The sequence below is a fragment of the Diceros bicornis genome, chromosome 25 (assembly GCF_020826845.1).
Source record: "Diceros bicornis minor isolate mBicDic1 chromosome 25, mDicBic1.mat.cur, whole genome shotgun sequence".
Taxonomy (NCBI): domain Eukaryota; kingdom Metazoa; phylum Chordata; class Mammalia; order Perissodactyla; family Rhinocerotidae; genus Diceros; species Diceros bicornis.
Genome location: NC_080764.1, coordinates 12845093 through 12915334, shown reverse-complemented (window position 1 = coordinate 12915334; position 70242 = coordinate 12845093). Strand labels below are relative to the sequence as shown.

Below are 70242 nucleotides of genomic sequence, written 5' to 3'. Positions count from 1 at the left end.
CCCCGTACATCCAAACCCTTGGTCTCCTCCACCCCGACGCTTCTCCCGCAGCTTCCTCCACCGTGGTCACGGGGGACTCCGTCCTTCTCGTGCTCAGTCCAACAGCCCTGGAGCCATCGTTGGCTCCTTTCTCTTACACCCCACATCTAACCCGTTAGGAAACCCTATATTCGGAATCAGTCATTTCTCTCGGCCTTCACCCTGGTTTGAAGCACCATCCTCTCTTGTTGGGATTATCTCATTGTCTTCCTAATTGGTCTCCCTGTTCCTATCCTGCCTCCACCTCCATCCATTCCCAACGCAGTAGCTGGAACGATGCTTTCAAGACGTAAGTCAGACCACGTCACCTCTCTGCCTGAGCCTGGGTGGTGACTCCCCATTTCAGTCCTGGGAAAAGTCAAAAGTTTAAAGTGGCCTCCAGGGCCCTCCCTGACTTGGCAGCTCTCTGCTGCCCAGTCTGCTCAGCCACACTGGTCACCTTGCCATCCTGCAGCACACCAGGCACACTCCTGCCGCAGGGCCTTTGCACTGGCTGCTCCCTCTTGCCCCGGATATACACACAGCTCACTCCTTCACCTCCTTTCAGCCTCTGCTCCTTCCTCCCTGACCACACTAAGATGGTATCACCCACATCCCAAATTCCTGGTCCCCCACCCCCTGTCCTACTTCTCCTTTGTTTCATAGCAAGTATCACCTTCTGACATTTTATACAATTTACTTAAGGAGGATTAGGATTGCTGTTTATGGTCTGACTCCTGACACCACTATGTTGGTGCCTCAGGGGTGAAGCTCTTCGCCTGTTTCGCTCACCCGCATGTCACAAGCTTCTAGAACATTGCTTGGCACACAGTGGACACTCTATGAATGAGTCTCTAATAGCTTTCTTCAGATCCTCAACTTTCTCCCTGAAATTGGGGACAAGAGGGCATCAGTTCGTTCCACAGCACAGGTGTTGTTAAAATCCCCAAGGAACATAGTGATCCTGCAAGGCAGGTTGCTGACCTGGCCCCTGCCCCCACTTACAGGCTCATCTTATTCTAATCTTGTTCTCACCTTTTAGGGTCCACCAATGTCAAAGTCCTTGTAGGCCCCTGCTCTGTCATACCTCAGGGCCTTTGGACGCACTGTGCCTCTTTCTGCCCGGTGGACTCCTGGGTGTCATTCAAAGCCCTGGTTAGATGTTGCCTCTTCCCTGAGGTCCTCCCTGATACTCTTACCATCCTCCACCCTGAGAGATTCCTTCTTTCCTCTGGGTGACTTCTGTACCTGGTGTGCATTTCTTAGTGCACAGGACCCATTGTCTCACTGGGACCCGTCTCCACGTCCATCGCACCATCAGACTGTGAGCTCCTTGAGGGCGGAGGCCGGGCTCTGGCTCTGCGTCCTGAGCTGCCCCGGGGCCTGGCACGTGGCGGTTGCCCAGTCAGTGTTTGTTTGTTGTAGACGACAAAGCAAATCTGACACAAGCCAGGAGAAAACAAAGACTGTTCCAAAGACCCTTTCAAGGTCGCCGGCTGGTGGGGAATGAACAAAGTCTTATTATTTGATCATTTATTTATACTCTGTTTTCAAATAGGGTTTGAGGCAGCCTGGGATGAAAGGCTCAGAGGCAGCGGAAACCAAGCCCGGCGTCTCGACCCCCTCCCTCTCCTTCTGCTACTGGCTCTTCCTCGCCGGTGTATGAACATGCCCCAGTCGCTGTTCTCTTAACAAAAGCCCCCAAACCCTCCCACGGCTCTGTGTCTCTCCGCAGCTAGCGCCTTCAGCCAGGCCTTCAGCGATCGTCTCCGCTCAGACTCACTTTCCGTCCCTCCACTCACCTGCTCTCAGCCAGGACAGCAGCGACCTCTGTGTCACTGACCACAGTGGACGCTTTCAGACCTAAATCGTTTGAGTTCTGGGTAGCACCCAATGTTTTGACCCCTCTTCCCTTCTCGAGCACAGGGCCAGTCAGGCGGCTCGGAGTCCCTGATCCAGCCTGTCCACTTACTGTCCCCGCCACCAGGGGACAGTCACCCTGCCTCGCTGAGCGTCCTTTTCTCTGTCTATCCAGAGAGGAACATGCCGCCCACCTTTAGACCCTGCTGTGGGGCTCCAGGAAAGCGTGGACTCTCTGTGTGCTAATCAGGAAGTCCTCTGTGGGCAGGGACAGGCTTCCTACTCTCACATCCTCACATTTCTCAGGCCCAGGAGAGACCTGCCAGTCAGCTGAACCCAGGAGTCGGGCACGTGGTTGGAAGGAGATGGAAGCAGGGACCAGCCATGGGTGGCTTGCTGCTGGGGACTGTGCAGGGACGTCCTGGCCAGAGGGCAGCTGTGTGACCTGCTCCTTCTCCATAAACTCGTGGCCAGCACATGGGGATTCACCCAGAGAACAGACTCAGCCTTCCGGCTGGTGCTCAGAGCCTGTGTCAAATCCATCACCCACGGTCAATGGCCTGACAGTGGGCATATGTCAGCAGCTCATGGAGCCAGACAGGCGGGACCCTCGGTCCTCTTCAAAGGAAAGGAGAGCTGACTCTGAATGAGCATCTACTGTGTGCCAGACATTCTCCTAAATGCTCACATCCACCATCATTTAATTCTCAGCCCTAGAAGGAGGGGCGGGTCACCCTCTCTCTCTGACAGATGAAGAAACCAAGAATTAGAAAGCTTAACATTTGAAACTTTCAATAGAAGCACAATGACAAGGAGGTTGCCCAAAGATTGTTCCAAAGGCCCAATGGCTTATTTTTGAACTCTCCCTTGAACCACATCTTTAACTCTCCTAGGACCATAAGAAGAAGGGAAAGAGGCACGGACTGGGAACAGAAACACCCGGGCTCGCAATCCAGAGTCCAGCAATTACTGGATGAGTAACTGTACAAGCCATTTCAACCTCTTGTAGACTCAGTTTTCTCATCCGTCAAATGCGTGCAGTCATGCTGATCTCCCGGGGTAAGTGAGAGCGCTTCACAAACTGTGAAGGTCGGAGCATCTTCCTTATTTAAGCTGCTGTCATCTCCTGCGTAGATGTTTCTTAGGGGTCTTCTCCTGTTTACTCTTGCTCCTTCCCATATAGCCTCTTCCCTGCACAGCAGCCAGAGGGATTTTTTTGAAACAGAAATCAGTTCATATCATGTCTTTTCTTAAAATCTTTAAATGGGTTCACATATACTCCCAGTACCCTGTGTGACCTGGCTCTGCCTGTCTCCCCAGGACCCACTTCTTGCCCCTGCCGCTGACTTTAGCTCTCTCTCTTTAGCCCTCTGGACACTTTTCAGTTCCTTCCTGCCCCAGGGCCTTTGCACATGCTCACCCTTCTATTTGGAACATGCTTTTCTCACGCTCTTTGCCTGGACAACACCTGCTCCTCCTTCAGATTGCAACAGAAACTCTACTCTCTCAGGGATGCTCCTTTCAGCCTCCTCTATCTAAATTATGTTCCCTGGTTTTTCTCTCTTGCAACACTCTTTAGGCTTCCTTCACTATGAACAATCTACCATTGCATTTTTACTTGTGTGTGTGGTCTTGTTTTATTTTGTTTTCATGTCTGTCTCCTTCCTAGAATGTGAGCTCCATGAGGACAGGCACCTTGTCTGCTCTGCCCACCATCACGTCCCTGTCCCCAGCACAGTGCCTGGCACAGAACGGACACTCAACACTTTCAGTTGAATGAATGAATGAAGATGCTTCCTGCTGTTTCCCCAGGAAGCCCGAAACTGCCGTTCCAGTCCTGTGCTAGGGAGAGCTGAGGAGGAGGAATCTGGCCCAGATGCAGTTGTTAACCAGTGCTTCTAGAGCTCTTTTCACATCTCTGATCTCATTTACCCTCACGACATTTAGGCCTCGATTTCTTCATTTGTAAGATGGGAGTAACTGAGGCCGCGGGTTGGAAGGTTTGATATGATAAGGTACAGAAGCACCGGGCACGGTGAGGGTATTTTTTTAAATGCTGTCCCTTCCCTATTTTACCAATGTCCTCAATCCCTCTGTGGGTGACATTTCTCTCGTTTTGCAGACGAGGACGCTGAGGACCAGAGAAATTAGGCAGTTAGCCCAAGAGCACAGTGGTAGAGACGGGCACAAGATGCAGTGCTCTGCACTTTCTATGAGATCAGGCTGCGTCCTCCAGCCACCAGCCATCAGGGAGCGGTCCCAGGATCCTCTCTGAAGAAGCACCCTAGAGAGGGCCCTCCTGCGCTCACTGGCCCCAAGGAGAAGCAAGAGAAGCCCGCTCTGGTTCCAGAAGAGCAGCCCACCCATCCTTTCCCACCTCCCAAGTCCCCTCCTCGCAGCTTCCCAAGATGGCACCACGGCCACCCCTGCAGAGCCGGCCCCAGATGACCAGGTTCTCTTCCCACTGGGACCCCTGGGATGCTGCTCAGCAACTGACCTATATTAGTGGCGAGTGCTATTCGCCGTCTTGGTCCCCTCCCACCCAGCATGCAACCCCACCCTGCTCAGACACCTCGATCCATCCAAGGACGTTGTAAAAATAAAATGCTCCCAACCCGGCCCTCTGGGAACCTCAGCTTTACAGCGTGTCCTGCTCCGAGGCGGGCAGTGTTCACAACCCAGTTTGAGGAAGAGAGGCGCTGAAGAGGAGGAGGTGCAGGGAGGAGCTGGGAGGGGAGACAGTGAGGCAGACACGAGTTTGAAGGGGTGGGGGTGGATGAGATGAGAAGGATGGGGGTGAAAGGGGCGAGGACGAGACCAAAACAGGGACGAGAAGAAGCGTTAGCAACAGATTCAGGGGAGATCACACAGTTAGAGAGACCACCATTCTACAAAGAACAAATGGAAGCCTTAGAAAGAACTGTAAGTGGACGGGGACAGAGAAGGAAAGACGGTCCTGGGAGAAATTGGTAAAAGGGGAAGGCTGTGATGAAGGAGACAGAAGGAATGACAAGCAGATGAAACAGACCATCGGGAAATCGGGGTGGGCTGCTGGCTGAAAATAGAAACAGAGAACGTGAAACAGAACAAGATTGTACCAAACCCAAAGGCTGGAGGGTGGAAAGGAAGGGTTGGTTGGCAGGACACAAAGCAAGTTTAGGCGGGTTCGAGGGCTGCCGGGGCCCTTGGGCAGCGACTGGACCAGCCTCTGAAGGCTGGACGGTGCTGGGGTCCCACACCGGGCGTGTCCAGCCCGCAGAGCCTGGCTCCTCCCCAGGGTCTTTCCCAGACTTCACGCCTGCTCCGTCCTGCTCAGCGACATCAGTCCTGGGAGTCCTGCTCCCGGTTTCCCTCCGAGGCCCTGGTCAGACCCGTGGACTAGGTTTCTCTCTCCTTCCACCTTCACGCGGAGGATCTTGTGCAGCCAAGGGTTCTGCTGGGGAATTTGTAGTCTCTCCTGGGTCCATCCTGGATTTTGCCTCCAAATGTGCATTACAAAAGCTCAGTGCAATCAAAATTACATCTTTTCCTCTCCCCTTCTTTCATTTATTCACTAGTCAACAAGTATTCTTCTAGATGCCAGTCCTCTTCAGTGAGCAAACACACACAACCCCTGCCCTGTGGCCCTTCTAGTTCCTTCTTCCCTCGTCTTCCTTCCTCCCATCTTTGCCTGCTCTTCTGCTCTTATTTTCTTATTCACCCCCCGGTGCATCAGCTATTTTTGTTGCATTGCAAACCGTCCCAAATTTAATGGCAGGGTGTCAAATAACAACCATCATTTATTATTGTTTTTATTCTCATGGTTCTGGAGGTAACTGGGCTCAGCTCTGTAGTTCCCACCCGGAGTCTCCTGGGGTTGGGGCTGGAGTCCTGTGATGGCCTTCTCTGTCGTATGTCTGGTGGCTGGGACCTCATCTGCAGCCGGCAGCCAGAACGCTTATCCATGGCCTTGTCGTGTGGCTTTGGCTTCCTCACAGCGTGGTCACTGGGTACTAAGATGCTGTTTTGTCTTTTATGACCCATCTTCAGAAGTCACCTCTGTTGTTCTCTATTGAGTTGTTGTCTATCTCTGTTGTTCTCTATGTAGTGTTATAGTCTAAGGCAGTCACAAAAGTCCATCCAGCTTTATGGGGAAGGGATGTAGACCCCACCTCTTGACACGGACTTAGGAGGTGACTTGTAAGAAGACTATGTGAATGCATCTTTGGAACATACAATCTGCCATAGTTTGCCCTCTGGCCAGAATGATTCACAAGGACTCACAGCCCCCCTTCCCCCATTATGCTGTATCTCCCCTGGCCCCCTGCAGATTCCTATGTGGAAGTCCTAACCCCCGGGACCTCAGAATGTGACTGTGTTTGGAGATAGGGTCTTTAGAGAAGTGACTAAGTTAAAATGAGGCCATTAGGGTGGGTCCTAATCGAATACGACTTGACTAGTATCCTTTTAATAGCAGAAATTTGGACACAGGTATACACAGCAGGAAGATGATGCGAAGACACACAGCAAAAAGACGGCCCCCTACAGGCCAAGGAGAGAGGCCTGGAATGGGTCCTTCCAGGTCCTCAGAGGAAACAAACAAACCCCGCCTACACCTTGATCTTGGACTTCCAGCTTCCAGAAATGTGAGGAAGTAACTTTCTGTTGTTCAAGCCCCTCATCCTGTGACATTGTTATGGCAACCCTAGCAAACTAACATACACCTCCACATATCAAATATGTTCATTTCCCTCCCCTGAGACCTCTCTTCATGGCATCAGCTCAAAGTCCAGGGTCTTGTCATCTCCATCACGTGCAGGTAGGGATGTGTTAGGTGGCTTTCCTTGGGTACAGCTCCTTGAGCACCACTCCTCTCAACAGGGAGATCCATGAGCTAAAGAAACAAGTTCCCTGCCCTCTCCCACATGCCCAGCAAACAGTAGTGGAGAGGCATAGGATAAGCACCATGGACACTCCCACTATGGGGTGGGGGGATGCAGGAGGCACACAGCAGTCACTGGTCCATAGCAATTCTGAAATCCATCTGGGCATGTGCTGTCAGTTCCTTAATTAGTACTCAGTCCTACCGCCAGAGAACTTCCTCCCATGTTCCACTGGTGACAGCTAGTCACATGATCCCACCAAGCTGCAGGGATGCTGGGAAACATAGTCTTCCTGGTGCTCAGAGGGAAGGAGAAACCAGGTGGGCAGGGGCTGGTGATGGCCTTGTCTCTCCACACCTCTTCTCCTTGGCTTGAGTCTCTTCGCCTCCATGCTCCCTGCACCAATGCCCCCACGGGACGGGAAGCTCCTGGAGCACCAAGACCAGGCCCATCCTGCTTACTACTGCCTGGCCCCTGCTCAGCACAGAATAGGTATTCTAGAAGTAGTTACTGAAGAAAGGAATGAATTGGTCTCTCCCCTGTGCTCCCGGAGCTCTTCGTAAATACCTCTGGTCCAGCATTGACATCACTGTGTTTTACTCACTCTGTGCTGGTTCCCCGCTCACCCTCACATTCCTCTCTCTACTCCCCCAGTTTCTTTCCAGGTGCTTCCTGCGGGGTGACACTGTGCTAGGCCCTGGGCATCTCTTTGTGAACAAAACAGACCCAGCCTGTGCCCTCAGGGAGCTTGCAGGCCAGGGGAGAGACTAGCAATGAGCAGAGCATCACAAACAATTGTGCAAATAAATTTAAAATGACAACGGTGATTCAATGCTCTGAAAGAAAGGGGCCGAGTAGGTGTTCTGAGCACAGCTGAGAGAGAGATGATCTAATCCAGTGATTCAAGGAATGCTTCCCTGAGGAGGTGACGTTTGGGCTGCGACCTGAAGCAAACGCAGACATGAACCAGGTGGAGGGAGGATGGGCAGAGGAGAGTATGCCAGGCAGGGGGAACAGCCTGGGTAAAGGCCCTGAGGTCAGAGAGAGCATAACGTCAGTCCTGACACCAACAATAATGACGTTATCATTATTACGGGTCAGACTGAGTACTTATGATGTGCCAGACACTGTATTAAGCACTTTACAGGTCTTACGTCAGGTAATTTGCACAAGAGAGATACTCACCGTTAACAAGCTGTTAACATCCTGCCCATGTTCCTTCAGCCCAGCCCAGAGGTCCCCTGAGGACAGTCCTCGTACTTGCTGACAGCTCCCTGTGTCGCTCTGTGAGCCTGCAAGGGGCAGGCTGGACATGCGGGCGTCCGCCCTCCCCAGTGACTGTGGGAATTGGAGGATCAAGATCCCAGCTTCCTCGCCCTTGGTGGGCGATTCTGAGGCACTCCTGACACAGGCTCTCAGAGGACTCCCGATAATATGGAGGCCCTGTTGCCCACAGAGGTACCCCCATCAGTGCACGCTTCCTTGGCTTTCCTCCCTCCCTGCCTCACTTCCACTCCCCCACTGTGCGTCTGGGATCACCTCTGAAATAACGACTCGCTCCTGAACACGTCTCAGGGTCTGTTTTTGCAGTAACCAAAATGAAGACACTATCGAGTATCCCATTCACTAGAGGAGGGAACTGAGGCACAAAGGCATTAAGTAAACACAGATCTGTAAGGTCTTTGAAACTAAAGCACCAACAATGTGTGCCCACGTATGTCCGTGTGTGTCCATGTGTGTGCCCATGTACGCGCCCGTTATGCATGTGTGCCCATGTGTGTACCCGTGTGTGCCTGTGTGTGCGTGTGAGATGGGACAAGATGCGGCTGGCGAGGTGTGTGTGCAGACCAGGACAAGGATTTGGGTCATTAACTAAGGGGCACAGGAGGCCTTTGAAGGGCTTTATGCAGACAGGGTGACCTGTTCTGATTGATGTTGGGACAGCGTCACTGTGGTGACCCAGGCAAACCTGGATTAGAGGGGCTTGAGCAGATGCAAGGGGGTGGTTGGGGGCTTTGGCAGTCATTTGAGGGGCCCTGGGGACCAGCCAGGGCAGGGGCACTGAGCTCACTCATTGGTCTCTGGAGCTGTGGGGGTGCCATGAAGGCCAGGGAGCATCCAGGCATCAGAGGGCCTCTGTCCCCTGCACCCAGCCCGCAGTGTTCACCTCTCAAGGGGGAACACACACTTGGTGCCTCAGCCCCTCCCCTCCCCACGTCCCTGTCCCCCGTCTTAGGTCACAGAGTCCCCCTGCTGCCCCCCGCCGGGACCTCTGTCAGGGAGGATCTGTGCCTGGAGCCCGGCACGCCCTGCCGCCCAGCCCGGGCTGGCAGCCGCAGAGGGAAGGCCAGCCGGGCCTCCTCACCAGGCAGGCCCCAGAGGCGAGCACGTGGCTGGCCAGGCGCCGGCTCTTTCTGCCCCAGTGCCCCGTGCAGCCCGCGCCTGCCTGAGCAGATGCTCTTGGAAGTGAGTGCGGTCCGAATGGGGTCAGGAGGGTCTGCCGGCCCCGTCTTCCCCTCCTCGGCCTCCGCTGGGCTCCACTGCCCTTGCTGCTGTCCTGGAGGGGTCGGTGAGCTCGGCTGGCCAGGGCACCGCGCGGCACGGCGAGGTGTGACATGACATGGCCCAGGCGTCCAGTAGAACTGGCTGTGCGGGATATGGATCCCAGGGGCTCTGCTGCAGCCGACATAGGACTGGAGGGTGGCAGGCTGCCAAGAGAGTGGTGAGGGGCACAGGCCCACCTGCAGATGCCTCGGGGAGCCCCTGACTGCACAATGAGCCCCCCACTGGGTGGTTTGCGGTGGTGGCAGGATCTGCACCAGGGTCCCCAAGGAGGTGGTCAAGGGAACTCACGTTTGCAGTAGGCCCACTGTGTGCCTGGCCTTCAGTAAGTGTCACCTTGGGCTATCACCCGCCCCTCCCCACCACTTCATAACCCTTGCCTCCATCCTTCCTGGGGGGGACTTTCTCGGGCCCCCAGCTGGGGGTTCTGGCTACCAAAGTTCATGGGGTTTTTATTATGTGGGTTTTGCTGCCATGTCCTTCCTGGGTACATACTTGCCCACCTGGGTGTCTTCTTAATGACCAAAAGAGCACAGGTTCTGTCTGGGTTCTACTCCCTGACTGAATGTGAGTAATTGGCTTTGCCTCTCTAAGCCTCAGTTTCCTCATCTCTAAAATGGGCAAAATCATGCCTATCTGGAAGGGCTGCCGTGAGGATTAAAAGAGATGAGGGGTATAAGGAGCCTAGCACAGAGGAGGAGCTGACCAGGGCTCATCGCCTTCCCTCCTTGCTGGCTGTGTGGTTTGGGCAAGTCACTCCACCTCCCTGAGCCTCCGCTTCCTCGGTGCTGAAGTGGGCATGCCCTGCTCCGTCACGGGGAGGGCCGGGAGAGGAGGGAAGGCACACGGTGTGTGAACCGCGAGGGCTGTGCGCTGGGACATCTTGTGCCTGTATCTTCCCATCCGTGCGATGAGAGGTTTGGGTAGATGAAGGCACCTCCCCAGCTGGCCCAGCCACAGTCTGAGGGTCTTGGATCTTCTCCTGCCCCACGTGGCTCTCACTCCCTCTGTCTCTCAGCAGAGGCCTCCCACAGGCCTCTGCTCTGATTTTGCAGGCCGTGGATGAGCCTGGTGTTGGGTCAGTCCTGTGTGGGGCCCCAGGGCTGCCCATGCTGTGAGGGGAAGTGGAGCCCTACCTTAGCTCAAGGCTCATATCTGAGCTTCTGTTTCCCATATCCGGTGTTGGCTACTCTCTCAGGGCTGGAAGTCCCAACACCTGGGAGAGAAGAGCATGTGGAAACCCTGGGAGAGTGAGGGCAGAGGAGGAAGCTCTGCTGAGATCTGCTAAGAGATTGAGGCTACTGCTCCTCTCTGCCTCAGGACCTTGGAACATGCTGCTCCCTCTGGCTGATATACAATTTCCCTGTTTCACTGCCCAACTCCTACCCCTTCATATCTCAACAGAGAAGCTTTTGCTGGACAACCTCCTCCCCAATCTAAAATAAGCCTCCTTCGTAGTCTCGTTTAGAGGGCTCTGGTCTTTTCCTTCAAGCAGCTTTTACAACTGGATACATATTTGTTAACTTGCTTATTGTCTTTCTCCCCCACTATACTGTATGAGCCAGGAGGCAGAGAGAAGGGCATCACTTCTCCTGTTTGGTGCTGAAGATCCTGCACCTAGGACAGGGCCTGGCACGTGGTTGATACTCAGAAAGCCAAGGTCAATTGAGACACACTGCCTCTATGCCGGGAGCTGTTCATTAACCCCTTCTCGCTTGCCTGCTGCGCACAGAGAAACAAAGAAGTTAAAACCACAGGACTCTTGGGGATTGTTAGTCCAATCTTGTCGTTACCGAGGCCCCCGAGGCAAAGGCCCTCAGTGAGGGAAGAGATGGACTTGAACACAAGCCTCCTGGTCCCCAGTTGGGCCTCTCTCCAGTTTTCTCTGGGCCACGGTGGGCCACTTCCCAGGGGTCACTCCCAGGGGACCCAGGCCTCCCAGCCCCAGGCCTCCTTTGGATGAAGGGAGGGGGGCAGCAGACTCAACTGCTTGGATTACCCAGGATCGGGGCAACAGTGATAACGACAGCGTGAACAGGGATGGTTCCAGCAGGGGCTGAGCATTCTATAAGTATTGCCGTGTTGTGAATCCTCAGCAGCCATCCAAGGGAGGCGATGTTAGGGCCCAGAGAAGTGAAGTGACTTGCCCAAGGTCACTCAGTGAGGAAGCAGCAGAGCGGAGATCCAAACCCAGGGCCCTTTGACCCCAGAGCCTCCACACCGTGCACGGGCACACAGCTCCACACTTGGTTTCTCGGAGTCGCGGCCCCTTCTGCTTGTTAGAGCAGGAAGTGCTGCAGGAAGGTTGCTGGGAAGGACCCAACCTTCCTCAAGGTGTTTCCTGAGGGTCACAGATCCCCCAAGCAGCCGTGGGCACTCCTGGAAAGCTGCACTCAGAACGAAGGTCATAGGCCCACAGTATCCTCAGCCGTGAAATGGCAACGTTGCCTCGGCCTCCCAGGATCTTGTGAAAGCTGAGTGAGAGGAATGGGGCGTGAAGGGGCCTTGGGGAGATCCTGGCGCCAAGTGGGGCTCACGGGGATGCTCCTGGGGGCCCTGCTATGCCCTCCTCAGCTCCTGAGCCCCAGCACCACTGGGAAAGGGAGCTATAGTTGGAATCCGTGATGAGGTAAAGGGCAGGGGACAAAAAAGGCACACAGATGCCCAGAAGGCAGCCCGAGGTCACAGAAAGAGGCCTGAGTGGGAGGGAACCCAGGTTCAAGTCCTGGCTCCTACCGGCCCGGTGAGTCACATCACCTTCTGGGATTCAGTTTTCTCTTTGGTGAAGTTGGGTACAAAACACCCACTTCAAAGAGATGCCGTACAAAATAAGACTGAGATATGTGTTAATTGCTGATAGATTGCTCCAGAGCCTGTTTCTTGATCTTTGCTTGAAAACTTCCATTTGTTAACAGCAAGAATCCACCATGACCTGGATCCTGCGTGCTCCTAATTTAAATGCCATCTTACAAATGATACAGCACCTAAGAGACCCTGGACTCGGCCCCGTGAACGCATTGGAGTCCTTAAGTCAGGGTATCAGTGCTGGGAACAGCTTTGTCAGCTGAAGGCTGGACAACTGTGATTCCCTGGGTCTTGTGCTCGACATGTGAACATCACAGCACAAACCGAAGGGGAGGAGTTGGGCCAGCAGAGCATCGTGACGTCCACCTACAGAGTCAACCTCCAACCCAGCCCCGGATGCGAGAGCCAGAGCCAGCCTGTCTCCACTGCTGTGTGTAGAGCCAGGCCTCAAATGTATCTTAATTCTATTCACTCTTCTCAAACCTGAAATAAACCTGAGCTTTTAAGCTACAGCAAAACAGCGGCCGCCAGGTAGGTGCCTACCACGTGTCACGTTTGGGTCTCTTCCCTGCCCTCGTCCCGCTGCCCTTCGCAAGTGCAGGAACAGAAGGTCCTACAGCCTTTGAGGCTGGCCATCCTCGCCCCAAGTCAAGTTCTACAACCTTCGGAACAGGGTCTCCTGACCATGAGCCCAGCCGATGGAGCTCTTTCTTGGGATTTTAGGAAAACAGACAAGCTTCAAGCACAGCTGGGCTGCATTTTTTTTTTTTTTTTTCTTTTTTGCCTTCAGCCGTGGCAGCCTGCTCCTGATTTCTCTGGAAAGGCAGCTCCTAATTAGAATGGATCGAAGAGTCTTTGCTCCAGCTTTGTTCTCCGTCTCAACTGAATCATTGCTTTAGGACTTACTTAATCTGGCGTGGTCACTGGTGGGCCAGGGCCCTTGGCTCTCCGAGCCCCCCTCAGGCTCGGGCAGGCTGGCCCCGGGGGGCGCCGGGAGGCCCACGATGCCACACTGCTGCTCTCACTCCACGCCTCTCTTCCTCGTCGCTTCTTCTCCCCACCTGCTTTCTCTCCCTTCCATTTCCTTTCATTAACAACCCAAGGCTGTCTGGGGTGCCAGGCGCTGCTGGTGGGAGTGTAAATTGGTACGATTTCTCTGGAGGGCAATTTGTCAAATGCTATTAAAAGCCTTAAAAAAGTGCGTAGGCTTTGACCTGGAAAGTCCCCTTCTAGGAATTTGTCCTCTAGAAATAATTGGACAGGGGTCCACAAATACGTGCCAAAAGGATGCTGCCCTCAGTGCTTGAGTGACAACTTGGAAACCTGGTGTCCCTCTAGAGAGTGGGTCATTAAAAATGATCATGTCATCAACCGACTGGAAAAGAAGCTTTTGGAGCTAATGGGGGAATCTGAATCTTGACTGAGTAATAAATGCTCCTAAGGAATTACTGTTAATTTTATCAGATGTGATAATGGCCTTGAGATTGGTTTAGAGACACTTGATGGGGGGGTTGTATTTGGTTTAAACTATTCTAACAGTAACAATAATGGAAGGGGGAATAGGATGGGGCAAGGGTGGAAATCCTGAATCAGGCTGAGGGGTGAATGAGTGTCCATTGTGCTGCTCTATTTTTGTGTATGTTTTAAATTTTTCACGATTTAAAAAAAATAAAATGATCACGGAAAACTGTATTTCTTGAAATGATGTCCACAAGACACTGCTGAGTGAAAACAGAAAAATTCCAAATGGCATATATGGCATTATCACATTTTGGCTTAAAAAATATGTATTTTTATATGCAGAGGAAAAACGAAGGAAGTACACACACCAGAATGTTAATGGTGGGTATTTCTGGGTGGTAGGATTTGAGCAATTTCCATTTTCTTCTTTATACTTTTCAGTAGTTTCTGCATTTTTTTTTTTGCAATAAGTATACATGACTTTTATGCTCAAAAAAAGCCATAGTTATTAAGAAAATTTGGAAATCATCTAGAGGCCGTGGGCATTTACTGTATACCATGCCTGGTAAAACGAGGGTTTACATATCTTAATCCACACAAAATAATCGGTAAGGTTGATGTGGTTATCTTCATTTAATAAATGGGGAAACTGATAATCAGAGAGGGTAAGTGCCCTGTCTACGGACACACAGCTACGATTCTAATTCCTTTCTTCTAACGAGAAGCCACTGCTTTTTCCACTGACCCCCAGCTGCTTCTAGAGGTCCTAGAAGGAGGTCCCTGCCCTCCAGGAACTGACACTGTCATTGCTGTCTTGGTCTCCTGCCCCCATGTGCCGCTCTGGAGTCACCACCCTCTGTCCCTAGAACCAGTTACATAATATTAGGCTTTGGCAAAAATGCCATTTTCCCCTCACATCACAGGTGAAACTCCAACACTGGCTGTTCAATATTTTCTCCTAATGAGCCTGCCCAGTCTTCTTGCCTTTTTGGGACGGAAACAAGCTCTCCGCCGGTGTCCTCTTCATGTCTATCAGCTTCGTCTACCGGCAGAGCGGCAGAGCAAACGGGGGTTGTATACATGAATATCATCAAATCCACAGAGGGCTGGTGAGACCCAGTTCTTAATCCTGGCTCCATCACTAGCAATTTGCAACCCAAAGAAGTCACTCTCTCTGTTTTCTCTCTAAAGTAAATAAAGCATAATGCATTAAAAAAAAAAATCAATTGGTGTTCTCAGGAAGAGGAGGAGCCAGACAACTCTAAGTTGGGCCGAAAATACAACATTTTCCAAGTTTTTGCTAACGCCGGAGATGGACACAGCCTTGTCTCCACATCCCCTGTTGGCTCCCGGCTGTGACGTCTCTCACCTGGTCTCCTGGCCTTCCTCTCCCACTCCACCCTCCAATTCCTCCCAGGCTGATCTTTCTAAAGCAGAAGTCAAGGTGAGTCACTTCTGTTAAAACCCTTTAATGGCTCCCTACTCCCTTCTGCCAACAGTCCAGCTCCTCTGCTCTGTGCACAAAAAGCGCCACGCTCCTGCTCCATCCATCTCTCCAGCCTTTTACCTGCTGGGCACCCCTGGCTCCTCACCCGACACTGCACGTGCAGTTCCCCCAGATCACTCCCTGCTTCCTGCCTCAGGGCCTTTGCACATGTGGTTCCCTTTGTCTGGAATGCCTTTCCCTGCTGGCTAGCATCAGATGTTTCCCTGCCAGGCCCCTGGAAACCCTCCCTGCCCACCAGACTTGGGCTCCTCAAGGGCACAGCCTCAATCATCCCCAATATGCAGCCGGGGTCCCTGCACGGAGATGGACGCAGAAATGGGGCAGGCAGGTGCAAAACCAAAGGCTTCTCTCTCCATCTCCAGGATGGGCAAAACTCCAGCAGATTTGGGTTAGTATAATTCTCAGTTCCCATCCTGGGCTCAGCTGGATCTGCACTCACTGCTGCCCCAGTTTGAGACAGGAAATTTTTAGTCTTCAATATTCCATTTTTAAAAACACAATATTTTAGCACCAAAATGAATGTATTTTATCATAGACACTGCGGCAGGCTGCCTCCTGGCCCCGAGTCTCCTCGCAGAAGATGGTCCAACCAACGCAGCTTCCCCAGCCACGGAAGACGACACGGCTGGCTCTCACGGAGGAATCAGTGTCATGGTGAACCACGGGTCCAGGGACACCCCAGGGCTGCCTCCCACACCATCCACATCTGAATGGGGAACCCTTCCATGGTGGGACCCCCAACAAAGGACTCGGCAGGGAAAGTGCCCGAGTGTCACAGAGGCACCGTGTCTGAACTGGGAACCCCTTTACTGAACATCCACCCCACCCCAAAACGGGACCGCCCGCTGTCTTCCAACCCTCCCACTCACCTGGGCTTCCCTGCCCTCCCGGGGGGTGAAGCGAGCAATGTTGGCAGTCAGGACCCCCCTGCTAGGGTGCTTCTTGGGTTCCCGTGGGGTGCAGAAATTGGGCGCTGGCTTGTCGTTCTCCTCTGTGGATTGTAAGTGGCTCTGGGGCAGGGCCTGAGACCCGCTCAACTCGGTACCCCCAAGGGTCCATGCATAGCCCGAGCTCATCTTCTGAGTCCCAGGGCTGGGTGCCAGGAAAAGAAAGCGGACGACGAGCCACCGTCGTCCCGTTCCACATCTGAGGGGCCGAGGAACCAGCTGTGCCCAGAAGGCGCCAGTCGCTTTGCGCTCTCTCAAGTCTTGCTTAAATGTCCCCTTCTCAGGGGGTCTCCCCTGACCTCCCGGCTTCATATTGCCTCCGCCCTCCCTGGCACACCCTCTGCTCTCTCACCAGTTGCCAGACGGTAACCTCCTGTTTAACTGAGCCTGTCTCTCCCCCAGAGTGAGGGCAGGGATTTTTGTTTTACTCACAAGTTCCCGGCTCCTAGAACGGGGACTGGCACCCAGTAGGTGCTCAGCAAATGTTGAGTGAACACGTGCAGACCAGGCATGCATTTTGTCAATGTGTGCTCTTCGAGAATGGGGTCTTCAGGCAAGCGAAGTAACTAATAACCCCCTCCTAGGTTCCCAAAGTGGTGCCGGGCTCTATGAGGCTGTAAAAGCTCTGATGTCTGTCCTCCACTGGCTTCCTGTGCCTCTGCAATAAAACCCAAATTCCTTCCAGGGTGGCCGTCTCCCTCCCCTCCTCCTGCCTCCCCCAGCACATGCCAGACTACATCTTCACCCGCCCTAAGCTCCTTGACCCTGAGCTTAGGGTCACACCTCAGGGCCTTGGCACTCACTGTTCTTGCTGCCCGGGTGGCTCTTCCTGCAGATGGTCACGTGGCTGTCAGACCTCACCTCAAATGTCCCTTTTCCTTACAGTCCTTCCTGCCCACCCAACCCAGTCACCACCCAAACGACCACCCGTCACAACTCCATTTTATTGTCTGCACAGCCCTTAGCACTGTCTGAAATCATCTCCATCATTTATTTACTCACAGAACCAGTTTACTGGGGAATCTGGACTCAGCGAGCTCCAGAGCTAAACCATCTTCTGTCTTCTAATTGCTTCGTTCCATCACGCTCTGCCGAGTGCCCCTGCCTGCTGGGCCTCCATGACAGGCAGGTCCCAGTACATTTCAGGCACTCTTAGTCATTAAACTCAGCCCAGGCCAGCTCAACACTCTGTCTTGGTTCAGAGCTCCTCTCCAGAAGGGGCGGGAGTGGGGAGCAAGAGCTCTCCCCCCTCTCTCTGGGGCGCCTTGGAGCAGAGGGGCCGGGGCTGGGCTGCTTCTGCTTTTGTTGCAGGCCTGCTCTTGGTCTGCTGCCTTCTGCTGTGATCTCTGTGGAGATGGGTGCCTGGTCCTCCTGGGGCTGGGCCTTGTCCGTGGCTGGCATCTCCTCGGGGCAGGGGGAAGCCACATCCCCCTTCAGCCCTGCCAGCAGAACGGGCCCCCTGACCTTTCCTGGAGGAAGCAGCTCCCCTGGCTCAGGACCTGTCTGGAGAGCCCAGTGACTCCTCTCTACATGCGTCTCTCCATGAGCCCTCTGAGGGTCATGTGCAACTGCTGGGGGGGCACCTGCTCCCATGCTGGCCGTGCAGGCTTCTCCCCACCAAATCCCCCCAGAGGGAGCCAGGCCCAACTCCAGGGGATGCATGCCAAGCTCCCCCAAAGACGCTGCAGTTGGCACTAGGTTCCTGCAGCTCAGTGAGCATCCAGCTGGGGAGCGAGGGGCCAGCCTCCTCTTCTTGGCAGCGTCCTCTATCTCAGGAGGCTTCTCCTGGGGCCTCCTTTGCTTGGTTGTGGGGGCGGGGCAGAAGCGGCGGTGGTACCCACTTCCCAACGCTGTCTACCCTCACTCCTTCCTCTTGACCACTCAGCTTTCTCAGATAAGCAGGGAAGAGCAAGGAGTGTAGGGTAGGGGGCTTCCTGGCGGCAGGGCCAGTTGTCACCTCCCATGACACCACGTGGAAGGTGTCTGCCCTCAGGCTTTTTTCATCTCTTTAGGAAGTGGGTTACTTAGCATCTCCTTGTCCACAGCTGTGGGTCCCAGTAATCAATTCTGGGGTAACTGAAAATGTCCTCTCCATGTCTCCGTGGGTGTTTTTTTAGGTCTTCATTTCTGGAGCAAGTGGCAGGAGACCAGCAGCCTGGCATTGGTGGTGCCTAGAAAAATGCCCGGTACCGTGGGTCCTTGGTAACTACCTTCTGAAGGAACGACTCAGTGGGGAGACGGCTGTGGGCACAGTGAGTCCACTGTGAGAACAGGAAGAGAAAGGGGGCCGAGAGGGGCCTGACGCGCTGACCCCACGTGCCTGACGCCTTCCACCGTTCTTGCACTTCTCACAAGCACCCTGAGAGGCAGGCTAACCAGACGGAAAGACCTCCAGCTGCTCCCAGCCAAGCTCGGGCGGGCGCACAAAAGGGCGGCGCCTGTGAGCCGGGCCTTGGCGTCCATGACCCTAGCTCCGGCCCCCGTGGCTAAGTTACTTCATTCTCCGCCTCCGATTCCTTACTTATAAAAGTGGGACGGTAAGCCTACACAGTAAGGATTAAATTAGCTAATATATGCAATGTGCTTAGCACATGTAGAGACACGGCAGGTCATAAACGGCAACCAGAGTCATTTTCATTATCACCATCACTGGGACAAACCCAGGTCTGTCCCCGCAAAGCCGGTGCTCTCTGAACGATGTCCCCCACGCCCACAGAGCAGCAGGCGTGGGGACCCAGGGAGGGTGATGAAGCCTCTGGGGCACTGGGGCTGAACGGAGCCGAAAGCCCCAGTGAGGGTGACAGTCAGATGGCCTGTGATGCCAGACGGCGGCCCGCAGCCCTGATGGAAAGGCAGTGAGGAACCTCTGTGGGCCTTTAATCAGGGAGTGAAACGATGGACGTGGTGTTTTAGGAAGATTAATCTGGCAGCAGAGACGGGAGGGAAAACAGTCCAGCTCAGTGCAGAGACTCATGACTGCTGCCCGGCTCCCTGAGAGGCAGGCCTTAGAGGAAAGTGGCCTCATTCTTGGCTCCCTGGGTGCTCAGGGTTCCCGGCGGCTGGGAGGGGTGGGCCCCTTGTTAGGGAAGAGGCACTGAGGGAGGCAGGCAGGGGGCACTATTTTGTCAGTGACAGTAGCCCCTGCAAGGGAGCGCTGGCATCTGGACGGTGGAACAGGCGGCAAGTTCCAGGCCGAGCATCTCGACCGTGGCCAATTGTAAGCCAATTCCAGTCTCACCGTGGGGTCTGCTCTCAGTGGAAGCCCTTCAGGGAGGGCGGGACCACGCCCTCTAACCAGCACCAGCCCCCATAGGAGGCAGGGCCGCCAAGGTTCCTACGGGCTCCTGGGGCTGCTCTGGAACCGGCAGCCAAAGGGCCGAATGGAAGCAGGGCTGCCCCGGCCAAGAACAGGAGAGCTGCTGCTGCTTCGTTTTCTCCTCGTTTTATTTAGAGCTGTCAGATAAATGCAAGTGCTGAGGCAATTCTCTCTTCTCCCGTCTTCCGAGGAGTCGGAGCCCACCGCCAGGTTGCCAGCAGCACGGCGCCGTGGCAAGGAGCCATCCACCCCAGTCCCTCACACCAGCGCCTGGAAAACCTCCACCTTCTCCCGGTACAGCCGGTGGAACTGCTTGGCCAGACAGTGGAAGGGGGCTTCGCAGTTTTCCATCTCCTTCTGCAGAGACGAGTTTAGGGAGTCAGTTGTGTTATTTCACATCATCACCGAGAGCCAGCACTCGCTCAGCTTACCTCATGTCAGGTGCTACCCACGCCCTGCCTCACGCCACCCTCACCCTTTGCACCGGCCACTATCATTATGCCCTTCTCACGGGAAGGAAGTTCAGACGCGGAGAGATTCAGGTGCCTTGCCAAGAGCCACACCCGTTAGTGGTGGAGCTGGGTCTGAACCTAGACTGTTTCTAGGGAGCCTGTCCTTTCCGCCACTCTCACTGTGTGTGTGACAGGACGTTAACAGGAGACTTTCTCGCTTAGATTTGACTGAGGCCCCACAGGCCAAAGCAAAATAACAGACCGCAAGGACTCCACAATCCGGAGGGAGGGCCGACAGGCTGGGCACCCCCTCCTCTCGAGGCCGGGGCGGTGCTGTGGCATTTACCCTGGGAGGGAGCCTCGCTCCGCATCGCCCCCCTCCCCGCAGGCTGCGAGCTGAGAGAAGCGCAGGCGCAGAATCTCGGCAGTGGCCAGCCCGGCCCTGCTTCCCCCGGCGGGCTCAGGAGGCGGCGCTGACTTTAAATTAAGTTAGGAATTTTCACAGTCACCCAGGACTGGGCATTTCAGTAACTGAAATTATGACTATTTTTGTGACTAAAGGTGCCCAAAGGACTGTTTATTATCTGAGAGAGATCAGAAAAGTTCTGGAACTAGCCCCAGATTTTCTCCACGGGGTAGGAAGAACTGGGCCCACAGGGTGAGCGTGGATGAGCTCTAGGGGAAGGAAAATGGCGCCCTCTCAACCTAACAGCTACCCTTCTCTCCCTCTCTGTGCCCGTGTGCGTATTTTTAACTTTTTTAAAGAAACAAGTTGGCAGAAGAAAGTAGTCCCTACTTTCAAGACAGGAGCTCAAGCTATGAGCACACAAGAACCTGTCTTCAAACAATCCTTGGCAGCTGGCAAAGGTGCAGCCTTGATAAGAGGCAAAGAAATATCACCAACGAAAGGGAAGAACTTCCACACTGAAGGGTGTTACGAGATCATCCAGCTCAGTGCCTGGGGCCCAGGAGGTGCAGTGCCCCTGCTGGTTCGTGCACAGCCCAGCCGAGAATTCAGATTCCCCAGTTTGAGAAGAGCAGCCTTTGCACTCTGCCAGCCAAGATCACAGAAACCCGCAAAGGAAACCAGTTCCTGTGGGGAAAGTTACCTGAACTCTGGAGGAGACAAGTGGGCCGAGGGCAGAATCAGAGGTGCAGGGCTGAGAGTGCTGAGGAAGGAGAGGACCATTTGAAGCTGAGACGAGCATCTGTGCCAAGCTCACGACTGCCAAGGAGCAGAAAGCTGTCACTCTCCAGTTGGACATGAGAAAAATAACTCAGTTATATCTGCAAGGCACCTGCGGCTGTGCAGAGCATCATGTCCTAGGCAATGCTGATGTCAGACAGTAAACTGTTACATCGGTTGAAAGTGCAGTTAAGTATTGGATGGATAGAGAATGAGCCCTACACAGCACACGCACAAAGATTTCTAAATGAATTTGAAAGCTCTTGAAAGCAAGATCTTGGGAAAATGCAACATAAAAAGTAAGGAATTCAATGGAGGCAAGCTCACCATGGTGCGCTCCTGAAATAGCAGATGCAAAATGAACCATTTTCCAAATGCATTATGAGGGCTTGCCGACGAAAGGAATCCTTTTGTTAAATGACTAATCATAATCTTGCTGACATACTATAGAGTAGGTTTGCTTCGAGGGAAGGATCTTCAGAGCAGGCTCAGGCTAGCGCTCAATCTGGCCTAGAATTCTGCCTGAGAGTCCCAAAGTAGGCTCTGTGGGAGGCCAGAGCCCCTTCTAGAAGGTTCTTGAGCTAGACAGGCCTGCATTCTACTCCTGGTTCTATTGCTCATTAGCTGGGCAACCAGAGAAAGCTACATAATCCTTCTGGGTCTGCTCGTCACCTGTAAGACAGGGACAGGAGCGGCTGCCTTGCAGCGCTGTTAGGAGCCTAAATGGACAATGTGTGCAAAACACCTGGCACACAGTAGGTGCTCAACACATGTCAGTTCCCCTCCCCTCACCTTCCTGAGAAGGGGGTCATCCAGGTAGATCTTTCTTGAACTTGTTTGTATTTAATACTGTCCAACTTCTTACAGTGATGAGCAATTTTTTTTTAAATTTTAACTTCTGTTTAAAGAAATGCTTTTTAATTTTTTGGTATGAAAATGTCAAACATCAAGGGGTGTTAGAAAGTCCAAGAGGAGCCACAAAAGACCTTGAATAGCCAAAGCAACTATGAGAAAGAACAACAAAGTTGCAGGCATCACCGTTCCTAATTTCAAACTCTATTACAAAGCTATAGTAATCCAAACAGGATGGTACTGGCATAAAAACAGACACATAGACCAATGGAACAGAACTGACAGCCAAGAAATAATCCCCCACATACATGGTCAACTAATATTTGACAAGGGAGCCAAGAAGACTCAATGGGGAAAAGATTGAGTTTCTTCAATAAATGGTGCTGGGAAAACTGGGTATTTACATGGAAAAGAATGAAACTGGACCGACCCCTACTTTACACCATTCACAAAAATTAACTCAAAATGGATTAAAGACTTGAACTTAAGACCAGTAACCATAAAACTCCTAGAAGAAAACACTGGGAAAAAGCTCCTTGATATCAATCTTGGCAATGATTTTATAGAAATGACACCAAAAGCACAAGCAACAAAAGCAAAAATCAACAAGTGGGACTACATCAAACTAAGAAGCTTCTGCACAACAAAAGAAATAATCAAGAAAATGAAAAGGCAACCTATGGAATGGGAGAAAATATTTGCAAATCACACATCTGATAAGGGGTTAATATCCAAAATATATAAGGAACTCATACAACACAAATAATTGGTAAAAAATGGGCAAAGGACCCAAACAGACATTTTTCCAAAGAAGATATTCAACAGGCCAACAGGCCAACAGGTACGTGAAAAGGTGCTCAACATCACTAATCACTTGAAATGCAAATCAAAACCACAATGAGAGATCACCTCACACCTGTTACAAATCAAAAAGACAAGAAATAACAAGTGTTGATGAGGGTGTGGCGAAAAAGGAACCCTTGTGCAGTGTTGGTAGGAATGTAAATTGGTGCAGCCACTATGGAAAACAGTGTGGAAGTTCCTCAAAAAATCAAAAATAGAAATACCATATGATCCAGCAATCCCACTTCTGGATATTTACCCAAAGGAAACGAAATCACTATCTTGAAAAAATACCTGCACCCCAATGTTCATTGCAGCATTATTCACAATAGCCAAGACACGGAAACAACCTAAATGTCTGCTGATGGACAAACAGATTAAAAAAATGTGATATATAATGGAATATTATACAGCCATAAAAGAGAAGGAAGTCCTGCCATTTGCAACAACATGGATGGACCTTGAGGGCATTACGCTAAGCAAAATGTCAGACAGAGAAAGACAAGTACTGTATCTCATTTATAAGTAGAATCTAAAAAGGGGGAACTCAGAGAAACAGAGCAGATCGGTGGCTGCGAGGGGTGGTCGGGGGTGGGGGAAATGGGTGAAGGTGGTCACAGGGTACAAAGTTCCAGTTTTAAGGTGAATAAATTCTGGGGATAGAATGAAAAATAAAAAAAGAAAGTCAAACAACCATGCAGGTGCCTCCTTTAGGTCTGCAGGACGATGGCTGTTGCATTTCGTAAGAGGGGAGGAGATGGGCTTGGTGTCATGACTTGGCTGCGTCTCAAACAGTACTTGGTTATATTTCCTTTTTAATTACAGCTTCCTTAACTGAGCTGCTGGTGGTGCTTCTGTTAGCATCAACTCAGGGGGGACTAGTTAACTTGCACAGTTAATACCAAGAGCTTAACTGCAGCCTCCTCAAGTATAATTTATACCCGCCCGTTTCAATAGCGTAGCAATGAACACCTGAGTGGCATTTAATCACAAAGCCCAGCGGCCTTTGGTGACTAATGTGCTGGGGGTGGGTGTTCATTTTTGAGTTCCATCAAGAGTTCCGGGGAAAATGAGCTATTGGGTGAGGAGGCAATTTCACAAATGTGAATGGAGGAAGAGGGAGTCCTGAAATACTGTCTGCTGTGGGCAGCGCAGCTTCCTGCATTGCTCAAAGCCGGGCTGCGTCAAAGACGAGAACGCTCTGTACAGTGAAAGCTCACTAACCTGAACTTCATTAATTCAGCATTTGTGATCACTGGGCCAGAGGCAAAAGTGACACTTATCTTTGCACCATCTATAAATGGAATGCAAGGATTTACTAAAAAGTAATAATAGTATAAACAAGATTACCAGAGGGGATATTTATACTTAAAAAGCTAACATTTATTGAGTGTTTACTATGCACCAGACTTTGTGCTAAGTGTTTTCATATTTGCCATCTGACTTAATTCTCGTATTTATTACTCATGAGGGATATACTTTCTTGTCTCCATCTTACAGGTGCAGAGCCTGAGGCACCAGGGTTGAGTACCACGCCGAGGGTCCCAAAGCTAGCTCTGCTACTCACCGTCAGAGGTGGGAGCACCTGCCTCTACCCGCCCGCCACACTTTCCTTAAGGAAGCATGCGGCTTTGGGGGGATTTGAAAACTTCACATCCCCACAGCAGCTGAACATTTGTCAAGTTTTATAGATGTGACAACAGAAGCGCCTGTAGCTTGAGCAGACTTTGAGCAGAAAACGACCCCAGGCTATTTAGTAACTAGCCACTAACTTTCTTGGAGGGTCAAAGAATCAGGTCTGCAGGCCAAAGGCTGGGAGTGAGGTCCAAGTTACAACCACGTATGTTTCCAGCGGTGCCAGGCCTGGCGAGGGGCCCTGTAGCCTGCGCCCTGGCCCTGCGGTTCTGAGACGGACGTTTCTGGGCTGCTCCCGCAGGGCAAGTCCTCACTTTACTCCCTCCCTAGTAAAGTCTCACACAAGCGTGTCCCGACTGGACAGCCTGGGTCACACGCCTGCACTCCAGCTGCAGGGAGGCTGAGACCTCAAAACTCCCAACACAGCAAGGGGGTCACCAGTGCTGGACAGCCCGAATCACGATATAGTGACTGAGGTGCCCGTAACAAACCACTCTGACTGTCCCCCGGGACAAGGGCTGACCCTACTGGAGGACACTCTGGCCTGGAGTCACCCTGGGGCTGCAGCAAAGTGGGGACAGGGAGCACTGATGAATCAGAAGCCATGGATCCTAGTCCTGGCTCAACCCTTTACTAGTCACGTGACCTTGGGCAAGTCACTTCACCTCAACACAGAAGTGGGAATTGCGGGGCCAGCTCCCGGTTCGTGGGACTGATTTTGAGGGGCTATGAAATAATGTTCCAACAACACTGTAACCCATAATATCTCATGCAAACGTCAAGGGTCACTATCATTGAACACAATACACTTGTGTTTCTAACTGACATAGGACTTCTCCCAGGGCTGGCTGGTCTGCTTCATCCTAACGCACGAGTGGCTCTTGCTATATTGAGAAAGGATCTTGGGCTAAGAATGTAAACATCAGTTCCAAATTAGACTCTGTATATGGTGGAATAACAACTTGACGCATGTGAGGTCACGTGAAAACTGCTTCCAGCAGAGGCCCGCTCCAGACCTGGCTCCAGAGCCAGGGGAGATACTCACCACGGATGTTTCAAAACATTCCAGGCCTTGGCCCAGCGCCCACGCCTGGGCCTGCGCTGATTCCACCGCTCGTCTGCTGGCCAGGTCTGTCTTATTCCCCACTAACACACCTACGCGAAAGAAACAAGCAAACATCGCACTGAACGGTGGCAGTCTGGGAGGACAGCTGGGGAGATAAAAGAGCAAGCACACTAATTTTCGGGGGTGTAAAACATCGTGGGAGAGAGGCTGCCCCATTGGAGGTGGGCACACAACAGGGAGAGCAGGGGACTCTGTGCTGGCCCCTGGGGGGCGGCCACAGCACAGCAGGTGGCCTCCACTTTCACACACAGCTTTTGTTCAGCCCCTTTCTCTAGACTTTACATGTACCTGTCTGCCTTGTCTGCTTCAGGCTGCGAGCACCGTGAAGGCGAGGGCCAAATTTATGTGAACATTTACGATAATTCCTAGCACATGGAGCAAACTTTAAAAATGGTCATTACTACTAATCTAAGGACCGGGCTCAGAGTCAGGGATCCAGAGGTAATTTAGTTCCGTTCCCGGCTGCATCAGCTGCAGCTAATTTTTGAGCCTGTCTCTGGAGACTGCTCTCCCTGGGCTATAATGAGGAGAACTTGTTGATCTCACATAGGGATGAAAAATAAACTGATGTAAAGCATTCAGAAGTGACAACAGGACTCGAATGTTTACTTGTGCCCCACACACAGGAGAGAGTGAGGAATTCTTCCCTGGGGTTAGCTTTCTGGGAATAACAAGTGCTATTCATATTATAGCACCTTCCCCCCTATTATCTTTAGTCCCCCACAACCGTGCGGGGGGGGGGGTTGTCATCATGCCCATTTTACAGACTCACAGAGCTGTGCTAACTCGCTGAGGTTTCTGTGGCTGCTAGGAGGCAGAGCCAGTGTAGGACCCAGACCATCACACGCCAAGCCCAGGGCACCCTTTTTTGCACCCACAGCCACCTCCGTAATGACCTTGCTCTTGAACTTGAAGGAAAGAAGTGCTACTGGGAGACTCGGACGCCTGCAGCTCCTACCTGGGAGGGAGACGCCTGGACTCTGTGCCCGAGCCTTCTCCAGCCACTTGCTGCAGTTCTGGAAGGACTGCTCATTGGTCACATCGTAGACGAGACACAAGACGTTGGGACTCTCCCACTGTGAAGAGGGACAGGATGAGCACATGTCAGCAACAGTGAAAGTGACTTCTAGACTGGGGGGGAAATGGGCCTTCCAAGGGAGGGGACGTCTAGGGGGAGGGAAATGAAAAACCACAAAGGGGATGTGAGTCAGAAAACCGAGGCGCACCCACAGAAGAAAACAATTCACCCGGAGGCATGCATGGGAGGGCTGGGCTCGGGGGTGGGGAGGGACTAGGTGCTCTGTGCCCGCTCTCTGCTGGGCGCCTTCCACGCATCACTGTGAAACCTCCCAACTTGGCAGGGCTGGTCTGAACAGCCCTACTGTGTAGATGAAGAACCCGAGTTCAGAGAGGGTAACTGACTTGTCCAGGTGAGACATGCTTTAAAAATAAGAGACCAAGGAGGACTTTTCTCTATGCAGAAATGCTTTTTTGCCCGCCACCCGTTTCATTAATTCATTCTTCCACTCATTCTTATTGAGGGCCCGCTATCATGCAAGTTGTTATGTTTTTCTCCTTTGCAAGCCTAAAAGAGCACCCCTTCTTTCATCAGCCAGTCACAGGGAGTTGTTTGCTTGCATCTTCTTAATAAGGGCTGGCTTTTCAAAATGCAAAGGGCACTTTCTGCTTCTCCTGCAGTGTATCAGCCGTAACCCAAACCAGCCCCACAACCGGACAGGGCCTGCTGTCCCAATTAAGAACCAGGGCTCTTCAGGGGGCTGTCGCCTCCAGGGGCTGCTCAGAGTCCTGGGACGTCCTGCTGCCTGGCACGGGGACATAGGACAGCTCTGCTCAGCCTGTGACGCTTGTCCTGATGCATCTGACTCTTGGCCATGCCCTGGTCCCTGGGGACCCTCACCCTGCGCAATTAGAGCCTGGTATACTTCTGGGTGTCAGTGACCTCCCAGGGTGCAAGGGAGAATCCTTTTCCCTCTGGTTGTCCTTGGAGGGTCAGCCCAGAATTGGCTCTGGAGGGCTCCCCCCGCCCCGCCTCAAGGCTACACTGGCCCAGGGAGGGGCTGGACTGAACGGACAACCCTCACACCTTCGCTCCAGAGACTAACTCGAGAACTCTCGCGAGAATCACACTGACCTCCCCTATGCGCACGCAGCAGAGACCACAGCGTGGTTTTAACTCAAGAAACCTCCCTCCTCTAGGCCTCAGTGGGGGGGCCAGGTGAGGCCCGGGATAGAGCTGCGCAGGGGAGCCCGGGGTCAGGGCTGGCTGGAGGGAGGGTGTGGGCTGACCCTGACGTGCACACAGTAGGCACGTGGTAAACATCATGAATTGATGTATGAAGCCAATCCTGGGTGAAATTACCATCATTAGATCTACTTCTCTTAGACAACAAAGAAAGGGGCAGAAAAGTTTCTATTAAAACGTAGGTGTTCTTGGAAAGGCAGGGGAGGGCTCGGGAGAGCTCGGGCCTTCTCATTAGCTCCCTGGCCCAGATTTGCGGAACTGTTACCTGGGAAGGGACAGCAAGCTGAGTCCTGAGATGATGGCCGGATGGGCATGATGAGCCCTGGACGGCAGCAGGGGCGTGTCCCACAGCAAACCTGGAGGGGCCCCGGGGGTGGGCGGGAAGGTGAGCCCCACTATGGGGCCTCTAGGGCACCCCCTGGAGGGGAAGCAGAGATTTGCTCCTGTCCTGGGAGGTTGAGGAGGAGCGGCGAAGGCACACAAACAGGAGGAGGTTGCTCAAAAGAAGGGAGGCCCCAGAGCGGGCGGCTGCAAGGACTGAGCCCCATGGCTCTGGCACATTTGGAACTCGGCCATTCCAGAGCTGGGGGAGGGGACAATCCCCAATCACAGGCGCGAGCCATTCTTACCGTCCCAAGGCTGGGAGGAACGCCCCTGAAAGGATTTTGCCATGGCGGCCAGAGTGCAGGGACATTCCTGTGACAGCACTGTAAGGGGCAGACTTTCTGGCAGGAGGTGGTAGTGGTGGTGGTTGGGAAAAAGACTGAATGCTACTTGCCAACTTATCCAGCATTTCAGAGAACGGCTCCTTGCCGGCAGAGTCGAAAATGAAGAGTTCCTAGAATCAGAAAGGCATGTCCCAAGAAAGTCTACACGTGGGGAAGCCACTGGCTCAAATCACGGATATTGCTCTCAGCTCACCGTCCACCTGTCTCAATGGTGAGATACACACACGCACGTGTGCACACATCTTCATACGCGCCCCATCTTTTCCCCAAGGCACGAGGAAGATGATGGGAAAAGGAACGAGCTCAAGAGTCTTAGAGAGGCAGTGTGAGGGTTTCCCACACCCACCAGCACTTTCTGTGTGGCATCTCACCCCTCCTAACCCCGAGTGCAAAAATACCGGGAACAAGCTGACTTCCCACCTGGCAGAACAGAATGCTACACAGGCTGACAAGTGCTCCCGTTTCCAAAAGGTCACTCTGCACTTTGTTAACCAAATTGATTTTCAAATCTTGAAACAATTCTTTTTAAAGGAGGTCACTGAGCAGGCCTGGAGAAGGCGTTTAAAGTAGGGTAGCCTGTCGTCGTTCTGGGATGGCCAAGCTGTGATTCTGCCGGCGGGCGCGGGACCACCCTTCCCGCCTGTCCAAACCTTAGCCAGCCTGTGTGAGCCCCTCCCCAGTGCTGCTGCTCCGGCAGTCTCCCCTGGTTTCCTCCGGAAGCTCCCCCAGGCACTGGACATCCCTGGCTGGTCTGCCCCCGGCACACGCTCTGTGGACGTCAGGACATAATCTGCGCTGCACACTGGTCGTCTGGGCTTCATCTCATCCCTTCTCACTGCAGCCGGGGTACTTAATATTGTTTTATGCTCATGGACCTCTTTATGAATCTGGTGTTTCTCAAACCTTCTCTCCAGGAAAGTACGTACAAACATAGCATCTTGCAACTCAATTTCAAGAGCGTGGATTCCCACAGAGGGACCCAGGGCAAGAACCTTGATACAAGGTAAGTTCTGGGAGGGCGGGCCCTGGCCCAGTCTCCGTACTTCCCCTTCGTCAGCCCCTCCCTAAAATGCTTCCCGTGCTCCAGGATCCTGTGTCCAAACACTCAGACAAGTTGAGGCCAAGTCCTTGCTCTGCATCTCTCCCAAGGAGGAGACCTCGGGCCCAGCTGGAGAAGCACTAAGCTCCCTCAGGTCCAGGGCACCACTTACCACACTGTCCCCCGTGTCAGGGACTGGCACCGTCTTCACCACCAAGTCCACTCCTGTTGTCTGCCGAGGAAAACCGAGAACATGCATGTCAGAGGGCGCCGAGGAAAACCGAGAACGCGCGTGTCAGAGGGCGCCGAGGAAAACCGAGAACAAAAACCGAGAACGTGCGTGTCAGAGGGCGCCGAGGAAAACCGAGAACAAAAACCGAGAACGTGCGTGTCAGAGGGCGCCGAGGAAAACCAAGAACGCGCGTGTCAGAGGGTGCCGAGGAAAACCGAGAACGTGTGTCAGAGGGCGCCGAGGAAAACCGAGAACGCGCGTGTCAGAGGGCGCCGAGGAAAACCGAGAACGTGCGTGTCAGAGGGCGCCGAGGAAAACCGAGAACAAAAACCGAGAACGTGTGTCAGAGGGCGCCGAGGAAAACTGAGAACGCGCGTGTCAGAGGGCGCCGAGGAAAACCGAGAACGTGCGTGTCAGAGGGCGCTGAGAGGCGTGTCACAGGAGGACACGACGGGCACCCGACGCCCACAGGCAGATCCCCAGCTTAAGTGTTTGTGTTCTGGACTCACTTCTGGTGCAGAGGTCAGAGAGGACCAACCAGTCTCACCCAATTCCCTGCCCACAAGCGAGCCGTCCATGGTGACCAAAGTTGACCACTGGCCGCTCTGCTCGGCAGACAGCCCCACACCCTGCGGCTTGTGGAAAAAGGATCTCCACGTGGCCACTGGAGCAGCCTCTTGTCAGATCTCTTAGGGCTTTTTAAGGAATTTTGGAAAGTCACTCCCTCAGGGCTGTCTGATCATTTCTCTTCAAGCCCCGGCCAGGCCCACAACCCCCAAATCTCACCAGGGTGTAGTTCTTCTGGAATTGGGCCCCATCGCTGCGGAAGATCTGCGCCAGGGCGGTCTTGCCCACTGTGGAGTCTCCTATGCGGTCAGAGCAGAAGAAAAATATCACTTCCATCCTAATCTGACCTGAGAACCTCCCACTCCAGAACGCGAGGCGAGAAAGCAAAAACCTCAATGAGTTTTCAGAGAAAATGTGCCTGATTCTCATGAGAACTTGCTCTGAGGTCGCTGGCAGGGCAACGGATCCATGAGACCAATCTTCAAAACCCATGACAGTCAGAGTCACATTTCTTCCCAGGCAATCCTTTCATCCCAAAGAAATGACCCAGAAGGCAAGAGAGCGTAAGGCAGGCTTTAGAGCACTGGAGACAGAACTGACCCTCTTCCACTGACACGTCCTATGGGGAAAACTGTCACTTCCAAACATGAATTCACTTTGAAGTCTTGAAGCTAAAGAGGTATGACTAGGCGCAGAGCAGAGGCTCACCTGACTGACTGAACCAGTGTGAGTTTAGAGCTTCCACACTGAGGACCCTGCATACTTTTTTTTGGGGGGGGGCGGGGCAGTGGGAGTTGGGAGGGTTTCTGCATTTATGGGAAGAAGTCAGACGCTACATTCGCCACCCTGCAATCCATTTCCAAGTGATGGATTCCCCCTCCACCTCCACGTGCCCCTTTGTGCCCACTGTGGACCCATCTTCCCAGGGCCTCTCCTCCAATTCTATTTGTAAGAGCCACTGTCTCCTCCGAGCCGTCTGACACCCACTGGGTTTATCTCCTCAGCTTTTCTTTGTTAGTCGACAGCCCCATACATTGGTACCTCAAAACTAAAGGTTTATGTCACAGTTTCAGCATGAGATCTGGACCTTTCACAAGACTGTCAGGAGCAATTTAATCTGGAGGTCCTCCCCTGCCACCAAGGCTTCTGCAGGCTCTCTGTGCCCGCCCTCAATTGCCCTGTGCCCTCCCCACTCCGCCACCAATGGCTCTGCTTGGCCTCCTTTGAGCCACGCTGTTTTCATTGGCAAGACCTTTTCCACGTTCCCCCATCATCCAGCCCCCTGACAGAACGCTGTCTTCTGCCCTCTCGCCCCCTTGATCCTTAGCAAACCACCGCCGCGCTCGCGTCCCTCTGCCTGCACCCCTCGGTGCCATCTCTTCACCTTCGCCCCCATTTTACAGTCGACTCCAACGCTTCCCCTCACTTGACTTCTCGAGAGCCTGCTGCTCTGTCCTCGTCTCAGTTTTGACTTTTCCCACCTATAATTTTCTCTTGTGAGACAATTATTTGACTACCTGTGGCATTTCGTTTCATGTTAACTCCTCCAGCTTTGAGGGAGCTATTCAGGTCTGGCTTCTCTGTTTACCACCACTTCTCAGATGGAACCAACATGGGCTGAGCCTCCCTCATGAGCCCATTCACACAATCTCATTCCCTCCTTCCCAGCCTCATTCCCCACGGGGACTATCACTAACCTCACTTGACAGATGAAGAGACCAAGGCTCAGAGAAGCCTAGGGTAACTGGCCTAGGATTCCAACACCACGTCCTCTCCACCAGACCCCACTCCTCTCTTAGAGCTCGGGGATACTTCTGACCCATTTTTGACCCTGCTCCTTCAGGCCCTCATTGCCGCAGCCTTCCCTGACATCGGAGGCAGCCACAGGCTGGACTGTCACCGGCTACCATCCATCTCGGAGCAAACAGAGCACGTCCCTCTCCTTCTTGTGCGATGACTGCATCTACTCTCCTGACTCCAATTCTGCTTCTGAATCCAGTTGGAAATTGGCTCTTCCCGCTTGTGAAATTCCCCACAGATTTGTTCTGGTTAATTTCATAAATCCTTCCTCCGACTGTCAGTCAGAGTCACCCACACTTACAGAATACCTCCTGTGTCTGCTGAGGAGGGATCCAGGCCCAGGGAGGGGGGTAAGTGATAAACACGTCTGCAGAGCAACAAGATGACAAGTGCAAATTCAAATAGCACAAGCTGCGAACCAAAGCATCTGAGGGCGCACCGAGGAAAGACAGGAGTGCGCGGTTTCATCAGCAGGCAGACTTCCCTGGGGGTGGGGCTGAGCCTGGCAGTGACAGCAGGGTGCGCACTGCTGGACAGAGGGGGTGACGTCTGCACAGGCATGGTGCGAGGTCACCCATCACCTCATAATCGCCAAGTCCAGTGGTTTTTTCTCGGTCTGAAGGATGAGTCAGCCTGAAGCAGCCCCTCCTTCCCAGCCCTCTAGCCCCACAGCCCTGGTGACCCTGAGCTGGCCTGGTTCTCCATCCGCTCTGCCTCCTCCTCCTGCCTCCTGAACGCCGACTCTCCTGTAGGTGTGTCCTGGGCCTCTGTTCCCATCTACTCTCGTTACTTTGCCTGTTACTTCCCAGGTCAGGACCTCTCTCCAAGCTTTGTCTGCATTTCCGGCCACCTGTGGCTGTTTCCACTGGAACGGAGGGCCTCCGCCCAGTCTCCCTCTGTCTACAGCCAGGCTCGTGTCCTGCTCCTGGGTGCCGAGTGGTCTCCCACCTGTCTCAGTTGTTCTGTTTGTGATGTCACCATGCGTCCTCACCACCCCCAGACTTCACCCCCAGTCACCTCTGACGGGCTCCTCCCACACCTGCTGGGTCTCCTCTTCATTCCTGACGGCCTCTGCTGGATCCCCAGCCCCCACTTCCTTTGTCGTCACTGCTGACACTGCCCTGGTTACCTCTTATCTCACATCGGGCTTTGCTGCAGCCCCAAACCCACCCGTCCAGGCTCTGCTTCGTGATGCTGGGACACTGCAAACGCGTTTCTCCTTTGCCGAGGGCTTCCCGTCAGGCTCTGCCAATGCGAGTTCTAGAGCAAGAACGGAAGGCTGGCGGGGGAGACGGGGCTTGCTCCTTCCCATCTGCTTGTGGTTTCTCTCAGCATCATCCTAGCAATGGCCTTCACCCCAGCAGCAGCAGTCGGTTGCTGTCTCCAGGTCTTGTTTGGTTTTGCACTTTCAGACCAGCCTTATCACACCGGCTCAGAGATACCAGCGTCATTGAGCAGCGCCCCCTTCTCAGAGATCTGCATCCCAGCTCCCCGGGGCCCTCCCGAGCTTTGAGGCTCTGATAACCCCCTCTCCCCCCTGTTCCCCCAGCCCTGGGGTGAAATTCCTTCCTGCAGTTATCTCTGTGCTGCCTTACTGTCCCCTTTCGTCTCTCCAGTCCTCCAGCACCTGTTTACTTAACCTCCCACACTACATCCCATGGAAATACCCAGAGCAGTTTCTGCTTTTCACCTGCACCCTGACTCCTGCAGCACTTGGTACCCAGAGTGGTCTCCCAGACCCTCAAGATGGTCTGGAATCGATTTGGTCCTGTCTTGCCCTGAACACGGGGCTGAGCTCCCCTCAGCGGGCAACGGGTCCTAGTGATCCGTGGCATGTGGCGGCCTCACACGCTGGGGGACTGAGTTCCTGAGGTGCCAGCCCAGCCGGGCAGCGCTGTGGGGTTCTTCTTCAAGCTGACCCCCCCAACCTCTCTCGACCACGTCGTGCCATCTCAATGTCGTCTTCTTGCTTCTCCAGGTCTCCAGCACCAGGTGAACCAATGCCACGCATTAAAATGTCTCTGTCGAGAGGCCTCAGGTACTTCCTGTTTTCTTGACTGGGTCTTGACTGAGCACACTCCCCAGCTGGCCCTCTCTCCTTTTTGCTTTTCACCCTGCTCAAACCCACCGTCAGCCTCAACAGACGGACCCTCATAACACGGCACTTTCACTATTAGGCTCTCACACAGGAACCCCCAAGGATTCCTTCCAGGCACACCCCCCTCCACTGTCACCCCTAACCCTCCCCAACTCTCTCTCCGCCCCTCCCTCACCCCAAATATGGGCTCCACACTCCTAATCTCTTCATCTCTGAAAATCCCTCGAAGACAACCTCCTTCCAGGTCTCTCCGGTCCAAGGCTAAATCCTGCTCATTTTCTAACAGGCAAAGCTCAGAGGGTCCTTCCTGCCTGGCCTCTGAAGGTCATCTCCCCCTCCTGTCTTTAGCCGTGTGGGTAACATGGCTCACTGCTGGCAGCACGAGCCTTGATGGCAGAGCAGGCCTCCAGGGAGGCACTGTGAGCATCCCCACGCACATCCACAGGCAGCGTATCACAGTGCTTAGGGCACAGACTCCGGCTCCCTCACTTACTCGCTGTGTGACCTTGGGTCAGCAACCTCTCTGGGCCTCAGCTGCCACATCTGCAAAATGGGGGTAACAATAGCACCTATCTCATAGCACTGTTTTGAGGATTTAAGAGTTAACATGTACAGTGCCTGACATATAGTTAGTAATATTTAAGTGATTTTTAAACAAATATAGATAAATGTCAAGTGTTGTTTTCTCTCTTCATTTGAACCAGAACAATCAGCAGCTGTGCCTTGAGGTATTTCTCTGGTACCTGGTACACAAAGGACATTCGATTTGTGTTTGAATTGAATTATAAGTTATGATGCACATCTCAGCGCTTCCTTGAGTGTCGGGGCTGGCCTGATTTCTCCTTGTAGTCCCACTGCACCTTGCCTCGTGACTCACACACAGTAGGTCCTCAATAAACATCTGTTGAATGAATAAGCACTCGAAGTAAATATCAGGTCCCTCAGTGACTAGTTATGTGAGAGAAAAAACAGATTGATTAGGTCTGTGCGGGGAAAGAAAAAAATAAAACCAGTGAAGAGAGGTGTGTGGTGGAGGTGGTATGGAGAAGGCGAATTTGGTGGCTGGTGGTGCTGAAGTCTCCTGGCCCCTGCAAACTTCTAAGAGGACATACCCTTGAGGCCTTGAAAGGAGGCTGCAGATTGAGGGTGAGGCTGGAGTTCAGCAATCACTTAGGCAGCTACTGAAATTAGGTGAAACAGTACCTGGGAGAGTGGGTGTAAAGAAGGGCAAAGAGTCTAGAATCGAGGCTTGAGCACGGTATCGCTTGGGGCTGAGAAAAAAGCCCTGGAAATCAGATCCAGCTGTGTGACCCAGGGCAAGTGTCTTAACCTCTCTGGGCCTCAGCTGCCCTATCTGTAAATGAGAATGACAATAATGCCGACCCCACAGGATTGTTGTGAGGATTCAGTGAGACAACCTGTGGTGAGGGTCTAGCACAGTACTGACACACGAAAGGTACTCAGTCAGCTAGCCCCATGACAGAAGCTGAATTAAAAAAGAAATAAGAAAAAGAACAGTTAGAGAGAGAGAAGCCCATTTAAAAAAATCTAACTTCAGAAAATAAAAACGTTCCCACCTTATCCCTGAGGAAACTGAGGCTCAGAGAAGTGCTCTGTGCAACATGAGACAGCCGATCAGAGGAAGAGCCAGATGATTTCTGTGACACAATACTGCCTCCCCTGGCGCTCTGGAAACCAGAGACCTCTCTTGAGAACCATTAATTCCTTTTGCTCCAGTATGATTTGAGCTACTGCTGTCAGTCATCTTTCTGTGTGACCCTTTTATGTCCAACTTAGAAAAGTCATTAAAAATATCATCTATTTTCAGTCTGAAAGAGCGGAATCAAAAAAAAGGAATCCTTCTCCGCTAGATAATGTCTCACCGTTTCATTTCTGAGCTGGTCAGGGAACCCCAGAGAGGCCTACGTTTCAATGGTAACACAAAAATTTTCAAATTGGGCAGATCTGGGGGTTGAAATCCTATGACCTTCCTTCACTAGGGGGTGACCTTGGGCAAGACTCTTCAGCTCTCAGCACATCAGTAAGATCAGAACAACACAGCACGGACCCCAGCGGGCTACCGTGACAGGATTAAATGAAATACATGTGCCTGGCATACAGTTAGGACTCACATACATAGGACTCACCTAGTAGGGGACATATGTGTTCTGTGGCCCCAGGTCTCTAATCCAGGCAAATGTTTTTCTAAAGGTGCAGACTGATACAAACAGAGCACCACAAATGTGCACGCCACAAATTCATTCATTCTACAAATATTTATTGAGTTCCTATTATGTCCCAGATACTGTTCTGGGTGCTAGGAATGTATCAGTCGGCAAAGATTCCTGCCTTTGGAGGACTCAACGTTCATGCCCTTCTGAGCGTGGGCAGCACAGTAACTTTGGGTCTTAAAGACAACACACATGGGCCTTTTGCAAACTCCAGTCAAGCGTACATCACCGTCTCCTATCCCTGCTATCAGAGGGGATGGGGTCAGGAAAATCATCCCACAGGTAAAGACGACCACAGTCACTGAAGCCTAACTGCGGGACAGCCCGTGGGTTCCGGTGAAGCACTTATGGTGTGCTTAGCTTGATTTTTTAACGCGTCGACTCCTCCTGAGTACAGCTCAGACTGGAGAAGGTGGTCTCAGAGTAGACAAGGAGCGGGAAACTCGGCCGGAGCTACCACCGTGCTCTGGAAGAGAGTTCTTCCACGCCTAGAGGAATTGACTCTATCAGTAACGGCAGTAACTCGCCTTTGGGCAAGAGAAAGGGAAAGCGGGCAGACAATTTACGTGAACCAAAGCTCTCGATAACTTAGGAAGTCGTTGGACTCCAGAGACTGGATTCAACCGCAAGTTTTCAGACTCACCTGCCAGGATGCACTTGGCTGCCAGCTTCACCATGGTAACCAACCACCTCCAAGGACCAGAGAGGGGAAGAGCGGCGGCTGGAGGAGTTGGCAGGCCTGCCTGGGAAGGGAAGTGAGGAGGGCTGACGCTCAAGGGGCTGTGGACGCGGTGGGGACGGGGACGACGGGGCCTGGACCCGCAGGGCTGCGCGGGGGGCGGATAAGGGGTGCTAGGGTTGGGACGGGGGCGCAGGGCGTGCCAGATGCGGCCCAGCTCCAGGCCTCAGAAGGCAGCCGGGAAAGGCGCGAGCGAGGCGGCGCGGCTCCCGCTCCCGGTCCAACCCCTCAGCCCGGCCCCCAGCAGCGGGGACCTGGAAGAGCAACCCCGCAGCCCCTCAGCCCCCAGCACCGCGCCAGCCGCGCTACCGGGGCAACCATCGCCCGCCTGCCCCGCCTCCTCCTTCTCCTCGCTGACCCTCGATTGGCTGCCGCCAAGAGCTCCCGCCCCGAAGGTTCTCGGAGGCCAGTGGGAGGAGGGGGCGGGGATAACAGCCCTCCCTTGTGAGGCAATTCGTAGTGGCATCTGCTCTTCAAGCTCAACCCTCTCGGCGAATGGTTGCAAGAGGTGTCAACCATTTACACCTCCCGCACCCGCCCCGCAGGAAAGTTCAGGGAAAAGCAGCTCCAACCTCGTGCAGCTAGAGCGGTGATAAAAGAAGCTTTCTGATTGGCCAGAGGCTGGCTTGGCCCATCTTCGGGAGGAATGGGGATTCGCCGCACCCCCCTGCCCTTCTGGAAATGAGTTCTCCCACGAGGCCCGTCGGGCGCGCTCAAGTCTGCAGCGGCGCCTGCGCAGTAGAGGAGGCCGCAGTTGCCCGAACCGAGCTCTGAGCGGGTTTGGCGTCGCGGAGGTTCGTGTCGCTCCCCCAGATTCCGGGTGCCCGGGAGCGCGGCTATGAGGTGCATCAAGAAATGCAGTCCTTGCCCCGCATCCCGCAGGGAAATCTCATTTTTCAAGCCCAGGGATGTTATGCGTTTTAAAGTCTAAAGTATGAAAGTGTTTCAAGTGATGTCTGTGAGCAGAAGGGAGAACAAGTGAACTTTGAGGAGGGCATTTGAAGTCATACTTTCCTCTGAGCCCGTTTCCTCTCTTGTAAGATGGAGCACATAGCACATACCACATATTGAATGAAAGCAAGCATCCAGGAACATTGCCCGGACACCGGAGGCTTTGCCGATGTCTGTTGACTTTCCGGAGAGGCCCCTCTTGCTCTGTGGCCAGAAAACCCAGACTGAAATCACTGCCATCTTCCTGACCCGGGCGAGGCCTCACCCCCGAGCCTCTTTCCTCATCTTTAAAGGTGGGCTAGTAGAACCCACCTCATGGGTTGTCCTGAGGACTAAAAGAGAAAGTACGTAAGTGCCTGGGACATGGTGGGTGCTCAACAGTGAGTGTTGAATGAGAAGAAATTTATCTGGACAGGTCTGGTTTATCATCGCCATCATGGACCGGCCCGATGCCCCGCTGTTCTCGCTCCTGCTGCGCCCCTGGGATGGCCAATGCTGAAAGGGAGGAGTAGCCCCCCTGGAAGATGCCTGCGCCCGGGATTCGCCATCACATACCTTTCAGTTACCTGGACCTTCTCTCAGCTGCTCTGTGTCTTAGGGTGGCTGCCAGCCTTGCGCAGGGCCCTGAACACACACACACTCCACGAACTGCTATGAAAGTTTCAGCCCTGAATTTGGAGTAAAACAATGCAAGTTGTCTGAAATTTTCTTCCCTTGGGAGTCACTCCTAGTGTTATGGTTAAGACCTGTCTCCGCTTCATTCCTCATACCTACTTTTCTTCTTAGAGATGTCATGCGAGTCTGTCTCAGACACCCCAGGCCTCGGTGAGTCAGAAAGCCTCTGCCTGGTCTCCGTGCTTCCCCCTCCAGGCTGTCCTGTTCCCCATGACCCCATTAATCCCTTAAAGGAGCCCTTGAGTGAGTCAGCCTTCCAAGGCAGCTCCGTGGAGCTGAGACACTGAGATCCATCTGGAGGTGGCCTCTGGAGCCTCAGTTTCCTCATCTGCATGGGGGGTCATAATGGCACCTCCCACACAGGGCTCTTCTCTGCACCACATCCACTCTCTCCCTGTCATTGCTGCTGCTCTGTATGTTTGTAGTCAGCACCATCGTAAGAGCATTTTGGATCTTTCCAGAGAGGCGGTAAACCCTGTATAGTGAATTCTACCCCCCTCCCTGCACCATCTCAAGGGCCTTCTGTACATTCTTGATGACTGAATGACAGCTGCATGGCCCAGAGTCACTGGGTTTAAGGCGGTCAGAGTGTTTAGGAGCCATGAGGGCCCTTGAGAAATTCTAGTCTAAGTCCCTCCTGAGCAGCTATAACAGCTAAAGCTGGTGTATGTTGAGCACATACTGAGTGCCAGCCTCATTCTAAGTGCTTTAAAGGATTAATTTAATATTCATGTTCACATTTGATATTCACACTAACCCCCATGAGGCCTGTATCATCCCCATTCGACAAATGGGAAAACTGAGGCCCAAATGAGGTTAAGTCAAATGCCCAAGGTCACAAGGCTAGTGAATGGCAGAACTGGGGACTGAACACAGGCAGACCATTGTCCCCCTGGCAGAACAGGGGCCTCTCCTGCCTCTAACTCTTCTCACCCTTTCTCCCATCCTAGACAGTAAGTGTGTACTGAGTTCCTTGCAGTTGCAGCTCTCGCTGATTGAGCATTGTATGCCAGGCACGTGCTAAACAAATCACATCCACTCTCTTGTTTGATGCAACGACTCTGGAAGTGGAAACTATCATTGCTTCAACTTAACAGGCGAGGAAATTGAGGTCCATAGAAAGCCCAAGGTCATGTGACAAGGCAGCCAGAACCAGAGCCAGCTGCAGGGCTCCTGCTCTCGGGACCGATGTTCTTCCATTGCCTGGTGTGGTCTTGCTGGTTTCACTAATAAGCTTTTCTTGAGTGCCTTCCCTAGGCCAGGCACTGTGCTGGGGCCGTGAAGTGGAGGTGACAGAGTCCCAGGCAGCTCTGGCAGATCATGGCCACGTGGGAACGCCAGCCCAGTGTTGCAGGTCCCTGCATTTTCTGGAAGAGTCGGGAATCTGAATTTTTGTCTGAAATCCCCTGATTCTCAAATTTTGGCAATGTACTTAAATTTAAAACACTGCAGCCGCAGTAGAACACCTCAGTTGACTGGTTCAACCCGGGGGCTGCCCGTTTGCAATGTTTAGTTGAGAAAGAAAGACAAATGTGGGATCAAATCCATATGACATGAGTGGATACAGGACCCAGAGGGGCACCCCCTAACCCTGGATCGGTGGAGTGGAGTTGGGAAGGATATTCTGGAAGGAGAGCCTTGAAGAATGGGTAGGAATTGACGAGGCGGACACAGGAGGAAGGACATCCTGGGTGGAACAGCATGTGCAAAGGCGTGGAGCTGTGGGAGTGCATCCACCTTGGAGAATGTCAGGTGACACTCTTTGCTCAGGTGTGAATGGGAGACTGATAAGACTAGGTGTGACCCGAGCATCTGCTTGAAGCCAAACATACAGCAGAAAGGCAAAAGAGAGGCAAGGCCCGGCAGAGAATGTTCTTTGAAGAATTCGTTCAACAGATATTTTATTGAGTACTTACTAAGCACCATGGACAGAACCATCATCGTCGCTGTTCTCAGGGAGCATCCAGCCCAGTGGGGAGGTGGATAATCAAGCAATGATTATCTGTGACTGCTTGTGGTAAGTGTTGAGTAGCAAAGGACTTGTTGCATTAAAGAAAAATATCCTACACTGTGGTCCCTGGGCCAGAGGCATCAGCATCACGCACTGACTTGTTAGAAGTGCCCAACTGAGCACCGGGGGTGGGACCCACAATCTGTGTTTTCATGAGCCATTCTGGTGATTCTGATGCAAGCTCTTGTTTGAGAATGACTGCTCTTAAGTCATGCCAGGACCCACCTTTATTCACTTCCTCTGGTTGTTTTACTGTTTCTCGAACTCCCCAAGACCCTTCCTACCTCAGGGCCTTTGCACTTACTGTTCTCAACATGGCAGCATGACTCTTTCCCTCTTGACCTTCAGATCTTCGGTCAAATGTCACCTCCGTGGAGAAGCCCTCCCAAGCACCCCATTTAAAGAATTGCCCCCAATCTGTCAGTCTCAATCTTCTTGCCTTACTGTACTTCATGGCACTCAGTACTACCCAATATTATATTCTATATTTATTTGTTTGTTTGTGTAGTGTCTGTCTCCCTCCTCTAGAAGGTAAACTTCATGAGAGCAGGGATTGGTCTCTTGTCCTCCCAGTGTCTGGGACAGTGTCCAGCATGGCAAGATCTTCAGCAAATATTTTTGAATGAATGAATGAATCTCATAGGGTTTACCCTTCTGGTCATTCATTCATTCAACAAGCAGCAATCTGGAGCATCCATTCTTGTGCAGGTAACCGACTTATTTCTGGAGGGAGTGCCATGGCCATTCAGATGGGGGCATCCTGATGCCTGGGGCCTCCACACCGCCACCCCCCCAGCTCCACACCTGTAGATCCTACAGACCCTACAGCTCCGTAGGCTCCATGGAGGAGGAGGGGTTAACAGCGCTCCTCCCCACAGCCGGGGTCTGGGCTGTTTGGGCTGATCAGGCAGCGAGGGCTTTGGGGGAGAAGGAGGCGGAGGGGCAGCTGCTGACATGTTGTTCCCAGGGACTATTCAATCATCCTGGGGTTGACTGCTTCCCGACAGCCCTGACAGGCAGCATGCGTGGGAGCTGCGGCGCGGTGCCAGGGACAGCCACAATATTCCACGCTCAGCGCCGGAGCTGACCGTGCCCAGTGCCGGGCACAGTCCCTCCGCCATCGCTCTGGGGTGTCTCCTCTGCCGGGGCCGCTCCTCAGAGCCCCCCTGCTTGTAGAGTGTATTAGCAGGATCGTTGGATCCAAAACAATCCCTCTGGATAAATAAGAGGCTTTAGGGGAAATTAGTGGGGAGAGGCCTCTTGAGAGTTATTCGGCATGAATCCTCAAGAAGAATATCCTTCATACATTAGAGCGGATTTGCTCTAATGCCTTCATGTCAGGGGGCAATGCAAAAGAGAGGGCTGCGGGATTTGTGGGAATTTTGTGTGTTTAGATTAGGGTTTCTCCACCTTGGCACTATTGACATTTCGGATTGGGTAATTCTCTGTTGTGGGGCTGACCTGTGCATTATAGGATGTTTGGCAGCATCTCTGGCCTCCACCCACTGGATGCGAGAATCATCTCTCTCATTGTGGTGATGCAAAACGCCTCCAGATATCGCCAAATGTCCCCTGGGGGCCAAAATCATCCATGGATGAGGACCACTGATGTATGAACTCAGTAAGGAGGGAATATTGATTTTAAAGGAATCTGCAAGGATGGGGGCTCAGACTGTCTGGGTTTGAATCCTGCTTTGCCTCTTAAGGTCTGTATCCTCGTCCCTGCTCCTGTGGGTGCCTCGAGGACCAGCCGGTTAACACACGTCCGCGGTCTAGAACAGCGCCCGACAAGTGCTAAGCCTCAGTAAGCACCAGCTCTTATTAACAGCCGTTGGGATGCTGATGAAGCCCCCTAGGGTGATCTACACTGCGGCCCTGGCGTCTGTTTTGCCACTTCCTGCAGTGTGCTGTGTCGCATCTGCCTGCTGGTAGGCCGCCTTCTCGCGGTGATGACCTTTGCTGTTCGGTGTTCCACTGTTCACGTGGGCCTGGGTGTGTATGCCTCCGCTGATGCACTGCTTGGCGGAGGCCATCTCGACAAAGGGCAGGGGAAACGTGCCTGACTCACCTTCTGTGCGCCCGGAATGCAAAACGGAGCCCCCAGCTGCGGCCTCGGGATGGCACGGAGGCTGCCGGGTTCCGCCGGCAGGGGGCAGCAGCGGCTGGGACAATGCTGCTGCGGGAGGGAGCCCAGGGCTGCCTGCCACGGTTTTGATTAACTTCGCTGCTGCGCGTATTTAAAGTTGAGTAAATCATCCCTCCAGAGCCACCCGAGGCTTTAATGGCCCGTGATAGCTCATCTGCGGGAGCCAAGAGCTGCTTTTCTAGAACATTCCACATTTAGCCTGTCTATTTCCAATGGCTCAGTCTGAACCTAGGCTGAATTCTGCTAGGGGCAAAGTTAAGCTGGTTCCCGTTGCTCTACTTTTTTTTACCCCTTCCGCTCACCCCACCTGGTCCTGCCTGGTCTGAGTGACACAGTGCCCTTCCCAGGTAGCACCCCACGCAGCTGCACCCCACACTCAGGCCCCGTCTTACCTTGTTCCCTGGTTCTCCGCCCCCTCGTCATAAAAACTTAGCCCTCTAGAGTCTCATAATTTCCCTGAATCTGCTCTTCACTCCCTCCATTGCATTTTCCACCCAGCCGCCAGGCTCATCTTTAAAATGTTAAAATTTTGAATAGACAATCTCTTCCCTAGGTTAAAATGTAAAAGGTGGAAAAGAGTATATGGAGAACATTTCCTCCCACCCTTGACCACAGGCCTGCCGTTCCCATCCCCAGGGGCCACCGCTCTGGACGGTTCCTCGTACGCCCTTCAGACATGTTACACACGTTGCAGCAAATACCCATGAGCATTCTTTCTCTCCTCCTTTCCCCCACCAAGTAGAAACTATCACACACACTCTTCTGCACTTTGCTTCTTCCACCTAACAATATACTTTGGGGAGGTTCTGTGTCAGCACCCAAAGTGCCGCTCGTCCTTTTTTATGGCTGTGTGCTATTCCACTGCAGAGAGTGGCCTTTCTAAATCTTGTCATATTTCCACTGCAACCCCCTCAAAGGCTTCCTACTGTCCTTGGGGTGAAGTCTGCTTTCCCCAAAGAGCTGTCCAGCCTGGTGAGCAGGCCGTTGCCTATCTCCAGGTTCATCTCACTTTCTGTGCCCAGGGCAGGCTTTCTCCATCCTCAAACTTGACCTGCCTCTCCTGCCCCAGGGCCTTTGCCCCTGCTCTCCCCTCCTAACCTAGTTTGCTCCTATTGTGCTTTTCTCAGCTCAGACATCACTTGCTCCACATGTCCTGTACATTCCATGACAGCGGTGACCATAGTTTGTAGTTATTGGCAGCGTAGCACAGTGATTAAGACACAGGCTCTAAGGCCAGACTCCTGGGGTTCAAATCCCGGTTCGACCACTTCGTAGCTGTGCGACCTTGGGCAGCGTGCCACACCTCTCTGCCAAGCGGAATGGGAGCAATCACAGATCCTTCATCCTGGGCTTTTGTGGCAAGGATTCAATCACAGGATGAGTAAGCACAGGACGAGCCTCCGTGTCCGGGGTGATAGGAGCAGGTCTCTTTCACCCCGGGGAGCAAACCCCTGGGGGCAGGGACCATGTGTTCTTTGGAGGGGTCGTGTCCCAGTGCCTGGTATAGAGTAGGAATTCTATAAATGTGGGCCAAACTTCCTGGGCATGTTTACACAGGAGAAAGGGTCCCTGGAGGAATTGCTGTCTTAACCCAGCATTTTTAAACTGTGCCCCTTGTGATACTGGTTAATAATATCAGCCGATAGTAACTGAGCCCGGCGCCAGGCTCAGCCTTAAATTATTTCATCTCATCCTCTCAAGAATCTTGACAGGTAGGTAGTGTCATTGTGCCTATTGTCGAGGTGAGGAAACGGAGGCACAGAGAGGTTAAGTAACTTGCCAGAGGTCACACAGGAGCAGAGCTAGGAGTCAAGCCCAGGAAGCCTTCTAGGAAACGATAAACATTTGAGAAACATTGTCCTGACTCAAAGACTGTTATCTCTGTGACTGAGGGTGGGCCGTTCTCAGGGGCACCCTTCTCTGTCTCCGCCTGTTTCAATTCTGGGCAGGTTTTGAGACCCAACTCCAGTACGCCCTCCTTCCTCCAGCCTGGCAGCCCATGTCCCGATCTACCTCGGGACCCTCAAAGAGGGGAGGCGGCCAATCCCTCCACCTGGGTGCAGGCCCCCTGCTCTCCCCTCCGAGCCCTGCTCTGCCAGTTGCCCCCTCTTGCTCCTGGGCCTTCCATTTCCTCTGCCCCCTTGCCCTCACCGGTCTCCCACCCCCACACTGCCCGCATAAGCTCAGGTCCTTCCCAGCTCTCCAAAGGAGACTGTCCCTCAGTCCTGTGTCCCCGCACCTCCCTGCAAAGCTTGGCTCCTCCGAGAGGATTCGCCCAGCCCTCTTTCATTCCCTCCCCTCCCAGTTATTCCATAATCTACTGCAAACAGTATGCCCCTGGGTCAAAGGTCACTCCTGGCCGAGTGGTCACCCCCATGCCAGGCTACAGGAATCAAGGACGCTGTGCACTTACTACGTGTCAGACCCCTGATAAGTACTCAAGCCTCAGGGTAGCCTTGTGCGGTGGAGACTATTGTTATCCCCATTCTACAGATGAGGAAACTGAGGCACAGCGAGGTTTAGCGATGTGCCTAGGATCGTATGCTTGGAACAGTGGGGTGGGATTCGAACCCAGGCAGGCTGGCTCCATGAGCCACACTCTGGGCCTCTCTGCCACACTGTCTCTGATGGGGCATCTCTGCCAAGTTGGCATGGTCAGCCTCTCCTCCCTCCCAGCATTCTCTCTGCCTCGCTCGGTGACGCCCTTTCTCCTGGTTCTCCTCCTGCCCCTGACTTGTCTTTCTCCAGTGCGCTGGAGGCTGTTCTGCTCCTTGCTCCTGGGATGGTCCCCGAGGGCTCTGTGCTCCGCCCCCCTTCCCTCTGGGCTCTTCCTGGTCAGTGCACTCAGGCCGTGACTTACCTCCCACCACAGGCCCCATGACACGGCTGGACTTGGGAATAACCATACCCCCACCTACTCCTCCTCTCAAAGAGTTACGTTGAGGGTCAAAATTGACACTGCATGTTGCCTAAGATATGCCTTGCAAACTGTAAGGTGCTGGCAAAGGTGAGGGCTGTCACTGTTACCATGATCGGCTCCATCTGGAAGTCGGCTCCTGTCCCCTGCTCCGAGTGTAAGTGAGCATAAATGAGCCCATCTTGTTACACTAAATGGCCCCAGCCCCTCCTCCGTGTGACTACTCGCTGCGCTGCATGTACTCCAAAAAATTCACATGCTCTCCTGATTTATGGCCTCTGCTTATGTATGTACTCCCCAATATCTCGATAAATTAAAAACTTTGTTCTATGAGTTTCTCTCCAGGAACAGGCTGACCACAGGCGGGAAACACACATAGAAGGGATCCATCACAGCTGACAGAAGAATGGAACAATGTGATGCCTGGAGCCTGTCATGCCTGGAGACCAACATCCCTGGACCCCCCTCCTCACTGCCCATTTTCCCTATATAACTGCCTCAAGATTCTGTAATCTTTGAAGATGCGTTTTTGAGACATTAGTCACCTGTCTTCCGATTTGCTGGCTAATCTAATTAAACTTCATTTCTCAATCTCTAACTTGTTGTGATTGATTGGCTCAGATTGCGGCTAGCAGAGCGAGCCCATTGCTCGGTATCACAAGTATTCTCGACGCATGTCATCAGCACCCGACCATGGCATCCGTGAGTTGGAATCTGGCAGCCTTTGAACAGACTGAAAATGCCTGATAGCCATTCAGGATGAAGGGTCCAGGGACCTTTTCCAAATGGAACCACAGGGGTAAACAGAGGCTGGGTGAGCACATTACCTAAGTGGGCGGCCTCTGGGCCTGCCTGCCGAGCCTCGGGTAGCTGTAAACAGGCGTGATTGCCTCCAGACACAGGCGTCCCGTGCTCTAGAAGAGGGAACTGGGGAGACACAGGCAGCCCAGAGCCACTCAACTTATCATGACCGAGGGCCCTGCACCCGATGGTGCATGCATTGGCTCTTGCGGGGCCCAGAGGGACAGGGGGACAAATTTATAAGTCAGCAGATCTGGATCTGGAGTCTGACTCTAAACGAAAAAGGAGTGTCTGGTCTACCCTCTCAATGAGACCACCCTCAGTATCCCCAAAGAGAAGTTCTGACATCTTGCTTGCTGGGGAAGATTTTTAACATCTCACAAATTTAGTCTTTGTTGAGGGGGAGAAAATAGTTTTGGGATATGCGAAACTGAAGAGCAGGTACCAGATGGTGTGACGTGGTCCCTCCAAGTGTTGGCACTTCACCTCTGATAGCTCTGTTCTGTTCTCCCAAACTTCAACAGTCGGCATGTCCACTCTCCGGAGGAGAAAACTGAGGCCCGGTTAAATGATGTGTCTGATAGGGCATGGCTGGTAAGAAGGGAGAGGGGGATTAGAATTCAAGTCTACTGTCTCCAAATCCAGCTCCACTGCTGACTGGCTGGGTGGCCTTGGGAGAGCTAATGAGCTTTGCTGAGCCTCTGTTTCCTTATTTGTAAAATGGGCTAATGACTGACCTCGGAGAGCTGAGAGGATTAAATGGGATAATGCATGTGGAGCACTTGACAAGCTACAGGGGAAGCACTTGACAAATGCTAGTGGTATGACTACTCTTGGGCATGCTGTTATTGAATGAATGAATGAATGAATGAATGAATGAAGTAAATGTACTCCTACCCTCTACCAGAGGATAGGAAGCTTTCATTGCAAGAAACCCAAGAAATGAAGGCAATTTCCTTTAGATGGAAATAAAGCGCCCATTGAAGCAGTTTATCATGGCAGAAGAATTGGCCATCGCTTTCTCTGTGTAATTCATATTCTTGAAGGATCTTTCCCAACCCAGAGAAAGGGCTGGCCCCGAGCAGACCATCCGCGACAGTCTCTTTGGCAATGCTGACAAGGTGGTGTTTTGTGATGATTATGCAAGAAATCTTGCAATAACTGACCCTCTGCTCCAGCAAAAAGCTTCGAATTTTGCAAAACTGCTGGGGCATAGCAATTTCTCGGCTGGCGCTGGCTCGCCCAGCAGGTTTCGCAGCCATCCCAGAATTGTCTCCGAAGCACTCTACCGAACCGATCGCCCTCTGCTCATTTCTTCAGAGTTAACAGATGTGAGTGTTAGAGAGGGTGACAAGTGGCCTGAGACCTGGAGGAGCTGGAGTGGTAAGAGAGGGGCGGGCTCCTTGCAGGAGCACATCCAAGTCGGCACTGCAGGCGTCGTGGTGAATACAGAAAACGTGAGAACGTTCTGTTTCTGCAGCATGACGTTCAAGAGCCTCCACCAGCAGAACGGCCCCCACGCTGGTCCCTGGGCTGCTGCTTTCCTGCTGCATCCTGCTCTCTGCTGCAGACAGCTAGCTTCCGTCTAGTTTGTGTCCCTAAATATGGGATGCTCATCGGGGCTGTTAGGCACATAACCCCACAGGGCAGAGAGTTTAGTGGTTCTGAGCTTGGGCTCTGGGGTCAGACAAACCAGGGATGGGCCCCAACTCCAACACTGCCTCGCTTTGGGGTTCTGAGCAAGGACTTGAGTACAGCGGTTTCCTGTGAGCCGACTCCTGGAAGCCCCACATGGGGAGTGGGGACATGAGACAGGGAGGGTGAGCAGTAAATGACAAGCAATAGGATATATGGGAGTATACGAGGAAGGCATTTGGTGTAAAACTAATTCGGCCTGACCTTGTTTTACTAAAAGAGCCTGATGTGGCCTGTTGAGCATGCATTGTGCATCTGCTTTAAACATTTTCTATGTCCCAAAGACAAGAATGATGCCCTTAAAGATACGGATGTAATTTCCCCCCATATCGGCATCTTTTTAAGGATAAGCATCTTTTCCTGGAAACTAAGGATTAATTACCGACCTGCTGTGCTCACCTTGTGACCACTGACCTGCTGACCGCTGACCTGCTGTGCCAGCTCAGCATCTCGTGACAGTAGTAAAAGGGACGTTCCTATCATATGTGATGTGTGCTCTTTGTTCCAAGACGGTATATAACCACTCTGTTCACCCCACTTCTTTGGTGCCCTTCCTTCCTTGGGGAAGGAAGGTCCCGGGCTACAGTCCTCAGACCTGTCACATAATAAATTCACCCCAACTTTGATTTATAGATTGATTATGGATTATTTGTGTCGACAAGGGGAAAGGAGCCAGGAGGGCGCACCACTAAGCCGACTGCCTCTGTGGGCAGCTCAGGCCTGCTGGGGACTCGGGGAGACTGTGTGCAGCATACCTGTAGCCACCCAGCTGAGGGCTAGGAAGCTGGCGAGGTCGTACCCGGCTCACCATCCAGCACTGGTCCAGGGCTGCATGGCTGGTACCCCCAGCACATCTGCTGTGTCCTGTGCAGGGGCTGGGCATCCACAGCGAGGAATAAAAACCCCTTGGACAGCGGGTCTTGGGTCTTCAGGGGGAGGGTCGGGGGCCCTGCAGCATCTGCTGTGACCGGCACAGGATTTAACCCCTCTCTGCCTCAGTCTCCCGAGCTGTTAGGATGACAGTACCCATCACTGGGGCTTGGCGTAAGGATTAGGGGAGACGGGATATAAGGCACACAGCAGAGGATGTGCTCAACAGTGTTGCTACTGTTATCATAGTTTGCTACCCATGTTTCTAGAGAGCCCTTCTCCTCTTTCTTAACCAAAGAACTCCTATCTATAATTCAAATGCCCAGCTTAGATGTGACATCTTCTGTAATGCCTACTTTTCTGTATATATTAGTGTCCTAGGGCTGCTGTAACAAATGGCCACAAACTTGATGACTTCAAATGACAGAAATTTATTTTCTCAAGGTGCTAGAGACCACAAGTCTGAAACCGAGGTGTGTCGGCAGGGCTGCGCTCCCCTTGGAAGGCTCTTGGGGAGGATTCTTCCCTGCCTTTTCCAGCTTCTGGTGGCTCCTGGCGTTCCTTGGCTTGTGGCCATATCACTCCCACCTCTGCCTCGTCTTCACACAGCCGTCTTCCCTGTGTGTCCTCTCCTTTTGTCTCTCTTCTCACGACACCTGTCGTTGGATTTAGGGCCCGCGCTGATCCAGGATGATCTCATCTTGAGATCCTCACCTTAATTACATCTGCAAAGAGCTTTATTCCAAATAAGGTCACATTCTGAGGTTCCAAGAAGACATATGGCGTCAACCCACTACACTTCATTTTGTAGATTTTCTTTAATTACGATTGCATTGGTTAGAATTCTGTACTACCCACAGCAACTTAACCACATAGGGGCTTCTTTTCCTCCTGTCTCCGAAGGTTGGCAGCTTCCAGGCTGGTACCATGGTTTCAAGGAGCCGTCAGGGACCGGGCTCCACCTGGCTTCCCAATGGCACCGTCGTCAGCTGTGTCTTTAATCCCCAGCTCCGTCTCTGGGCACCAAGGCTGCATCCCAGACAGGGTGAAGGAGGAAGACAAAGGCCAAAAGTCTGAGGGGATCTGCTTCTCCAGAAGCTTTCATGCAAGCCCCACCCAGGGATGTCTGTTGCTATCTCACAGACCAAAACTGTGTCTCCAGGTCAGGTGAGTATTTTTCACAGGGCACGTTGCTGTCCTACCCCCAAGTGGGATTGTGAGAGAGAGAGGAAGAGGGGTGAATTAGTGGTAAGTAGGCAACTGTAATGATGAGTAGGCAAATTAATATAATATAATATAACATAATATAATATAAATGTGTCCCCTATAAACAATTAAAATTCACATCATAGATCTTCCCCCATGTTATTACAGAATATCCACAATGTCTTGTTTACAGGACACACTGTAGTTTATTTGGGGGCGCCCATAACTTTTCTCAGCCTCGTCCCTCCTGGCGCTGCAGCAGCCTCCTTTCTGCACATGGGGGCCTGGCCCTGAGGGAGAGGGGCCAGGATGTGGCGTTCAGGTCAGCCCAGCGGAGTGGCATCAGACGCAGCAGGAGCAGCAACTGGAGATGATGCTGCAGGTAGAAATCAGCACCGGGGCCAGGAGGTGGTGGGCACACCAAAGGGACAGCAGAAAACTGCAGGAGGGACATTAAATGAACCTGATGACATCAGCACATCACAGCCTTCCCGAGGTGGCGCTCTGAGCACTGGGTCAGGTGGGGAGGGAGAAAATGAAAAGAACGACCTGGAAACTTCTCTGCCTCTTTTGGACGTGGTACGCTCTTTGGATCCATCCGCGTGACATCTGTGCTCGATAACTATCTGGTGGATGATTGATTCAACAGAGTAGCAAGCAGCCAGCAGGAAGTTAAATGGCTTTCTGATGGCCTGTAGGTCAGCTCAGATCACGGCATCTCAGAGTTGGAAGGAACTCACGCTCTAGGGGAATTCTCCTGCTGATGCATGAGTTCTTTGAACAAGTTCATCTCCATTTGTATGCCTCTCATGACAGGATGCTCACTGGCACGCAGGACAGCCCATCTCACTGCCCAGGAGCTCGAAGTGTAGACAGGGCTTCCTTAGGTTTAGTCAAGAGCCGTTGCCTTATAAATATCCCTAGTGGGTCCTGATTTGGGGCCTGCAGAATGACCCAGAATAAACCCACTTCCTCTTCAGGCTGCACTCTCTGCCTTTAATTCTGGAAAGGCTTAACATCCTCCTTCTGGTGACGCTTTGCTTTCTTTTTCACTTGTGAATGTTTGTCTTAACGTGTTTATTTACTCCACAAAGATGTATTAAGCACCTCTTTTGTGCCAGGGACTGTGTGGGGTGCTGGGGTTACAATGGTGAGTGAGATAACCGTGATTCCAGCTCTCAGGAAACCTAAAGGCCAAATAGGGAAGACAGGTGGTGATGATGGTGGTGGTGATGGTGATGGTGGTGGTGATGGTGGTGGTGGTGATGATGATGGTGGTGGTGGTGATGATGGTGGTGGTGGTGGTGGTGGTGATGGTGGTGATGTGATGGTGGTGGTGATGGTGGTGATGTGATGGTGGTGGTGATGGTGGTGGTGATGGTGGTGGTGGTGGTGGTGGTGATGGTGGTGGTGATGGTGGTGATGGTGGTGGTGGTGGTGATGATGGTGGTGGTGGTGGTGATGATGGTGGTGGTGGTGGTGGTGGTGATGGTGGTGATGTGATGGTGGTGGTGGTGGTGGTGATGGTGGTGGTGGTGATGGTGGTGATGTGATGGTGGTGGTGATGGTGGTGATGTGATGGTGGTGGTGATGGTGGTGGTGGTGATGGAGGTGATGGTGACAGTAGTGGTGGTGATGATGGAGGTGAAATTCACATCACACACAATGAACCATTTCAGAGTGTACAGTTCAGTGGCATTTAGTGCATTCACAAACTTGTGTAACCATCACCTCTTTCCAGTTTCAAAACTGTTTCATCACTCCAGAAGAACACCCCATACCCATTAAGTCATCTCTCCCCATTCCCCTTTTCCATACAGCCCCCAGCAACCTCTAATCTGCTTTCTCTCTCTATGGATTTACCTATTCTGGACATTTCATATAAAAGGAGTCATGCAATGTGTGACCTTTTGTATCTGGCTGTGACTTAGTGTAATGTTTTCAAGGTTCATCCATGTCGTAGCGTATATCTGTACTCTGTTCTTTTTTATCACTGAATAATATTCCATTGTATGGATATACCACAATTTGATTATCTATCCATCCACTGATGGGCATTTGGGCTGTTTTCACCTTCTGGCTATTAAGAATAATGCCGCTATAAACATTTGTATACAAGTTTCTGTGTGGACGTATGTTTTCATTTCTCCTGTACATGTACCTAGGAGTGGATTTCTGGGGCATATAGGAATTTTATGTTTAATTTTTGAGGAACTGCCAAACTGTATTCCTCAGTGACTGCACTATTTTATGCTCTCACCAGCAATACACGAGGGTACCAATTTCTCCACATCCCTGCCAATAATTCTTATTTTCGTTTTTGGATTATAGCCATCCTAGTGGGTGTGAAGTGGTATCTCATTGTGGTTTTGATTTTCATCTCCTTAATGATCAATGATGTTGAGCACTTTTTTCATGTGCTTGTTGGCCATTTGTATATATTCTTTGGAGAAATGCCTATTCAGGTCATTTGCCTATTTTTAAATTGGGTTTTGTGATGGTTAATTTTATGTGTCAACTTGACTGGGCCATGGGATGCCCAGATATGTGGTCAAACATTATTCTGGGTGCTTCTGTGAGACTGCTTTTGGATGAGAGTAACATTTAAATTGATAGACTGAGTAAAGCAGATTGGCCTTCTTAACGTGGGTGGGTCTCATCCAATCAGTTGAAGGCCTGAATTGAATGAAGGCTGACTTCCCTGAGTTAGAGAGAATTCTTCAGCCTGACTGCCTTCAAACTGTGACACTGGCTTTTTTCCTGCCTTCAGACTTGAACTGGACCTGCACCACTGGTTCTCCTGTGTCTCCAGCTTGCCAATTCACCCTGCAGATCTTGCGACTTGTCAGCCTCCCTAATTGCGTGGGCCAATTCTTACAATAAATCATAAATCTATGGATATATATATATATCTCCTGTTGGTTCTGTTTCTCTGGAGAACCCTGACAAATACAAGTTGTTTGTCTTTTTGTTGTTGAGTTTTGAGTGTTCTTTGTATATTCCTGATACCAATCCCTCACCAGATACATGATTGGCAAATATTTTCTTAACTTCAGGAAGATGGATTATGAAAGAGGCAATAAACATGAACTGGGGTGGGTGTTGAAGGCAGCACGGAGCACAGAGCAGGGGCCCTCAGAATGGAAGCTTCACGAGAGCAAAGCCTCATCCGGTTTATTGATGGTGGGGCCCCCACTGTGCCTGATGCATAGTGGATGCTTAATAAAGAGCTGTAAGTGAAAGTGAGCAACTAAACCTGGGGGTTCGGTGGGAGCAGAGAAGGCTTCCCAGAAGAGCCTTGTTTGGCTGAGGGCTGAGGTTGCGTAGGAATTAGCCAGGCAGGGAAGAAACAGTGTCCGGGTCACACCTGTGGTTTTGAGCCCTGTCTAGTCATAGCAGAGAATGCAGGCAATGAATGGGGGGCCAAGCAGGGGCGGAGAGAGAGGAGCACACAGGCAGAGTGGTGAGTGACGAGAATGGTGAGGTTGGAAGGGGTCAGGCACAAAGGGCTTTGTAGGCTGTTAAGGAGTTTGGGGCCCTCTGAGAAAGAGAGCGGGAGCACAAAGCAGGGAAGTGTTAGTTAATGAGTGGAAGCCACTGGAAGGCCCAGGGATACTTTCAGGCACCCTGCAGAGCATGTAGGGGAAGCAGGGAGAATGTGGGCTCTGGCTCTGGATTGAGGTTCCTCGGAGTTTAAATCCTGGCTCTGTCCCCCATCAGGCAAAGAGTGGGGTCAAGCAAATCGAGGCTGGAATCTCAGCCTAGATACTTACGCTCCATTTCCTCATCTGCAACATAGGAATAATGAAGGTTCACTGGCTTGAGCGACACTATGCATGGGGCAGCCTGCCCTTGGCCCCTGGGAGCCCTAAATCTGACCCTCATAAGGCCCCAAGTGTGGACACATCTTCTTCTACCACTACCCTGAGAAGGTAGAAGAAGAGCAGAAATGGAGGTAAGGCAGGTGAGGGCTCTTTGCCACATGGTTTGGGGTCCAGACTGGCTGCCCAGGCACTTCTCCGGCCGGACTGATGGAGGAGGACGCAAAGTGGGCAGAGAGCTCCAGACCCCTCTGCCGCTGTGAACTGCCCTCATAAATGACCTCCTCATTCCTATATAAACCTGAATATCACATTCACCCAATTTGAATCTTCTTGGGCTAATGTTCCCCGTAGAGCGGCCACAGGGGCCCTGGGGGTGGGGAATCTACTGTGGGAGGCAGAGCTAGAGAAGGATGAATGCTTTGGGAAGAGTTCTAGCAGTTACTACGACAATTCAGTGAGGCAGTGCTTCTAAAGTGCTTAGCCGTGTCAGGCACAAGGAGGCACTCAAAAATTATTTGTTGGGTGGATGAATAAACGTTTTCATTTTTTGTTTTCTATTTTCATTTTTATTAGCTGTGTGGTTTGGGCAAATTACCTAACCTCTCTGAACCTGAGTTTTTTTCACTTGCAAAATAGAGACTGTTCTCTTCCTTGGAGGGTGATGGTGTGGATTAAGAGCTGGCACCTACTAAGCATCTGGCACATAGTAGGTGCTCAAAGGAGGGGAAGGCAGATTGGGAAGGCTGCTCTGTCCAGCCTGGAAGCTGGAGCCAAGTCATCTTCTCCAAGCCCGTGGCCCCGACTCTTCTCGTCCATCCTTACCCACCTCTGATCCTTCCTCCCTCCCTCTTTCCTCTCTTATCTGCATCCTCTCCTTGCACAGGGACGTTCAGTCCATCATTCACACTCTGCCCCTGTGCAGGCTGCTCCCTCTTATCAAAAGCCTCTCAGGAACCCAGCTCCTCCTCCCAGCCCCTCCCTCCCTCCCTGCTCCCGGCCTCTCCCAGACAGGAGGGGGACAGAGATAATGAGAGAGGCTCCTCTGAGCGTAACAATGAAGAAAAGGAGTTGTGTTCGGCTGATGAGCAATCCAGGAGAGGAGGTGTTGGGTTTGGATGGCGGGGAGGCTGGGGGATGCTGGAGCCGCTGACACCGGCTTCCTCCTGGGCCCTCCCTCCTTGCTGAGTTGGAAGGTCTGTGGATGAGGGACCCCGTGGCAGGTGACTGTTCTGTTCTGCTCTGCACTTCCGCGTGGCCTTGAGTGAGTCACTGGTCACGTTGGGCCTCTGTGGCCACATCTGTGTCATGACAGCTTTTAGTGTGCTAGGCCCTGGGGTCACAGGGATCCCCGCAGATATGCCCTCGGGCATCTTGCGGTCTCTGGGAGGCATGGCCGTGAATTAGGTGGTCATGCTTTTTTTTTTTATTTCACCTGTGATAAGTACTTTTGGGGGAAGTTCAGGGCTCTAACCCCGGCTGCGGACATCCATCCAGGGCGGCTTTCCTGAGGATAAATAGGACCAAGCCAGGGAAAGGGGTGGGGAGACAGGGAGGGCAGGGAGGCAGGGAGGTCCAGGCTGAGGGAACAGACCAGAGGGAGTGACCGGGGACTGAGGGAGAAGGCAAAGATGGAGGATGGGTGGGAGAGGGAGGCAGGGCCATCCCGTGGGCAGGGAAGGCTGTGCTTGGATTTTTATTCTATATAATGATTTATAGAATATTTTATTATAAATATATTTATAAACATATTATAAAATTATAAACAAAATAGAATTATTTGATTCTGTCATGGGGCAGTCACTGGACAGTTTTGAGTAGGAGAACAGTGTGACCTGGTCTGACGTGGAAAGAGCCCTCGGGGGCTCTGGGTGCAGAGTGGATTGGGGAGGGAGCGGAGGCCAGGAGAGCGGCGAGGAGACCGCTGCGGCTGTCCATGGCCGGGCAGCGCCCACCAGTGTCTCTCAGAGCCTGGTTGAAGCCAGGGCACCTCCATGTGGTAGAGGTCCCAGTATGTGAAAAGGCCAAACCTGAGTCACAGCGACTGGAGGTGTTACCTCATTTGAAGAGATGCCTGAAGTCCAAACTGGAGGCTCTTCTCGAAAGTGAGACCAGGCCACACGGCTCTGTAGAGTTGGGTCCCTACCCCGCCCCGTGATCAGGCTTGGACTCGGAGTGGCAGAGAGGCCGAGGGAAATAGGCGGAATCAAGAACCACGTAGGAGGCAGGAGGAGGACGGCTTGGCGACTGACGGCTGTGTCACTGTCACTTGTCACTACCCCCTCCCTGACCACACTGCTGTTCCCCCCGGCCCCCTGCAGGGTGCGCCGCCTTGTCCTGCCCTTGTCCTGCCCTGGCTCCAGGGACATCCTTTCCAAATGGACAGTCTGGAGCTGGTGTCCTGTGTCCCCTATGAGGTACCACGGCCCTGCTCGCCAGCTCGCCTGGCTGCTGCGCCCCATGCCGCCCTGGTCTGAACTGCAACGTGGGGGCTGTCATGTGGGTGTGGGGTGAGAGGCACTGAAGGCCACCCCCGGCCGGCAGAAGCGGCAGCTGCCACTGTTGTCCTGACCTGCCTGTCCTCGCAGGGCCCTGAACTGGCCCCCAGCCCCAGCCCCACTCCTGCCCTCCACGCGGCCCAGAGTTAGGTGGCCCCCCTTCAGCTTCCCCAGCCCCACCCCGTCCTCAGTGTCCAAAGTTGGGGCCCCTTGGACCCCACGGGAAAACCTGGGTCCACCCTGGTCCTGACTGTTGTCGCACGCGGCACGTGCACACACGCGTGCCCTCACACCGGCCCACATGCTCTTACACGCCGTCTCTTCTCACACACACAGAAGTTCTCACACACACGGTTCCCACCACCCAGCCCACTTCCACTCACTCGACCTCTGGCTCACCCGCCGCCTTCGTGCGCAGACCACCCTGCAGGTCCCGTGGCCTAGCGCCAGGCTGAGCCCACCGCAGGGCGGCCCTTGGGGGTTGCTGCTGCTTTGACCCAATTCCGGTTCTGGCCCCAAGTGCCCTCCCAGGCCTGGGCCTGCTGACTCTGCCCGGCTGCCACCCTGGAAGGTGGCCTGTCCATCCCTGCCCTGCAGCCTGAATCCTGATGGGGCCGCCTGCCCCGGGCCCCACCCTCGGGGAGCACCTTCCCTGACGGCCCTGCCCAGGGCGACACCTCGGGGCCCCGGGGAAGTGTCAGTGGCACCGCTGGGTACAGAGTCTGGAAACCCCACTCGTGAGAGGGAGGACGCCACTCCAACTGCCAGCCCACGGCTGTCCTGGGAAAGGGCAGGAGCCACCCTGCCGGCTGCTGCTGTGTTCGCTCACCCAGCTTCCACCCCCTCTTCTCATTTCCCCTGGGACACCTCTGCCCAACCCTCAGGCCACGAGCTTTCGGTGTCTCGGCAGATGGGCACCATCCAGAATGGGCCAATCAGGGCCCCATCCTCTGGCCACTGTGACTTGTTCAGGGAGGGACACAGGCCCTGGAGGTGACCGCCAGGGTTTTGGTTGTGCTCCACCACTTCCTCGCATGTGATCTCGGGCAAACATTTAACTTCCCTGTGCCTCAGTCTCCTCATGTGTACAATGGCGATAATACAGTCCCCACTTCATAGGGTTGTCGTACAGATGGAGTCATGTAAAGGGCTCAGCACAGAGGAAGTGCTCAATAAACATTAGCTTCTGGCATTAGTGGGACTACATTTGGTGTCTTCTGATGGAGCAGTTGGGAAAGAGAAGTTTTTTTTTCTGATATTGCTGAAGGTACTGCTGGAACTGCTGGAGGAATCTTGCCATCCTGAGGGGAAGCCTGCCTGACAGTGAATCCTGCACAAAGGAAAGCAGTGCAAAGATGGGGAAAGAAGGACTTAATCCTCATGATATCACTTGAGCCCCTTGATCCAGCTGTTCCTGAAGACCTATCCCTGGACTACTCAGGCACATAACCAATCAAATCTTTGTTTTTTCTTCCTTTTTTGCTTAAGTCACTTTGAGTTGGGTTTCTATCATTTGTAATAAAAAGAGTCTTATCGATCCACAAGTCCTAGCTATGTCAGCCTAGATACATCACTTTCCTCTCCAAGACTTAGTTTCTGCATCTGTAAAATGGGAGTTTCATCACCTACCTTTATGGGGTGGTTTCAAGGATTAATGGGCAGCCCATGTAGAGCACCATGCTCAGTACCAAACGCAGAGGAGGGGCTTAGTACATTTCTCTTCCATCCCATCTCCTCTAAGTCCTGCCTCCACCCTGTGCAGGTGTGTCTGGAAACCCAAGGCAGGATCCACGACCCCCAGGCCTGAGTCCTCCTGAGCAGCAGAATCCGATTGGTATAGCCTTTATTGTTTCTCCAGCATTTTCCAGAAGAATGGTGTCATTCCAGGGCCGCGGGGGACAGGGCGGAGTAAAAAATAACATAAACAAACTCAACAGAAACGCAGGAGGGAGGCAAGAGGGGCTGAGATGGGGCGTCCGGGGCAGGGAGGTGGGAGACCTGGAGCAGAGGGAGCCTCCTAGCTTTCAGCCACCAGAACGGAGAATTCTGCGAAAGAAGAGGGCAAAGAAGGGAGTCAGAGGCGGACAGCGCAGAAGGGCCAGGACCCGCACGGCGCTTTCTCTAGGTCCTCACATCTGCTGCCGAAGACCTGGAGCTATGGGATGAGTGAGTGTGGGAGTGAATGAACAAATGAATGAATGAGATGGGAAATGGCGAGCCTACCACATCTTTTGCTTCATGATGTCATAAAGCAAATGATTAATTATTATTAATAATAATAATTATTAAATTATTAACAATAACTACAAATTATATTATTATTACACAAATTCTTAATAACGACAATAATAATAGTAATGATAATTTTATGACTATCACATGCTAGTCACAATTCTAACACTTTACATGCAATATCTTTTTTGACTCTGACAATAACCCTATAATGTGCATTTTATCATTATTGCCATTCTACATTGGGGAAACTGAGGCTCAGAGGCCAGCAATTTTTACAAGGTCACATAGCTAGTAAGAGGGAGGGCCAGGATTCAGACGCAGGTCTGTCTGACTTCGGACCCTGAGCTCTTTCTCAGCGACTTGTCTAGTTGTTCCCCAACTGCCCATCAGGATCACCAGCAGAATCTAAGAAGATACAGATTCCCAGGCCCTTGCCCTGGAATTTCTGACTTAGGAGGTGGGGTAAGGGACAAGTTATTTTATTTCTTGAAAGATGATTCTGGTGAGCAGCCAGGTTCAAGAACCACCCTGTGCTCCTCCTCCTCGGGGGACCGAGCAAGACCCCGGAGGAGCCCTGAACACGTGGTGACCTCTCCACGTAGCTGAGAGGGGTGAGCGCGGCACAGGCGCTGGGAAGGAGTGGGCTCTGTCTCACCAGCTCCTCCTTTAACACTCTTCACAGATGCTCAGGACACTGGGAGTTATTATCCCCATTTTACAGAAGGGAAAACTGAGGCCCAGAGAGGAGAATTGACTTTCAGAGCCTCCAGGGTTGTAAGTGGCTGAGTTGCCATTCAGGGTCTGGGGTCCAAGTTCCCCCCAGCTTCACCTAATGTTAATTAACGATGTCAGAGGCTAGTGTCGGCACTAGGGGGCGATCAAGTGCCACTAGTGAATCCAACTCCACCTGAATGAACAAAGGGATGGCCCCAACCAGGTGAGGGGAGACATGGGGAGCAGGAGGAGATAGTCCTGCCCAGGAGCTTCTGGTCTAGTTGGAGAAGAAGATTATATCTGGCAGGAGGTGCTCCGTGCTGCTGGCCTTTCTCTGAACCTCCAGCATGCCAAGGGCATTCCCACCTCAGGATCTTTGCCCCTGCTGTTCTCTCCAAGTGGGACACTCTCCAGACTGTCTCACGGCTAACTCCCTCTCCCCTGGTCTCGGCTCAAGTGTCACTCTTCAAGCGGCCTTCTCCGACCACTCTGGCCAATGTAGTGGCCCACCCGACTGTGATCCTCTTTGCGGTCACCATTTTTTATTATATTCACAGCACTTACCACCCTCGAAATACTTCTGAGTACATCTTGCTTACTCATCTGTCATCAGCCTCTCCCATTGGAACTCTCCAGACCCCACCCGCCTTGTTCAGGGCTCCATCCCACCACCTGGCTCAGCGCCCAACACTGAGGGGCCCCCCATATTTGTGAAAGGATGAGGGGGCACAGAGACTTTGCTTTCACAGGGAGAAAAGGCGCCTTCTACGGAATCAGCACAACCTTCAGAGGGAAGGTAGGTCTGGCGGAGTCCTGTAAGAAGATGCAGGATTCCCATAGGAAAAAGCAGATGCGGGAAGGGATCGCAGATGGGGCCTTTCTCTGTCAGGCTCAGAGGGCAGGAAACAGTGGGGTGTATTTGGGAAAGACCCAGTAGCCGTGCCGGGCTGGCATCTATGTGATAGCACTCGTGCAGCTGAAAAGGCCTGGGACCCAAATCTGGCTCTGCTGCTTATGGGCTGTGTGGCCTCAGAAAAGGCACCTAACCTCTCTGAGCCTCATTGTCACCATCCGTAAAAGGAAGAAAAGTCAGCTCTGCTTCTTGAGTTGGAGATTGTCAGAAGAGATATGTCCTGGCACACGGGAGGTCCTTGCCCCCACTGTGAGCTCCTCTGCCCCTGTTTTCCATCTCCTCTCAACTGTGTCCCTGCTTAGGTGGTCAAAGGGGGGACTGCTCAGCAGGGAGACCCTCTGAGACCTTTATATGGAATCAAGGGGCCCAGGGAGTGTCCTCTCTGTTATTTTTCTCTCCAGGAGACGAGAGACGACAAAAGGAGTTTGACACCCTCTGCCACTACGTGTCTCTGAGATGCCATGTCCCCAGTCTGCCAGAGTGTGGGGCCCCAGGTAAGTCCCCATCGCCTCTAGAAAATGCAGCATCGTGATGTGGGGATAGCACGACGGGGGATCAAGAGTTGGGGGTCCAGAAGCAGCCACCGCATTTGATGGGAAATGTACCTCTCTGGGCGTCAGTTCCCCCATATGTCAGTAGAGTGAGGTGGGGGGGGCAGTAACAATTCCTTGTGAGAGACAAACGAAACACTGGATGTGAAGTGGCTTCAAAATGGCCACAAGAGATATCTGGGGCACCCTTGAGGTTCGCCCCACCCTCCCAGGCTCTGTATGAAGCACTTATGTAAAAAGCTCACAGTGTAATTTCTTAGTTCTCATCATTGCACCAGGGTCCTGTAAAATGTCGGCCTTGGGGATGCTGGGTGAGAGGTATACGGAACTCTCTGGGCTGTTGTTGCAACTCTTCTGTAAAGCCAGAATTATTTCAAAACAAAAAAAAAAGGGATAAAACAAAAGCCAACCAAACCCATACATGCTGTTGTCACGGAAATAACTGGCGCTGACCCCCCATGTGGAGGAAACAAACCCGGCCTCCTCATCTTTCTAGGGTGTGATCTGGGAAATGGACACCACCCACTCCTGTCCCCAGGCTGTCCCTGAGGACAGGAAGGCAGTCTGGGTATGACTCAAGGTGGGAGAGAGGGAGGGTCCTCCAGCTCATCCTGAGAACCCCCAGGGTCATGGGCTGAGTGATAACAGTGAGTGGCAGGGATGGAACTTGACACCAAACACTCTAACAATCCCTCCCATGGGCCAGGTGTCAGAGTTCACTTTCTCAGCCCTGGGTTCCCATGATCCTACAGCAGGTGGTTCTTTTGAGGTGTCTTTTATCATTAGTGCTTTGATTAATATTGTCCATTTTTATAGAATTAAAAAATTCTTAATTATTGAATGCCTACATGGGAAGTTTTTTGCATATATTATCTCATTAAATTCTCATGACTACACCATCGGAGGGATGCTTTCGGCTGCATGCCAAGATTTAGGAAGCTTGACCAAGATCACACAGTGGACGTGATTCAAGCACGATGCTCTTAGGCTTCCTTCTTTACCCCAGAGGTTTCTGACCTACTTTGACTTAGGTATAGAGTGACACACGAGCCAGCTCACATATCGCCACCCCTGACTGTCATAGTAGCCCTTTTTAATTTACTTCATGGTACTTAGCACTCTCGGAAATGATCTAATTTCTGTACTTACTTATTTTTGTGGTATCTTCCTATTAGAATGTAAACTCCAGGAGGGCAGGGGGCCCTGTCTGTCTGGTTCACCACTCTCCTAGCACTAGAACAGACCTGACACAAAGCAGGAGCTAGTGAATGGATGCCAGATGGATGGATGGATGGATGGATGGATGGATGGATGGATGGATGGATGGATGGATGAAGAGATGGATGGACGGATGGACAGATGGACGGATGGATGGATGGGTGGCCCATGAGTCCTCCTTAGGGTTCAACAAGTACCAATTTACCTCACATAATTCTCATGACAGTCCTGGGAGGTAAGTGGGACGATTCCCATTTTATAGAAGGAGAAATGGAGGCCTGGAGAGGTGAAGTGTCAGGGGCATGTGGAAAATAAGAGGCAGAGCTAGCACTTGGCCTGTGGTCTCAGGAACACCCCCTACATGAATGTGGAGAGGCCGTTCCTGGTTGGGCTAGCGTCCCAGATTGGGTGGAAGCATGAACTCTCTCCAGCTTCAACCCACCATTTAACGTGGAACTCTGGCCAGAGCCAGTCTATCCCGTCCTTGGGCACTGAGTTGCTCTGTCCTGGGATAAAGGAGGCATGAGCCCATCCTCAACACCAGCTCATGGAGAGACTGTCAGGAGGGAAAGTCGGTCCTTACTGTTTCCCGTCCTGCACTGACCTCCCTAACCCTCACCCTAGAAATTACAGGTTCTCAGGATGCCCATCAGCAAAGAGCCCATTAGTCACCTTCACACTGGTCGGCACCTGGTGCAGTCAGTGCGAGGGGGACCAAGGAACACCGACCAAGGGACTTTTCGGGGTTTGCAAGTCAGGCGTTTTGGAGCCTGACTGCGGGAGATATTTTGAACCTGTGGGGTTTCGAAAACCTCTGAAAACAGACCCCTCTGCCTACCCTGGGATCTACTCTGAAGCAGCCAGGATGTCACAATGGCCACATGCCCTGGCTTTTTGCAGAGAACACAAGATTCTAATTTTATCCTCCCGGAACCTGGAGCAGGGCACTTTGTAGACAAATTGAGGACAGAGGTCACCTCTTCTGTACTTTTCCTATCTCCCTCGGGGCAGAGGGCTTAGGAACCAGTCAATTAACAAACAGCTCTCCTATCAAAAAAACATTTCTTCTAAAATGTCCACGTCTCTCCTTGAAGAAAAACAAATGAATAAACATACCAAGACTGTAAAGTCTAGGTCAACTGATTTGGCGGTAGGAGGCTGGGACAGGGAATGGGGCATCAGATGATGGGGGTCTAGTCTTGGCTCTGCCATCCACTCGTGTCCCTGGACGAGACACCTCAGTTGCCCAGGTCTTCATTTTCTTATCTGTGCAGTGTCGGGTCTAAAACATGCCTTTCCAGCTCTCCCACAGTTGGGAGTTGGGAGTCAACTCCCAACTCCCATTTCTTGCTTCTACGACCTTGGACTAGATACTTTGCCTACTGTGCCTCAGTTTCCTCATCTGTAAAATGGAGCTCCTTGGGCTGCTCTGAGTAATGAGCACGAAAGCTCTTGGTCACAGGCCTGATACACAGCCAGCACTCAGCATTTGGTAGCCGTTGTTATCAAGATGCTTCTACAGCTCCAACTACCTTAAAACCAAGACTATAAAATGCCTGGCCACTGCCTGGCACCGAGTGAGGACTCGGCAAATGGCACCGTAACCTTTAGTTCTTGGTGTTGTTGTCATTATCCCCCCTCATTTCCTGTCCCTGCCCTGGCACCTGGCTGCAACCTTCCAGCAACCTTGGAGCTGGGTCTGAATCTCGTTCCATCACTTCCTGGCTAGGTGGCCTTAGGTCACTACCTCTCCAAGCCTCAGTTTTCTCGTCTGTAAATTGGGTATGATAAGGCCAACTTGCCACCCATTGGGAAGATGAGATGAGAAAATACAGAGATGCCTGGCACACAGTAGGTGGTCTACAAATGTTAGTCCCACCTCCCTTGGATCTCCTCGGTACCACTGACACAGGTTGGAGCTTTGAAATGACAACAATAACCACAAAAATCCTGAAACGAAGACAAAGAAGATGTAAACAGAGGATGCGGGAAGCCTGAAGAGCCAACAGCTGACCTGGTACGAGTTTCCGACACTGCCTATCCCATCTGAGTTAGGATTGCACCTCCAGCACACTCATCCGTGGAAACTTAGTCTCTGACCCTCAGTTTCTGCATCTGTAGAATGGGGAGACTGAAAGCATCTCCTCATAGGGTTATGGTGAGGACTACGTGGGATAATGGATAAGTGCCCAGTATAGCGGTGCTGGCACACAGAGGGAGCGCAATTAGATCAATGCTTATTGCTGAGGTGCAAGGGTCCCTTTGGAGGGACCCAGAGTCCTTCCTCCTGTAAGCATGCAGGAACAGCCCTACCTTTGCCCTTGAAGCCTCCCCCCAGGCCCCTGGGGCCAGTTTGCTTGTTTCTCCATCATCCAATGAGAAAGAGACAAGAGATAGGGATGGCGGTGGGGGGGAGCAGCAGATGGAGGGTCAGAGAATGGGACGGACGACTCAGTCCTTTCCTTTCCCTTAGGAAACTGAAATTAGCCTAATTAGGTCTGTCCCAGTCCCAGGTGCTGTGGGAATGGACAAATTTAGAAGCCATTGACAGGTGAGACCAGCACACGCTGATAGCCTGAAATGAAACTGAGACAGACATTAGTCAGTGCCTGGAAGCCTCTTTCTTCCCTCTGTCGTGATGACCAGGATGAAGGCACCGGCCTCCTGGTTTATCACCTCGTCTCTAAATAGCTCCAGGGCTGGGTTTCTTATAAATTGGTATTGCAAGCAGGTATCACTTTCCCACCCCCGGGAACCGGGAGGCAGGGTCATTCGGGGTTGAGCCAGAGGGCTGCAAGGAGCTGGCGTCAACAGTTCTGGGGGCTCACCGTGTGCCAGGCATGGCCCTGTGCGTCATCCCATTTCATCCTCACTGGCTCTCTTATCCCCATTTTACTTACAGGGAAACTGAGGCTCAGAGTCACTCAGCCAGGAAGATTCTAACTCAGGCATGGCGCATGCCAGGGTGCTGTCTTTCTCAGAGGATGCAGAGGAATGGCCCTGGGTTCTGACTCAAGCTGTAACCCCCAGAGGCAGGAGAGGGATAAACCGAGAGAGAATGTCTTCCTCTGCACTCACTACTGCTCCTTTTCACAGGAGGGCAGTTATGTAAGCAGGGCTGCTCCCTCTCCCTCTGCTAAACCTTATCCAGTGTGGCATAAGGCCAGAGTTAGGGAGCGTCCACACGGGAATTACAGCGAGCATCTTGTGAAGCACAGAAACCGTTTCTAACTGGGAGGTCTCCACTCAGCTCGGTGGAGGGAATGGTAGAGTCAGGAGACCTGGGTTCCGTTCGGCCAAGGGTTTACTATGTGACTTTGGCACTTCACGTCTACTGGGTCTCAGTTTCCACATCTCTCCTTGGGGATCACAGGCTCTGTCCCTCAGACCAAATGAGGCTGGTATGAGGATGCAGTGAGAGGGGACAACACTGCACACCTGAGGGCCCTGCCATGAGGACTGCGGGCTGGCCCTGGTGTGCACATCCTGCCTCGCTGAGAAATCAAATCCCACAGGGGCTGGAGGGCTGGAATTACAGGGAGGCGGGCAAGCCTCTCCTGCCATCCTTCTCACTTTCCTCCCATCTTAGACTCAATGTTGTTTTCTTCGAGGACTGGCTTACAAGAGACAGCATACATAGAAACTAAGAGGAAAGGAACCGTTTCCAGGATACTCACTCAATTCAAGCAATCACCCTGTGAGGTGGATATTCTTATTCCCACTCTGGGATGAGGAAATGGATGCCCAGAGGGAAGAGGAGACTTGGCCGTTCACACGGCTGGCAGCACGCACTCACGCACTCGGCGGGGCGTACTTTCCGCCTGACTTCAGGTGTTTCAGCCCAAGGGCTTGCTCCCTCACTCCCGCCTCCCCCGTTAAATAGGCTACTTAAGGATAAAAGAGAACGGATTTTGCCAGAAGGAAGCAGAAAAGGCAAATGCCTTCAGGCACGTGAGTGGAGCCGCCTGCAACGGTCAGGCAATAATTATGACTAAATTTTGCAGCAACGGAAGCAAAAAGCAAACCACAGGCTCTTGAGCTGGAACAGGCTTGAAGCCTAGGAAACTGGATCTGCCAGGGGATCGGGTTTCAGGAAAACCCTCACCAGGACTGCGTGCATACAGGGTGTGCAGATCTTGTCTGCAGCGTGGTGGCAAGGAGAGAGCTATTTGGAGCCTGAGTGTCAAGGTTTGAAGTGGGCCCCAATGCTGAATAGCTGTGTGATCCTGGGCAAGTGGCTCCACTTCTCTGGGCCTCAGTTTCCTTGTCTGTACAGTGAGGGTGTATCTTGGGGAGCTGTTGTGAGAACTGCACGAGCTAAAAGGGGTGAGGCCCGTGGGCAGCACCTGGCACACAGGAAGTGCCCAGTGGATGGTAACCACTCTCCCTGCCAGCCTGCACATTCCACTCGGGCAAGCAATGGGGGTGGAGAGCCCGGGCTGGGACACAGGGCCGTGTGAGAGGCAGGGAAGCAGAGGGTCTTGGCTGGACCAGGGAGCCTCAATCCTGGCTCTGTTCCTGAATGACCCTGGGCATGTTTCCTAACCTCTCAGTGCCTCAGTTTCCCCATTTGTAAAACAGGAAGAGTGATGGCACCTACTTTCTAGGATTATTGTAAGACAGTGATTCTCAAAGTGTGGTCCCCAGACCATCAGCTCCACCAGGGAACTTGGTAGAAATGCAAACGCGTGGGCCCCATCCCAGACCTAAGGAATCAGAAATTCTGGGTGGGGCACAGCCACCTGTGCTGTGAAAAGCCAGGTAAGTCTGACGCCGGGTCCTGTATGAGATGCACCCTTGTGAAGGGCAAGTACCTTCACAGGTAGGCTACCACTTGATAGTCTCGCCTGCTATTTGTGCCTGGGTTTGCAACTGCGGCAGGGTGTTTGGCCACCTTCCACCTCTGTCCAGGTCTGTCTCCTTTCCTGCCTTAAACCCCTCCGTTACCAGCTCTGCACCAGCCTTTTAAGGGTGGCCTTCCAGAATCGATCGACCACATCTATAAAAGTCTTTGAGCTTCCTGGAAGTCATTGCCCCAGAGATGGGAATGCAAGGGGTTATCACAAGAACTTTGTCCTTCTGCCCCTTCCCTTCAATCTGGGGTCCTGGAGGACCTGGTAAATATCACTCACCTTCAGAAGGGCAAACAGAGCTGGTGATGGAGGCTGTCCCTGGTTCTAGAATCTCCCAGCACCTGCTACATGCCAGTGCCCAGCCCTACACATCACACCTCCTCATCATTGCATCCCCTGCTGGACACATATTCATTCACTCATTCATTCATTCAACAAACAAACTTGCCTTGTGCCCCTACTGTGCAGCAGGCCCCCCTCCAGGTGCTGGAGTCAGAACTGAACAAAAGGAAGTTCTGGCTCCTGTGGAGCTGACATCCCAGTGGGGGAGAGAGAAGCAAGCATAAGTCAATAGACGATATCATCTCATGGTGGACGCTCATGAAACGTTGATGATGAATGAAGCAGGCAGCACAGGGCACGTGCTTCGGATGCGGACAGCCCTGAACTCAGATCCTGACCTTGTCTCTTCCTAGGTGAGGGAGTTTAGGCAAACCCTTACCCTCTCTGAGCCTCAGTGTCCCCATCAGTAAAATGGGGATAGTAACAGTATCTGCCTCAAAGAGAGACAGAAAGATGGAGTGAATGAATTGCTAAGCACAGTGCCTGGCACACAGTCAGTGCTCCCTGAGGTTAGATGTCATTGCCACTGTTATTTAAGGCCACACAGCTGAGCCTAAGGGCTGAGCTGGTCCTGTCTAGAGGTTTATTCACTGGGGCATCCAGGGCATCCCAGAGCCGGAAGGGACCCCTGATTTTAAAGAGCAGGCACCTGAAGGTCAGAGGAGTTCCCACCGGGGGCTGAAGCGTCCTCCAGCTGGTGGGCTGGGCTCCGGCCCTTTGGCCTGTAGAGGGAGCAGGCGGCAAAGCAGCGCACCTGAAATAGAACCTCCTGGGCCCGCAAAGGGCTCTGCCTCCCATCTCGCTGCCTGTCGGGCATCATCACACCCACCCGTCCTGTCACCCTCCAGAAAAAGGACTGTATTGGGGTGGAGGCTGGGGCGGGGTGTGTCTGCACCTTCCCACCTCAAAAGCATGAAGTATGGGGCTCCACTGCCTCAGGCCATCTGTTCTCATTGCCCATTTCGTCTCTTGCCCCCCTGTTTTGTTCTGCCCTGACCTCTAGGCCTTCACCAGGTCGGCCTGAGCCCGGACGGTGCTGGCAGACAGACCTGGGTTTGAATCCAGTGTCACCTTGGGCACCAGAGTCCTCTTTTTGCTCTTTTCCTTTATGCACCTGTGACCTTGGTCATCCCAAGGTCAAATGAGGTGATGTGTGCAGACCCCAGCACCGGGCTGGTCACACGTTACACACCCGGGTGCAATTCTCTCTCCCCTCCCACCCCAGCAAACCAATCGTCCTGCCCCTGTCTAAACACGCCCTAACTTCCCAGCCTCAGTGCCTTTGCTGATACCAACGCTTCGCCTGGACCTCCCTCCTCGGCCCCTGCCAGCCCGCGGCATTCCTGCCCACAGCCTCCAGATCTGCACAAGTGCCCGCTGTCTCCCCCTCCACGAAGCTCACCTGCACTTCCCGGCCTCAGCCCGGTCTTACCGTTCGTTTGTGTGTATACACAGAGCTGTCAGCCACGTGCACACGGAACAGGATGGCAGCCTCGCCATGTGCTGGGCTCCACGCTCCCATACGTCGTGTCCTGGAGTCCCACACAATCCCAGGGAGGTGTGTGTTGTCCTGCCCAGTTTACAGATGAGGAAACTGGGGCTTAGGGGCACCCAGCTGAGTGATGGTACCTCTGGGAGTTGGGCATGATTCATCTTTATGTCTGCCATTGCCTGGCACAGGGTTGCTACTCAGTAAATGTGTGTCGGGTCTGTTGGAAGAGTTGTGTTAGCTCCTTAAGATCTGAGTTCGGCAGGGAGCGGGGGAGGGGAGCGGGGAGCAGGCCAGGATCTGGCCTGGTTTCTCTTCATCTTGTAGCTTCCTCATGAGCAGCCAGCCATGAAGACCCTGCCTAGGGCTTCTGAGCTGTGACATATTGGCTGCAAATAAAAATGGGAGGCGCATATGGAGGCCTGAGTTGGGGTCACGGCAGAAACGCGGGCTTGGGCGGAGCTCTCTGATAAGTGGCTTGGTGAGGATGGGGCTGTGGGGGAGATGTGCCACTCCCTGGAACCAAGACCAGCCACCAATTTCCCTCCAGCACCCTCTGCTCCGGCTCTTTTAAAACCTCCTCCCGCCTTCCCTGCCACGAGAAGGGCAGCTGGCATTGGAAGTCCAGGGGACTCGCTGTGGCTGACCTAGCTAGAGTTTCTCCATTCTCATTCTGGCATAAAACTTTAATAAACGGTGCCCATATTTAGAATCCTTGTACCTTTCCCAAAGCAACTTTGTGTCTATAGCCACTTCATTTTCACAACAAGCCAAAGTGGGTCTTAGAATAAAGCTGTGCACCCCATTTGCACACCCCATCTGTCCTCACAACAGTCCTATGACTCTGAATCCTCAGTTCAGAGATGAGAAAACTGAGGCCCAGAGTAGTTGCTTGAACAGCCCAAAGTCGCACAGCTAGAAAGTGGCAGGGCTGGGATTTGAACCGACAGCCTGGGCCCAGAGATCTGGCACCAACACACAGTTTTCTCTTAGATTGACAGAAAGGACTATCCTGGGAGTGGTGCAGCACAGCGTGTGGAAAGAGTTCTTCAGACCTGGTTCTGAATCCCTGCTCCACCACTAATGTCCTAGCTCTTAGAGCAGGCTAAACACCTTCAACCTCAGTTTGCCCATCTGCAAAATGGAGATAACTTCCAAGGATGCTGTGATGCTAAGAAAGATAATGATGCTGAGAGGTGCTCTGTGA

At 52.6% G+C, this 70242-nt stretch overlaps 2 protein-coding genes across 4 annotated transcripts in view; both read right to left on the bottom strand.

Moving 5' to 3' along the window:
• Window positions 1-13776: 13776 nt before the first annotated feature.
• On the bottom strand, window positions 13777-37295 carry IFT27 (intraflagellar transport 27). 3 transcript variants are annotated; one of them, XM_058568433.1, is made up of 7 exons: window positions 37034-37295; window positions 30481-30560; window positions 29635-29694; window positions 28474-28533; window positions 26391-26508; window positions 25352-25461; window positions 13777-14753 (listed from the first exon to the last, which is right to left on the bottom strand). In XM_058568433.1, the coding sequence occupies exons 1-7, from the start codon at window positions 37065-37067 to the stop codon at window positions 14601-14603; spliced, it is 615 nt and encodes a 204-aa protein (XP_058424416.1). In that variant the 5' UTR covers window positions 37068-37295; the 3' UTR covers window positions 13777-14600. The 3 variants fall into 3 exon arrangements, with proteins under 3 accessions (XP_058424416.1, XP_058424415.1, XP_058424414.1); XM_058568431.1 differs by lacking the exon at window positions 13777-14753 and adding an exon at window positions 19449-19695 and having other exon boundaries at window positions 37034-37161; XM_058568432.1 differs by lacking the exon at window positions 28474-28533 and having other exon boundaries at window positions 37034-37161.
• A 21260-nt stretch (window positions 37296-58555) lies between these two features.
• PVALB (parvalbumin) overlaps window positions 58556-70242 on the bottom strand; it is a 15615-nt gene continuing 3928 nt past the window's right edge. Inside the window, exon 4 of the mRNA XM_058568821.1 lies at window positions 58556-58766. Within this exon, the coding sequence (XP_058424804.1) occupies window positions 58738-58766 (29 nt within the window). The 3' untranslated portion in view covers window positions 58556-58737. The remainder of the gene's footprint in view (window positions 58767-70242) is intronic.

Excerpts from the sequence above, each read along its gene's own strand:
- IFT27 (XM_058568433.1), bottom strand. The coding sequence starts at position 37,067 with ATGGTGAAGCTGGCAGCCAAGTGCATCCTGGCAG. Across the intron at positions 28,534-29,634 it reads CTGACACGGGGGACAGTGTG|GAACTCTTCATTTTCGACTC; the intron begins GTAAGTGGTGCC and ends TTCTGATTCTAG. Across the intron at positions 14,754-25,351 it reads AATGTTTTGAAACATCCGTG|AGAGAAAACAGAGAGAGTGA; the intron begins GTGAGTATCTCC and ends TATTTACTTTAG.